We start from the raw sequence: 72,089 nt of genomic DNA, 5'->3' as shown, positions 1-72,089 counted from the left end.
AATGAAAGGTGGATCGGCGATGGCTAGAAGGCCGGTGACGTCGACCGCCGAACGCCGCCCGAACTTGGAGAGGGACCGACTTCGGCGGAAGTCGTGACACCTACTGTGTTAATAAGGCAAATTTGGTTTATTTGAAAATAATGACTTTTTGCTGAGTTGGTAACGTATTGTCGAAGGCACGTAGGCAATATTATTTACTGTGTCGATAGGGGAGTAGGCTAGTGTACAATAATAACGTAATTTGATGCGCTAGAATGATTTATTTCATGGATGAATTAAATTATAAATGAAAATATACACGAGGTGTTATAGGACATATATCAATTTTACATTGTAATACATTACCCCTACATGCCATTGTGTGCTGGAGCTATGGATTTATTTTTCCACTGTCACTAGTCCTACACATTCACACTCGAACTGAATTGAATAGGGGATGCATAACTACTTCTCACTGAAGAAGAGAAACGAGGTACAACATACAACTTTGACTGAAGACCTAAAATCATGCCTGACTAGACCAATGAAATCATAATGGTATCCTAATATAGTGTGGATACAGGAGTAGCCTATTCTACAATAATGTAACTAACTGTATGTGCTAGTGTTATTTATCTAATTGATAAATGAAATTGTAAATGTGGATGGGTAAGCTACTTCATTCAATGATTACGGCATTGTACAAGGTAGAAACAGGAGTAGCCTATAGTCTACAATAATAACATCATTGAATGCGCTATAGTATCATTTATTTCATTGAATGTCTTGCTATCTCTGGGAGTATGTTAATGAAGGCTTTTTAGCTGTTGAACTATGGCAATGTCAAACTAATATTCTAAATCTATCTTTCTTTTAGTCAAGAAGATGTGACGAGCCAGAGCAACCAATCAGCATCACTGCAGCTGTTTAACCCACCACCCCCACTGCTCTCCCTCCACAAGCAACCACATCCTCTTCTCCTGTTCAATTCATTTGCCGCCACACTGAAAAGGACTGTACATACATACCCCTGTGCCCATCTCAGTGCAACATGATCCATCCAACGCGTCGGCTGGATGCCTGCGTGTTAACTTGAATACCAGGCAGATGTTTGAGTACAGAATTAAACGGTGTACACTGAACAGGTTGAACTTGTTGAGTATACTCTTCGAAAAAGGGGAACCTTTTTTGGTTCCAGTAAGAACCCTTTTTGGGTTCCATGTAGAACCCTCTGTGGAATGGAACTTAAAATGGTTCTACCTAGGCACAGAAGCGGTTTTACCTGAAACCAAAAAGGCTTCTCCTATGGGGACAGCGGAAGAATCCTTTTAGGTTATAGATAGCTCCTTCTTTTCTGAGTGTAGGCCTATATTGCAGTGGTGGTTCTGTGGTTTTCTGTAAATAAAAATTGGTTCACTGGTGGTAGGGAGTTAAGATAATCAGAAATACTATGAAACATTCCCACTTTTAACACAAATTTGCAAGCAGGCAAAGTAACCTTCTATCCATGCGAGTCATGTGTGATCACTTAACATTGACCGGACCGACAAAAAAAGACATGCTCACATGCAAACAAAAGATAATAAAAAAATTGACAAAAGTCGTAAATGTTATGAAACATAACAAAACTTGATCAAGTTTAGCAGTTTGAATTGCATTAACAGAAGTTAGAGTAAATCGACATTGTAGATTATAAAAAAATTGAATTAATGGTTAACATTTGCTAGTGGTGATATAATGAGTAATTGATTAACATTAGCAAAGGGTATTCTAAACAATTCACACAATGACACAATAAATGGGCACGATTTGTCGGAAGACAGAAACATGCCTTTCGTGCATCTTCACCACACAACCATTCCTCCTTGTCTAGACATGATCTTAATTATACTCAATACACATAGCCTAATCTTTACACGGAATACGCCTAACCTTAAAAATGTGGTTAGGTATAAAACATTAGTGTACATTAAATCCCCAGCGACTGAGGATGAGGGGTCACTATTATGTAGTTTGATTGAAATGTTCAATCAAAATGGTTCAATATAATCATAAATTACATTTGTCAATCTGAGTCTATTATTAGGCGAATAAATTTAACAGGCATCAAATAATTACTTTGTAAAACGAGGAATGCAGTTACTCTATTCAACTAATAGGATGAATTAGTCATGAACGAATTGACACAAACAATTACAGTGTACATAAACAACATGATACATTACAGAATTACACAGAGTATATGACTATCACCAATAGGCTAAAACAACATGGTAACACGTGTTTTCAGTTCAGAATAATGGTTGCAAGTTCTCAAAGTATGAACAAATTCACTGTCCTTTTAACCAAATTCAAGCAAAAACTCACTCCCAACCTGAATGAACTTTTCTTTGCACTTTGCTAGTTAAAACAAAAGACAGGGAAACAGACAGATTCGGAAAGGTTTTGGGTTTCCAGGACTTCACTGCTGAAACATTGTGAAGAATACTGTCCGAAGATGCTTTTCCTTCTCAGGAAGAAGAACTTTATCATTTAAGCTACCGTAACATTACTTATTTACTTACATCAGCCTGTATAGTCAGCTAGCTAGCCAGACAGTTTTATTCAACTAACCTTAGCTAGCTAGCTAACTGTTATGGTAGCTTTCTGTTTGAATGTAGCTTGCACTTCAATGGCATCCCTCGATGAGATTTTATTTTATCTTTCCAACCAGGTGAAGTACTATGAAGGCACCACTGATCTCAACAAGAAGATACACATTTAGTTATATGTCTGTCATATTGAGGTATCTAGCTATAATTTAACCCTGATCAATCAAATGGATAGGTGTAAGCAATCATGGTTGTAAAAAAGGCTGTTCTGCTCCTCTCCTCTCTATCTAACTTCCCCTCACAGTCCCTTCAGTTTCCCTTAAATCCCATTAGTCTTAGTTATCCCTCACACATCATAGTACTGCCATTCCCGATCAATCAGAGAGCTTGGATACGCACACCTGGACACTGCACCCGCCCACTCAGGTGTTATCATCGTCCAAAGGGAGAAGGCTTATGTTTGAGGACTTTTAATTGTCGACATTAACACCTTTGACTGAATGTTGTGCTTGTATCAAAATGTAAGTTGCAGGGGGGTTTATTGGGATTTGACATGCTGTTTAATAAATGGTATTATATACATTATATAGACAGGTGTGTGCCTTTCCAAATCATGTCCAATCAGTTGAATTTGTAGCGGGCATTGATGCAGTAACGGCCCCTCTATCGACTTTTGTTTACTTTTTTATTAGACCACTCGCAGAACAGCTCCCCTCCTTTGTAAAGGACACCAGCAGTATGATCTCAGAACAGCTCCCCTCCTTTGTAAAGGACACCAGCAGTATGATCTCAGAACAGCTCCCCTCCTTTGTAAAGGACACCAGCAGTATGATCTCAGAACAGCTCCCCTCCTTTGTAAAGGACACCAGCAGTATGATCTCTATCATTGAATCTCTTGACCCTCTTCCTGAGAACACCTTGTTAGTTACTTTTGACGTTGAGTCGTTATACACAAATATTCCACACGCGGGCGGTATTGAAGCTATGGAACATTTTCTTCTGCAACGTGACCCTAATGAACTACCTTCCAGTGCATGCATTTTAACATTGGCTGAAATAGTACTCACACACAACTACTTCATGTTTCTAAATTATTTCTTTATTTAGACGAAGCGTACTGCTATGGGATCCCCCATTGCTCCTAACTATGCTAATTTGTATGAGGGTTACTTGGAGAAACAGTCTATTTTCAATCCTCTCAAAAATGTTTTCTTGCCTATCATTATTTGGAAATGGTATATTGATGATATTTTTGTTCTATGGAGGGGTGTTCCATGCTTTTCTTAACTTCTGTTCTGAGCATCTGAGATTTACTATGCAATCTGATACAAGTCAAATCAGTTTTCTTGATCTTCTGATCTTGTGTGAAGATAATGTTCTATACACTGATCTTTACAGGAAACCTACTGATCGTAACAGTTTGTTGAGGGCTGACAGTTGTCACCCACTTCCATTGAAAAACAGTTTGCCCTACAGCCAATTCTGTCAAATCAAAAGAATTTGTAAAAAAAACAATCAGATTTCGACAGAAATATGGCTGAGACCCAAAGAAAATTCAAGGAGAGGGGGTATAAAAATGGTCAGATTAATATTGGCATTGAGAAAATTTAAAACAAAACGAGACATGACCTTTTTCAAGGTCAGTCTCGCAAAAATAAGCATTCTCGCGTTCTAACTACCCGCTATTCAAAGCGCTCTGAACAAATTAAGGGAATTGTTTACAAACATTGGCACATTCTAAGATCCGATGATAGTATCGGTAATGTGTTTTCGGACCGTCCCTTGGTCGTATTCTCGCGGGGCAGAAACCTCAGAGATCAATTGGTAAACTCTGATTTACCACCCCAAGATATCCCTGCACAACGTGTATTTGCGCCCCTACTGGATGGAAACTACAAATGTAATGGCTGTGCTCAATGCAATGGCACTTATAAATGTAGATCCTTCAAGCACCCCCAAACAGGGACACAGATCCCAATCAAAGGTGTTATCACGTGCTCCACTAAGGCAGTTATCTTATAACTTATGTGGGTAAAACAAAGCGCAAATTAAAAGTACATATCTCGGAGCATCGTAGCACCATTAGGTGCAAAAACTCGACTTACCCAGTTGCGGCCCACTTTTTGGAAGCAAACCACTCGATTTCGTCTCTGCGTTATATTGGCATCGAACATGTCACCCTCCCTAGGAGAGGCGGTGACCTCGACAATTTATTGTTAAAACGAGAGGTTGTCTGGATCTTTAATTTAAAGACCCTTTAAAGACCCAACGTAGACTTTGATTTGAAGCCATTCTTGTGATTATTGTGATTTTGCTATTTTAAATGTTTGTAGGCTTATGTAGCCAAATTGTATCTATGATCGTACGCTATCCATTTATGTTTTTTGTATGCTATTTTAATATATGAGACTTAACCAATGATATCAGGCCACACCCAGCCATGATTACAGACACCTGTGTGTGTCTTTTGACACTATATAAAATAGTCATCCCGCAGTGTTTGTCATTATACCCTGATGAAGACAGCTTATCTATCGAAACATTGGACATAAATATTTTTGCATCTGAGCTCCTAGAGTGTGCAGCGCTTCTTTATTTATTTTTTTAAGTGTTCCACTCTGCTAGTAAGCACCTCACCTAAATAGGTGCGCGTTTCTTTCGCCTCTAGGTCAATCAGTTGAATTTACCACAGGTGGACTCCAATCAAGTTGTAGAAACATCTCAACGATGTTCAATGGAAACAGGATGCACCTGAGCTCGATTTCAAGTCTCATAGCAAAGGGTCTGAATACTTATGTAAATAAGGTATTAGTATAATTTTTTTGCTAACATTTCTAACCTGTTTTCACTTTGTCATTATACGGGTATTGTGTGTAGATTGAATGAGATTTTTTTTTGTTAAATCAATTTTAGAATAAGGCTGTAATGTAACAAAATGTGGAAAAAGTCCAGGTGTCTGAATACTTTCCCAATGCACTGTACACAGATTAACTAAAAACACTAGCACTGCAAACAATCAGAACAAAGTGAGCAGCAGTGCCTGGACTTTGCAGTCTCCCTCTTCGAGTCCCCCTTCCGAGACTGACTGCCTGTTGAGAACAAGTGACAGGCAGATCCTCCCACCCACACAGCACCCACCTCCTCTCGAAACACATTTGTTTTTGTTTTACCCCAATGCCTGTTTATTCATAAAAAGCAGAAAAACATTCAAAGCTTATTAACAGGACTACATTTATCCAAATTGGGAACACATACAGTACCAGTCAAAAGTTAGGACACACCTACTCATGTCAGGGTTTTTCTTTATTTTTACTATTTTCTTCATTGTAGAATAATAGTGAAGACATCAAATCTATGAAATAACACATGTGAAACCATGTATTAAACGAAGTGTTAAACAAATCGAAATATATTTTACGTTAGAGATTCTTCAATGTAGCCACCCTTTGCCTTGATGACAGCTTTGCATACTCTGCATTCTCTCAAACAGATTCACCTGGAATGCTTTTCCAACAGTCTTGAAAGAGTTCCCACATATGCTGAGCACTTTTTGGCTGCTTTTCCTTCACTCTGCGGTCCAACTCATCCCAAACCATCTCAATTGGGTTGAGGTCGGGTGATTGTGATGGAGTGCTGGCCTTCACTCTCTTTCTTGGTCAAATAGCCTTTACACAGCCTGGAGGTGTGTCCTGTTAAAAAATAAATTATAGTCCCACTAAGCCCAAACCAGACAGGATGGTGTATCGCTGCACAATACTGTGCTAGCCATGCTGGTTAAGTGTGCCTTGAATTATAAATAAATCACAAACAGTGTCACCAGCAAAGCACCATCACACCTCCTCCTCCATGCTTCACGGTGGGAACCGCACCATTCACCTACTCTGCATCTTACAAAGACACGGCAGTTGGAACCAAAAGACCAAAGGACAGATTTCCACCTGTCTAATGTAAATTGCTCGTGTTTCTTGGCTCAAGCAAGTCTCTTCATCTTATTGGTGTCCTTTAGTAGTGGTTTCTTTGCAGCAATTCGACTATGAAGATCTGATTCACGCAGTCTCCTCTGAACAGCTGATGTGAGGTGTCTGTTACTTGAACTCTGTGAAGCATTTATTTGGGCTGCAATCTGAGGTGTAGTTAACTCTAATGAACTTGTCCTCTGCAGCAGAGGTAACTCTGCATCATCCATTCCTGTGGAGGTCCTCATGAGAGCAAGTTTCACCATAGCGCTTGATGGTTTTTGCGACTGCACTTAAATAAACTTTCAAAGTTCTGCATTGACTGACCTTCGTGTCTTAAAGTAATGATGGACTGTCATTTCTCTTTGCTTATTTGAGCTGTTCTTGACATAATATGGACTTGGTCTTTTACCAAATAGGGATATCTTCTCTATACCACCCCTACCTTGTCACAACACAACTGATTGGCTCAAACACATTAAGGAAAGAAATTCTACAAATTAACTTTTAAGGCACACCTGTTAATTGAAAATCATTCCCATGAAGCTGGTTGAGAGAATGTCAAGAGTGTGCAAAGCTGTCATCAAGGCAAAGGGTGGCTACTTTGAAGAATCTGAAATATAAAATATATTTTGATTTGTTTAAAAAAAAATGGTTACTACATGATTCCATGTGTGTTTTTTCATAGTTTTAATGTCTTCACTACTATTCTACAATGTAGAAAATAATAAAAATAAAGAAAAAGCCTTGAATGAGTAGGTGTGTCTAAATTTTATACTAGTACTGTATAGCGTGGGGAAAAGTCAAAAGGATCCTAGTCAGGCAGTGAAGAGGCGACTCCGGGATGCTGGCCTTCTATGCAGAGTTGCAAAGAAAAAGTAATATCCCAGAATGGCCAATACAAATAAAAGATTAAGAGTGGCAAAAGAACACAGACACTGGACAAAGGAACTCTGCCTAGAAGGCCAGCATCCCGGAATCGTGTCTTCACTGTTGATGTTGAGACTGGGGTTTTGCGGGTACTATTTAATGAAGCTGCCAGTTGAGGACTTGTGAGGCGTCTGTTTCTCAAATTAGACACTCCAATGTACTTGGCCTCTTGCTCAGTTGTGCACCGGGGCCTCCCACCACTCCACTTTCTAATCTGGTTAGAGCCAGTTTGCGCTGTTCTGTGAAGGGAGTAGTACACAATATTTCTTGCCAATTTCTCGCATGGAATAGCCTTCATTTCTCAGAACAAGAAGGGACTGATGAGTTTCTGAAGAAAGTGCTTTGTATCTGGCCATGTTGAGCCTGTAATCAAACCCACAAATGCTGATGCTCAGATACTCAACTAGTCTAAAGAAAGCCAGTTGTATTGCTTCTTTAATCAGGACAACAGTTTTCAGCTGTGCTAACATGTTTGCAAAAGGGTTTTCTAATGATCAGTTAGCCTTTTAAAATGATACACTTGGATTAGCTAACACAACGTGCCATTGGAACAGAGGAGTGATGGTTGCTGATAATGGGCCTCTGTTCGCCTATGTAGATATTCCATTAAAAATCTGCCGTTTCCAGCTACAATAGTAATTTACAACATTAACAATGTCTACACTGTATTTCTGATCAATTTTATGTTATTTTAACGGACAGAATTTGCTTTTCTTTCAAAAACAAGGACATTTCTAAGTGACCCCAAACTGTTGAACGGTAGTGTATATCTTTCAACTATGCTGTGATGTTTAATGTACAATTTCAATCTATCTAATCAAATTTAATCCATAGATTGTGAGTTGAAGATAAATACTTTTACTAAGAGTATTAGTAATTGACTAACCCGGTCTCTCCAGATCTCCTAACAGTGCTATTTCTAGGGTCAATTTTAGATCAATGTTATACATTTTCAGCTATTCCTGAACCTGAGACCAGAAACAGGCTGCCTGAGGGAAATACCAAAATAAATGGTCTATTGATTCTGTATCCTCACAACAAAATCTGCAGAGCTTCGATGATTTTATGCCCCAAATATTCAGCATTTTGTTGGTATAATAATTTTAGCTGAAAAGCACTGAAGTCTTGAATCTTGCGTCGTTTTATATACAGTTGAAGTCGGAAGTTTACATACACTTAGGTTGAAGTCATTAAAACTCGTTTTTCAACCACACAGATTTCTTGTTAACAAACTATAGTTTTGGCAAGTCGGTTAGGACATCCACTTTGTGCATGACACAGGTAATTTTTCCAACAATTGTTTACAGACAGATTATTTCACTTATAATTCACTGTATCACAATTCCAGTGGGTCAGAAGTTTACATACACTAAGTTGACTGTGCCTATAAACAGCTTGGAAAATTCTAGAAAATGATGTCATGACTTTAGAAGCTTCTGATAGGCTAATTGACATCATTTGAGTGAATTGGAGGAGTACCTGTGGATGAATTTCAAGGCCTACCTTCAAACTCAGTGCCTCTTTGCTTGACATCATGGGAAAATGAAAAGAAATCAGCCAAGACCTCAGAAAAAAATTGTAGACCTCCACAAGTCTGGTTCATCCTTTGGAGCAATTTCCAAACGCCTGAAGGTACCACGTTCATCTGTACAAACAATAGTATGCAAGTATAAACACCATGGGACCACGCAGCTCTCATACTGCTCAGAAAGGAGACACGTTCTGTCTCCTAGAGATGAACGTACTTTGGTGCGAAAAGTGCAAATTAATCCCAGAACAACAGCAAAGGACCTTGTGAAGATGCTGGAGGAAACAGGTACAAAAGTATCTATATCCACAGTAAAACAAGTCCTATATCGACATAACCTGAAAGTCCACTCAGCAAGGAAGAAGCCACTGCTCCAAAACTGTCATAAAAAAGCCAGACTACAGTTTGTACTTTTTGGAAAAATGTCCTCTAGTCTGATGAAACAAAAATAGAACTGTTTGGCCATAATGACCATCATTATGTTTGGAGGAAAAAGGGGGAGGCTTGCTAGCCGAAGATCATCATCCCAACCGTGATGCACGGGGGTGGCAGCATCATGTTGTGGGGGTGCTTTGCTGCAGGAGGGGCTGGTGCACTTCACAAAATAGATGGCATAATGAGGGAGGAAAATTATGTGGATATATTGAAATAACATTTCAAGATATCAGTCAGGAAGTTAAAGCTTGGTCGCAAATGGGTCTTCCAAATGGACAATGACCCCAAGCATACATACAAAGTTGTGGCAAAATGGCTTAAGGACAATGAAGTCAAGGTATTGGAGTGGCCATCACAAAGCCCTGACCTCAATCCTATAGAAAATATGTGGGCAGAACTGAAAAAGTGTGTGCAAGCAAGGAGGCCTTACAACCCTGACTCAGTTACACCAGCTCTGTCAGGAGGAATGGGCCAAAATTCACCCAACTTATTGTGGGAAGCTTGTGGAAGGCCACCCGAAACGTTTGACCCAAGTTAAACAATTTAAAGGAAATGCTACCAAATACTAATTGAGTGTATGTAAACTTCTGACCCATTGGGAATGTGAAGAAATAAATTAAATCTGAAATAAATCATTCTCTCTACTATTATTCTGACATTTCACATTCTTAAAATAAAGTTGTGATTAAATGTCAGGAATTGTGAAAAAATTAGTTTAAATGTATTTGGCTAAGGTGTATGTAAACTTCCGAATTCAACTGTATCAACTAATACACCCTGTACCATGGAATCAGTATATCAAAAATCTCTTCTCAACTATTTTGCAATCTTTATGGCACAGTTGTCAACATACTGGTCCTCAAATGAAACTGGTATACTTTCCTATTTATGCTATTTTTATTCCTCCACCAGTTTTTATCCTTTATATTGGGCAGACAGACCATTTCCCTTCCTCCTCCCGCTGCCACCTGCCTCCTCCATTTTTGGGGTAATGCTGTAATCAATTAGTTGTACTCTTGGATTGAGCAGACCTTCCCATACAATTCTGAAAGCTCCATGAAATACATAACTCTACCATTCCAATTTACAATATCATTTAATAACAAAATACCCTGTTCAAACATCTTTCCCATAAATACAGGTATTTTATCAACCAGCACATTTGAGTTCTGCCATAATATTTGTTGTAATATTCATTCTATCTTTTCAGGGGGATGAAATTGAAATTGTAGCCAGCTCTGTAATGCTTGTATGAAAAAGAGAGATACTTTGAAAAAAGTATAATTTTCAATTAATCTGCACAAAGGGAAAAATGCCATTTTTAAACAATGGATGAGCTTTTCTTAGTAATCTACTTGAGAACCATTTAGGGTTCAAGTAAAACTTTTGAATAAGTGAAGCTTTTAGAGAGAGGTTTAGTGCTTATATATTTAATAATCTCAACCCACCCAATTGATATTCATTATATAGATAGGCATGCTTTATTTTGTCTGGTTTAGCATCCCAGATGAAGGGAAATATTTTTTGCTCATATGATTTGAAAAATGAATCATCAGGAGCTGACAAGGTACAACTCTGTCGTTCTGCCCCTGAACAAGGCAGTTAACCCACTGTTCCTAGGCCGTCATTGAAAATAAGAATTTGTTCTTAACTGACTTGCCTAGTTAAATAAAGGTTAAGAAAAAAAAGAAAAAAGTAAGTGAGTAAACTGAGATATGACTTAGGAGTTAATTAGGGCAATTTGTCCATAAATAGACAGGTATTTACCTCTCCATGGTTGCAGGATCTTGTCTATTTTTTTACAAGTTTTCTATTGAAATTCATTGTGGAGAGCTTATTTATATATTTTGTGATATGAATACCAAGTATGAGTACTTCACCATGAGCCCATTTTATAGGTAAACAGCAGGGTAATGTAAAAGTTGTATTTTTTTTAAAGTCCAATACGTAATGAGTCCAGAAAAGTTATCTAGATCTTCAATGAGACATTACAGGGATCTAGCTTGTGGACTTAATATAAACTTGAGTCATCGGCATACATGGACACCTTTGTTTTTAAGCCTTGGATTTCTAATCCTCTAATGTTGTTATTGGATCTGATTTTAATAGCTAGCATTTCAGTGGCCATAACGAATAGATATGGTGACAGCAGACACCCTTGTTTAACTCCTCTTGACAATTCAAAACTCTGAGAAGTAGCCGTTATTTACTATTTAACACCTGATATACATTACTTTTACCCATTTTATAAGAGAATCACTGAAATTGAAAAAATCCAGGCATTTATAAATAAAATACACAGTCTTACTTTATCAAATTCCTTTTCAAAATCTGCTATAAATACCAGGCCTGGCTTCTTAGATGTTTCGTGATGTTCGATTATTTCTAGTAGTTATAGTATATTATCTCCAATGTATCATCCATGTAAAAAAAACAGTCTGATCAGGAAGAACAATACCTGGTAAAAACCCTTTTAATTCTGAGTGCTATGCACTTCACTAGTATTTTTGCATTGAAGTGTAAGGGGCCTCCAGTTTTTTAGATAGACTGGATCTTTATATTTGCCATCTGGGTCTTGTTTTAATAATAGTGAAATCAGTCCTTCCTGCTGATTACCTGACAGACTACCATTTCTATAGGAGTAGTTAAAACAATCTAATAATGGAGCTTTTAGTATATCAAAAAAGGCTTGATATAACTCTACCAGTATGCCATCAAGCCCTGACTGAAAATATTTAATAGCCTCAAAAAAGTTATTCCTCTATAATTTAGCCTTCGCACTGATCTTTCTGTACATTTGTTAATTTTCCAATTGTTGTATTATTTGGAAAGAATTCCTTACCGTAATCTTCATTCAGTGGGAGAGGATGAGACAGAAAAGAGAACATCTGTTTAAAATATTTAGCTTCCTCTTTGAAAATATAATTTGGAGAATCATAGATGACCCCGTCTTCAGTAAAGAGTTTCTGCAATTTATTTTTGTAAGCGTTCCTGTGTTGGAGTTTCAGGAAGGATTTTGTGCATTTTTCTCCATATTCCATCCAGTTTGCTTTATTTTTGTAATAGATTACATTAGATCGTTCTTGAATAAGTTCCTCAAGTTATTTTTGTTATTTATTTTGTATCTCTGGAGTATTGTTTATTTGCTATGTACCTGTACTATTTGTTCATGTATCTCTTGTTAGTCTTGTCTCTTCAGCCAGAAAGATATTTTTTTTATTATTGATGAATATTGAATTGAATGACCTCTGAAGGTATATTTAAAGGTATCCCAAACAATAAGTGGATTTGCAGTTCCTATATTATACTGGGAAAAGGCAGTTATATATTATTTTGTCTTAGTTAAAAATAAGTTGTCCTCAGTAAACTTTGATAAAATTTCCAATATCCCTGTCCACAAGGAAATTCTATAAGAGTTATGTGAAGGCCAATTAGATGATGATCCGATCGCATTCTGTCTCGTACTTAAACTTTTTTAACCTTTGATGCAAGAGAGAAAGAGACAAGAAAGTAGTCAAGACGACTAGCTTGATTAAGTCTCCATGTATATCTCACTAGGTCGGGATTTTTTTGTCTCCAAATATCCACTATTTCTAATGTGTCCATAATATTTGTGACTTCCTTAAGGGAACGGTGATGATAGTTTGTAGAGTGATTTCATTTACGGTCCACTGAAGTACTTAACACTGTGTTATAGTTGATCATTTGTTGCCTGTAGGTTCAATAAATTTGGTATAAATATTTGAAGAAGTATGGATCATCCTGATTTTGACCATATAGATTAATGAGCCAAATCTCTTTCATCCACTTTCATATTCAGAAATATCCACCTTCCTTGCAAATCATTCCTAACTGGATGACCACACACCATAGAAGTCATCTTTTAGATCAATTTTTTTTCCACACAACTTCATCTAAGGATGTAGAGTGAGTTTCCTGTAAACAGTATATGTTATATTCCTTTTCTTTTAGCCATGTAAAGACTGATCTTTTTTTATAATTTGCTAAATCGTTACAATTATAACTGGCTATACTTATTTCACCCCTTACCATAACTAGATACTATTCTCAGTCTAAATTTGCCATAATTAGTGCTTGTAAAGTTACTGCCATCAGAGGTATTATGACGGTCAAAACTAGAGCTTTCAAAATGTCCGATATTTTGGATTCAAGAAATAGGTTCTAGCAATATATGTTTTATTCCCTTGCCTGTTTGCCGGTGAGCCAATGCCACAGATGTTAGAAAATTGAGACAACATATTATGTGTGTAGTAAACCTGAGTAAGTTGATGTGTATGATATTGGATGTGATTTAGTGTGAGTGTGTACGATATCTGTATAAGAGTAAGACTATAATGTCTGATGTACAAATAAATAATAACTCTGCCAATTTACATGGTTGAGTGTCTATGTGTGTAACATGTAGTGCGTATAGTCTTAATATTCATGATGATAATTGTAATCCATATCGTATCACCATCATAGTTGCATCATAATTACCTTTAACATAATTGAAAAACACATCCCAGCATTTCCACAGCAATTGACATTTCACATGATCATGAAAGAGACCTTGCATTACTATAGAGACAGCTTCACTACAGTACAAATGTATTGCGTACAATATGTTATTATTTCTTTTTTTCGTAACCTGATGTCCCTATAGAATTTAGTACAGCCATGGTTTTATGGAGCTGTCTCATTTTGCGATGATCGGTCTGGGACACTTGGTCTTGTCGCTCCGAGCTCCAAGTCTGTGTACATGGTGGAATGCAACCTTGTTTACAGTCTCTAGAGGAAGTTTCAAGGCGGATTGCATGAACTCTCTGATCGCGCCCTCTGGATTATTGGATGCGTCCTCAGGAATCCCAGAAAATATTAGATTTTCACAACTTTGTATGTCTATCAGCATCTCCTTCATCAACCTGTTTTCCCTGAGTAGACAATCCATTTTAGAATCGTGGATTTTTACCTTGGCTGCGAGTGCCTTGTTCTCTTCTTTGAGCATGAGAATTTCACTCTGGCTAAACTCCAAACTCCCCCTCAGCCCTGCTACCTCCTCACAGAACTTTGTTGTATGGATTCCATGGATTAAACAGACACTTAAACTAACACATGACATGTAAGGGTCGGATTTACACAACATGAAATCATGATGTAGATGTCATGTAGACGTTAAGGCGTTCATGGTGATATCTTTCATAATAAACTTACACAAACTGACGTGTCAGTGCCACGTTACACGACGTGAACACTATGTCAACATTTATTGAATGTGGCGTGAACGCGTCGGCAGTTTGATGCCTTAGAACAAAACTTCTTCATTGACAGTCCATGTTAATTCATGACGGTACTTTACGTCGCTAGGAAGATGTTAGGTGACTTAGTGAGAGGTATCAGTAGCTTCACTAGGTTGAATTCTGGCCTGAACCACTCCTCATAAGTACATGGTAAATTGCAGCATGTCGCTCCTGCCGCCCATAGTGGCTCGCTTGTGGGTGTGCTGGCAGCATATAGCAGTACGTTCGATTTTGCGTGAAGAATTTGGCATAGCAAGTTTGTATGAAGGTCTGGTTATTAAATGAGTAAATAGTTTAATCCATTCTCTATTTCAAAGAAATTATCAGTCTATAATTTTAATGGTAGGTTTATTTGAACAGTGAGAGACAGAATAACAACAAAAAAATCCTGAAAAACACATGTCAAAAATGTTATAAATTGATTTGCATTTTAATGAGGGAAATAAGTATTTGACCCCTCTGCAAAACATAACTTAGTACTTGGTGGCAAAACCCTTGTTGGCAATCAGAGGTCAGACGTTTCTTGTAGTTGGCCACCAGGTTTGCACACATCTCAGGAGGCTAACTCAAATGAGTGGCTAACGTAGCTAGCTAGCTATCTAGCCAACTTGACATAATGTATAGCTAGCTAGCTAAGTGAATTAAATATCACCAGCTACCTAACTTCATATTAGCTAATTATCTTGATGTATTTATCATTGTAAAAAACAAACTCCAAATGCATTTGTAGGTAGCTAGCTAACAGCCATGGAGGAGGGTGAAAGGATAGGAACCCCAACTGTCAAAGGGACAGAGTAGCCTATTCTGGATAGGGCAGGTACTTTTGTGTAATATCAGTCCCTAGAAGTGAGGCCAGAGATAATAGTAACATCATCATCATCATCATCATCATATCATATCCAATCCATATCCAATGCTGTCTAATTTAAGTATAATGTTTTCTGTCCTCAGATACAGAGAGCTGTGAAAGCCTGTCTGCACATGAAGAGGTCCCAATGAAGAGTGATGGTTCTCAGTCCTGGTCCTGGGGACTCAAAGGGGTGCACATTTTTGTTTTTGCCTTAGCACTACAAATCAAATTGTATGTCACAAGCGCCGAATCTGACCTTACAGTGAAATGCTTACTTACAAGCCCTTAACCAACAATGCTTTAAGAAGTTTTAAGAAAGAAAATTGAAATAAGTGTTAAAACTTCTTCAGGATCGGTGGGTCCCCCAAGGGACGGTTGAGCTAACGTAGGCTAATGCGATTAGCATGAGGTTGTAAGTAACAAGAACATTTCCCAGGACATAGACATCTGTAATGGCAGTAAGCTTAAATTCTTGTTAATCTAACTGCACTGTCCAATTTACAGTAGTTATTACAGTGAAATAATACCATGCTATTGTTTGAGGAGAGTGCACAGTTATGAACTTGAAAAGTTATTAGTATTAGGCACATTTGGGCAGTCTTGAAACAATTTCTAACAGAAATGCAATGGTTCCTTGCACATACACTGCTGCCATCTAGTGGCCAAAATCTAAATTGCAACTGGGCTGGAATAATACATTATGGCCTTTCGCTTGCATTTCAAAGATGATGGAACAATTTTTTAATTTTTAAACGGTTGTTTTTTCTTTGTATTTTTAAAAAAAAACAGATCTAAGGTGTTATATTCTCCTTCATTCATTTCACATTTCCACAAACTTCAAAGTGTTTCCTTTCAAATGTTATCAAGAATATGCATATCCTTGCTTCAATGCCTGAGCTACTGGCAGTTAGATTTGGGTATTTCATTTTAGGCGAAAATTGAAAAAAAAGGGTGGATCCTTTTAAGTAAAAAATAGGAAATAGAAAATAAAAGTAACAAATAATTAAACAGTAGCAGTAAAATAACAAGTGAGGCTATATTCAGGGGGTACCAGTACAGAGTCAATATGTGGGGGTACCGGTTAGTCGAGGTAATTAAGGTAATATGTACATGTAGGTAGAGTTAAAGTGACTATGCATAGATTATAAACAGGGAGTAGCAGCAGCGTAAAAGAGGGGTCTGAGTAGCCATTTGATTAGCTGTTCAGGAGTCTTATGGCTTGGGGGTAGAAGCTGTTAAGAAGCCTTTTGGACCTAGACTTGGTGCTCTGGTACCGCTTGCCGTGCGGTAGCAGAGAGAACAGTCTATGACTAGGGTGGCTGGGGTCTTTGACAATTTTTAGGGCCTTCCTCTGACACCGCCTGCTGCTACTCTCTGCGTATGGCCCAGTACGTCCTACCATCCAGGACCTCTATACCAGGCGGTGTCAGAGGAAGGCCCTAAAAATTGTCAAAGACCCCCCCCCCCCCCATCTATGCATAGTCACTTTATTAACTCTACCTACATATTACCTCAACTAACCGGTGCCCCCGCACATTGATCCTGTACCGGTACCCCCTATATATAGTCTCGCTATTGTTATTTTACTGCTGCTCTTCAATTACTTCTCACTATTATTTCTTATTCTTATCCATATTTTTTTAAACTGCATTGTTGGTTAGGGGCTCGTAAGTAAGCATTTCACTGTAAGGTCTAGACCTGTTGTATTCGGTGCATGTGACTAATACAATTTTATTTAAATGTGACCAATAAAATTTGATTTGATTTGAGAGAATGCCAAGAGTTTCAAAGCTGTCATCAAGGCAAAGGTTGGCTACTTTCAAGAATCTCAAATACCAAAATATATTTTGATTTGTTTAACACTATATTGGTTACTGCATGATTCCATATGTGTTATTTCATAGTTTTGATGTCTTCACTATTATTCAACAATGTATAAAATTGTGAAAATAAAGAAAAACCCTGGAATGAGAATGTGTGTCTAAACGTTTGACTGGTACTGTTTATGTTTAAGATATTGCCATGGCGGTGCAATTTAGAAGTAGCACAAAAACCCGCAACTCGCGACCAATACATTTTCACCCCCGACATCGTTTTCAAAGTTGCCCAATTTCAGGAAAACTGCAGAAATGACAACCCTGAGTGTGGAATGAATTGCGAAAATTGCATCAATTGCGTAATATGTACCATACGGCAACGTGAATACACAAAATGTGTGCACGCGGCGTAACTCTATGAGGGAAATGAATGGCGTTTTTGTATGCGTTTTGGATAAACACCGAAAATAAGTTCTGTGGTAATAACAGACTTAGGATATCTTACACGTTTTGTTCTATGACATCATATTCATCAGCAAACGTCACTTATTGTGAATTTTGACGATTGTATGTAATAATAAAATAAAACGAATCACAAAGGCTTCATAATTCATTAAGGTTATGTTAACTGACTTTTATGTCAGAAAAAACGCATAGGATATCCTAAGCCTGTGTTAACCTCAAACCTTATTTTCAGTGTGTATTGCAAAACCCCTATTCTTTCCCAATAGGGATGGCTGAACGAACCAGAGCTAACTCATTTCCGGGATTTAGGACTACAACTATAGTGAAAATAATATATAGTGGTGAGTGGTTTCTGAAGTATAATTCTAATTGTTTTCGTAAATTCCTTCATGTATTTGAATATGAGCACAATACAAATTGACATTGATTAAAATGTAATATTTCGAATGAGTTATCCACAATGTAAACGTAAGGTCTCATCATACTAACGTGACGTCATCATTTGTGCTGCAGGCAGAATACTCAGTCGCACATAAAGGAAATTTGTCAACATACATGTCGACGAGAAGTTATGGCGGAATTAAATCGAAGTCTTCAAGAATATCTGGCCCAGTCTAAAGGTGGTGCCAAGACGATTTCTCAGTCCAGCTCAAGTACGACCATAGATATCGAATCCACTTCAGTAGCTGGGAGCTGGTTCGGTAGCTGGTCGAGCCCGTTCTCTGGTTCCAGCAGTCGCGGCGGAGGTTCGACAGGCCAAGGGTTGGGCAGCGGCTATTCCTGGCCGTGGTCTGCGGAGCCAGACCCATGTCTTCCGGGAATGAGTCGCTCGCAACGACTGGTCGCTTTCGGAGTGTGTATTGCGTTCTCAGCGTTGTGCTTTGGACTGTCCGCCCTGTACGCACCCTTGTTGCTGTTGTATGCGCGCAAATTTGCCCTGCTCTGGTCTCTCGGCTCTCTTTTCGCAATTCTGGGAGCAGCGATACTGCGGGGACCCAGCAAGCTCATAGCGAGGCCGACTCCCAGCGCGTTGGTGTATCTGTGCTCTATTGGAGGTACACTTTATGCAGCGCTCAGCCTTCACAGCACCATACTCACCGCCGTCGGAGCCATTGTCCAGGTTGCCGTAATCGTTGGGTACATCGTCTCTTTGCTGCCGGGCGGTAGCGCAGGAATTCGATTCATGGGAGGGATGGCAGTGTCTGCTATCAAAAGGACTGTCACGGGTAAAACGATGCCAATTTAACCACCACTTCAATTAATCCGAACGGACTTTTGCCCTCTGTTGTGAATAGGACTGAATGACTAGTTTAGAGTGCACTAACAAAACAAAGTCATAATGTGGCCCATGACAATGGTGTTAATTCCTTGTTTTCTTCTCTTGTAATTTACTTCTGATGGACCAACATGCCCAGTAATATATCAGAATAAGACTCAAATGGAACAGACCAGCAGAGAACTATGAAGCCTCATGTCTTTTTTTTTTCAACTAATAAAATGTACAATCTTATCATGGAATGTCTTTTCAATCCTGAACCAAGGGATAGAATATTGGCCTAGAGTGGATGAAATACTTGGTGCAGGACCAAGGGAATAGCACCAAACGTACCAATTCTGCATGCCAGGCAAGCTAAATCAAGCGTATTTCTAAAACCGTAGGCTATTTGAAAGTCTATTCAGGTCTGGCTAGTTTCAAATGCATGTTTCCTTATCCAAACATGTCAGATAATGCATCCTAACTTCCTCCTTTAGGTAATCACTTATTGAGAATATCCAAAAAGGCTATGTATGGTCTTAGGTTCTGATTTAATATAGCCTTTCCTTTAGATTGGCAATATGTTTACGAGTCATTGCAATGGTGTCTCAATTAATGGTTAATGTGATGACGTGGGCACTGCGTGACCTGCTGAAGTCTATGGAACACCAGTGTATACTACTAGCCTGGTCCCAGATGTGTTTAATGTCTTGACTTCTATGGTCATTGTCACTCCAAACCAGGGAGATGGCAAGACAGGTCTAGGACCAGGCTAAGGGTGTACAAGTACACACTCTTCTTTCTCCCCCCACACTGTCATTGAACAAAGAATGAAAGACCAGAAACAAGGGTGACATTTTGCACACATTTCTATTAGTCTCATACAAAAAAATGGACAAAAGCAATATGACAATCTCATGACAAACTGTACATTTAGAAAGAGAGGAAGGCCGCCTCGATATTCAGGGGAGCCCGGCGATGAGACAGTGATTCTTCTTCTCTCCATTATTGGACATTTAAAAATGAACTTAAATAAATGGAGCCGAGGACTTGGGGGGAATAACACATTCAACGCCCTGTTCTGTTTGTTAACTACCAGTGACAAACAGGACTTCTGAGCATCCCAAATGGCACCCTATTCCCTATATAGTGCACTACTTTTGACCATACCCCTATGGGCCATGTTCAAAAGTAGTGTTCTATATAGGGAATAGGGTGCCATTTGGGATGCAGCCTTATAGCCGAGGACCAAATCCTCTCCTGGAATAATGAATCTTGAAACGGTGGGCATTTTCAGTGTGGCGCCACAGCCTCTGAACATTTTCAGATATAAATGTAATGGACAGAGTGGACATGGTTCTCTATTCTTCCCAAAACAAACAAAAGTTGTCTGATCTGTACATTGTATTCCCATCTGCAAAGTTCAATGTGTCCAACTGCGTAAGATCCTGGACTCTTTCTATTATGTGTGATTGGTACAGTACATGTAGAAAAGAGAAACTATGGGCCGTTCACATTATCACATGAAGTGTGTCCAGGGGTTTATTCAGGAGGGTGTAGCATTACAAAGCATTCAGACAGAAATATGTTGAGAACAGACAATTCTTTCTAATGCAGAATGAGGAATCCTACCAACGCCTGTCTACAATGTTCTAAACGTTGCACCCTCCTGAATAAACCCCAGGTTTCTTGCCTGTTACAATGCTTTGTTCAAACCACACTGACAAAAACCATTCTGTTATGTGACCCATGTCTGAACTTGGAATAGAAACCTTGACCAATCAGTGATTGCTTCAGCTTGTCATATCCATCCTGTGTCCAATCAGGCCACTAGACAATACCTGCAGCGACCAATCAGGATGAGTATGGCAAAGAGCCATAGGGCGGAATCTGTCGTCTAAAGGATCCAAATGTAAAGATAGCAACTCGTCCATCCCGTAGTGAGAGACCTGAGGCTTTCGACACATACAGCAATAAAGGCCCTTTCCCACTCCATGAGGCCCCTATACACACAGTAAACAATCCATCCTCTAGCCTTACAAGCAGGCCTGAAGAGGTGTAGTCTGAGCCCAGAGATGATCCACTGATCTGGGGGACAGGAGGTGGCGGTAGTGGTTGTGTATCTCTTTTTGGTCCCTGTCCTCTTTGCAGGGGGGGGGGGGGGGGTGAATAGGAGGGAAAAGGGGATGGGGAGGTAAGAGAGTGGAGGTTTGGTGGGGAGCAGGTAGGTCGATTGGTAGTGAGTTGTTCCTTCAGTCCTACCGGCCACGCCCTCCTCCCCTGGGGGCCCCGCGGGGCGCCCCCCTCCAGCCCCCTCTGCCACCACGGGTCGAGGGGCCGTAGCCGCCTTCCTCTCTCTGGGGCGGTCGGCCTGGAGAGAGCAGAGGGAAAAGAGACTGGGGTTGGACTCCGTTCCATTTCAAATTAGGACATAAAACCACTTAACCCTAATACCAACAAAGAATGACATGCAAAGACAGATTATAGAAGTCTCAATACAGTGCATTTGGAAAGTATTCAGACCCCTTGACTTTTTCCACATTGTGTTACGTTAGTCGTATTCAAATTTTAATTTATTTTTTTTAATCCCCCTCAATCTACACACAATACACCATAATGGTAAAGCTAAACTATATAAAAACAAAACTGAAATATACATTTACATAAGTATTCAGACCCTTTACTCAGTACTTTGCTGAAGCACCTTTGGCAGTGATTACAGCATTGAGTCTTCTTGGGTATGACGCTGCAAGCTTGGCGACCTGTATTTGGGGAGTTTCTCTCATTGTTTTCTGCAGATCCTCAAGCTCTGTCAGGTTGGATGGGGAGCGTCGCTACACAGCTATTTTCAGGTCTCTCCAAAGGTGTTAGATTGGGTTCAAGTCCTGGCTCTGGCTGGACCACTCAAGGACATTCAGAGACTTGTCCCGAAGCCACTCCTGCATTGTCTTGGCTGTGTGCTTAGGGTCGTTGTCCTGTTGGAAGGTGAACCTTCACCCTAGTCTGAGGTCCTGAGCGCTCTGGAGCAGTTTGTCATCAAAGATCTCTCTGTACTTTGCTCTGTTAATCTTTTCCTTGCTCCTGACTAGTCTCCCAGTCCCTGCTGCTGAAAAACATGCTGCCACCACCATGCTTCACCGTAGGGATGGTGCCAGGTTTCGTCCAGACGTGACGCTTGGCATTCAGGCAAAAGAGTTCAATCTTGGTTTCATCAGACCAGAGAATGTTGTTTCTCATGGTCAATGTCCTTCAGGTTACTTTTGGAGAACTCCAAGTGGGCTGTCATGTGCCTTTTACTGAGGAGTGGCTTCCGTCTGGCCACTACCATAAATGGCTGATTGGTGGAGTGCTGCAGAGATGGTTGTCCTTCTGGAAAGTTCTCCCATCTCCACAGAAGAAATCGAGCTCTCTCAGTCACCATCGGGTTCTTGGTCACCTCCTGTCCAATTGCTCAGTTTGGCCAGGTGGCCAGCTCTAGGAAGAGTCTTGGTGGTCCGCAATTTCTTCCATTTAAGAATGATGGAGGCCACTGTTCTTGGGGACCTTCAATGCTGCAGACATTTGATGGTACCCTTCCCCAGACTTGTGCCTCGACACAATCCTGTCTCGGAGCTCTACGGACAATTCCTTCAACCTCATGGCTTGGTTTTTGCTCTGACATGCACTCTCAATTGTGGGACATTATATAGACAGGTGTGTGCCTTAACAAATCATGTCCAATCAATTTAATTTACCACAGGTGGACTCCAATCCAGTTGTGGAAACATCCCAAGGATGATCAATGGAAACAGGGTACACCTGAGCTCAATTTCAAATCTCATAGCAAAGGGTCTGAATACTTATGTAAATAAGATATTTATTTTTTATACATTTCTAAAAAGCTTTCATTATGGGGTATTGTGTGTAGATTAATTTTTTTAATTTAATCCATTTTAGAATAAGGCTGTAACATTTTAGTTTTTTTATTTCATCTTTATTTAACCAGGTAGGCCAGTTGAGAACAACTTCTCATTTTCAACTACGACCTGGCCAAGATAAAGCAAAGCAGTCAAAGTCTCCATGACAAGTAATGGATACATGACTCACAGCCTTAGCATCAGTCATTGTCACGCAAATACCCCCCCAACCCCTCTCCCCTGTATACCTGTTGTCCTGTCCTCTACCCCTGCTCCCGGGGAGTCTTGGTCTCCGGTGCCCGGGCCGTCGTGCCACGGGCGTTTGCGTGGGGGCAGCGAGGCCATGTCCATGCCCTGCAGGGAGGAGGAGCGCTCACGGCTGGCAGGGGACGGGCTGTCGTGCAGCGGGCCGTGCTCGGAGCGCTGGCCTTCTCTGTAAGCCTCGTGACCTGGGAGCACACAGGCACACACACACAGTAGCACACACACACACACAATTACATGAACACAGTAATTTCCCAACAGGGTCAAAATGGGGAGATGTGGATAAAACGGACACTATTACTCACACTACTTGTGGCACTATTTATTTCATACCCTGGCGCTGAGCTGTCAAAATGAACCCCTAAAAAATGAATTCCTTAGTAGTGTCGCACTAAAAATCCTCTGGGGCTGCCATATACATTGATTAGTCCTTTCACTACCTTGAACGTGTACATTACGTGGAATGAGACTGGCTGCTAGCCATGATTTCTGTAAGGGTTAGCCTACTATGCTATTATTTCCTTATGGCTAGCGTTGGGAGCTGTTGGCCTGCCACGCAACCCTGGTTCGATAAGACAGCCCCTTTACCTTGATCTTGCCCGCCCTCCCAGGCCTCCTGACTTCTGCCTCCCTCATAGTGTGGGGGGAACTCATCAGGGGTGGGGAGCAAGCCCTGGCGTCCACCTCCACCACCTCCTGAGGTAACAACCGAGGGATGAATGAAAGATAGGACCCATAGATTGATGGACAGATACAGACAGACGAGAAAGAGGTAGAGAGAGAACTAGATAAGGACAGAGGCTGATAGATCATAAAAGAGGGACAGACAACAAACTCAGCTGGTCTCACCTCCTCCTCTGGGTGGGCCCCCTCCTCGGGGGGGTCTCCCCCTCCCTCCGTTGTCCCAACCTCCGGCCATCTCATTTGAGGTGTCAAAGTTCTCTTCCTGCCCACCAAACTCATCAGGGAACCCCCTCCCCCCAGGGCGACCCTGTCCAACCCCTCTGTACCTGCACAGAAAATAGATGCCGCTTGAGTGGATACAGAAGGCCCGTTGAAACATCCATGCCCCACTGTTCATGCTTTACCCTTTCTTTCGAAAAGGGAGAGGTTCACACTTCAGGACACTAAGTAAAGGCTATAAAACAAATCACATATGATTGTGCTTACTCTCAGCAGTGTGATATGCGATACTGCAACTGCTAGACAAAATACATGATTCAAAACAGATCCTCAGCTGCTGTTTTTAGAGGAAACATCCACTAAGAAGATAACTTGGGCAATCCAATGTGCGTTAAAAACCAGTGCACTAGACAGCCGACAATGCGCCTTTTACATTCATTTTCCCAGACGTTTGCAGAGATTGCATTCAGGGTGAACTATGCACATGTCGGCTCAAGCGTAAATTACCTTTAAAAGTCTGTTATAATGCGCTGCTCTATAATGTGACTTGGATTGAATCCTGGCCTTGGTATGCATAATGTCTGTGTTCTAGTTTTTACAGTGTATTTTGACAGTACGTAGTTAGTAGGCGAGTTTGTAGGAAGGCTAGGTTGCCAGTTAGGACAGTTTGTGCGTTAGTAGAAAAGCTGGTTGGTGAGTTAGTAGGAAAGCTAGGTGGCGAGTTGGTAAGTTAGTCAGTGAGTTAGTAAGTGAGTTAGTAGGCGAGTTAGTAGGAAAGTTAGACCCACGTGTCGTCTGAGTCCTGGCCATGCCTTGGTGGAGGCAGTCTGTCTCTCTGCCTCTGGTCAAACTCCTCTCCTGGACTCCCATAACCACCAAACCTGACATGCACACACGCACATAAGCCCATAGTTTGAGGAACCCGAGGCAGAAGCAACCCATAGATCCACTAATATAGTAAGTTAAGGGTGAGAGCAAAGGTAGGTTTGAAAGACGAAGGTTGGGGTTAAGATGAGAATGATGAAAAAGTAGGTGAGAGGTGAGATTTAAGGTGTAGAGGTACAGGTAAACACTATGAGAGCTTAGGTGAGATTTCAAGTAAGTATAAAGATGTATGTTAGAGAGCCGGTAGAGGTGGCGGCACGGACGTAAGTAAAGACAGACGCGAGGTTAAAGGTCACAACCGAAAAGCAAGGTAAGCTCACCTGTCGTCCCTGCGGCCTCGGAACTCTCCCCCATCACGGGGGAATCTTTCCTCAGAAGAGCCCCAGTTTCCCCCATTCCCCCCTCCTCCCCCTTGCCCTCCTCTGTGGCCTCCCTGGTATTCCTGGCTGGACCCTCTCCTCCAGCTCTCTTCTCCCCGTCCGTGGAAGTCCTGGCCACCTTCATTGAAGTCGTTGGATCGGCGCCCCTGCTGAGAGTCTCCCCAGTAAGAACCAGAGCCCTGGTCAGGGCCCCCAGGGCCACCCTGCCCCTGGCCCCCAGGTGGAGGACCCATGTGGTGGTTGGGAGGCCCTCGGGTATCTCCTTGGGAGAATCGAAGACATCAAAACAGAGGGCACATACTGAAATATAAGTCAGACAAAACATAAAGCTCTTTCAATGGAGAAACGCCATTGAGAATGCTTTTTAGTCCAGGACTAGGCTTAATCTGTGTCTGGGAAACAGGCCCCAAGTGTTTATGTCAGTAAGTATCAACTGTATTCTTTACTACAGTATGTGTTTGAAAAGTCATCTTCCTTGCTCACTTCAGTAATGTTTACATGCTGTTTTACCCACTTCACATGTATATACTGTATTCTAGTCATGCCTCATCCTCTATAACTACTGCTGTACACACCTTTACTATTCATACTGTCTTTACGCACCATTATATGTAAACTCGGCAAAAAAAGAAACGTCCTCTCACTGTTATTTTCAAACTTAACATGTGTAAATATTTGTATGAACATAACAAGATTCAACAACAGACATAAACTGAAATATACTGCTCAAAAAATTAAAGGGAACACTTAAACACAATGTAACTCCAAGTCAATCACACTTCTGTGAAATCAAACTGTCCACTTAGGAAGAAACACTGATTGACAATAAATTTCACATGCTGTTGTGCAAATGGAATAGACAACAGGTGGAAATTATAGGCAATTAGCAAGACACCCCCAATAAAGGAGTGGTTCTGCAGGTGGGGACCACAGACCAATTCTCAGTTCCTATGCTTCCTGGCTGATGTTTTGGTCACTTTTGAATGCTGGCGGTGCTTTCACTCTAGTGGCAGCATGAGACGGAGTCTACAACCCACACAAGTGGCTCAGGTAGTGCAGCTCATCCAGGATGGCACATCAATGCGAGCTGTGGCAAGAAGGTTTGCTGTGTCTGTCTGCGTAGTGTCCAGAGCATGGAGGCGCTACCTGGAGACAGGCCAGTACATCAGGAGACGTGGAGGAGGCCGTAGGAGGGCAACAACCCAGCAGCAGGACCGCTACCTCCGCCTTTGTGCAAGGAGGAGCAGGAGGAGCACTGCCAGAGCCCTGCAAAATGACCTCCAGCGGGCCACAAATGTACATGTGTCTGCTCAAACGGTCAGAAACAGACTCCATGAGGGTGGTATGAGGGCCCGACGTCCACAGGTGGGGGTTGTGCTTACAGCCCAACACCGTGCAGGACGTTTGGCATTTGCCAGAGAACACCAAGATTGGCAAATTCGCCACTGGTGCCCTGTGCTCTTCACAAATGAAAGCAGGTTCACACTGAGCACATGTGACAGACGTGACAGAGTCTGGAGACGCCGTGGAGAACGTTCTGCTGCCTGCAACATCCTCCAGCATGACCGGTTTGGCGGTGGGTCAGTCATGGTGTGGGGTGGCATTTCTTTGGGGGGCCGCACAGCCCTCCATGTGCTCGCCAGAGGTAGCCTGACTGCCATTAGGTACCGAGATGAGATCCTCAGACCCCTTGTGAGACCATATGCTGGTGCGGTTGGCCCTGGGTTCCTCCTAATGCAAGACAATGCTAGACCTCATGTGGCTGGAGTGTGTCAGCAGTTCCTGCAAGAGGAAGGCATTGATGCTATGGACTGGCCCGCCCGTTCCCCAGACCTGAATCCAATTGAGCACATCTGGGACATCATGTCTCGCTCCATCCACCAACGCCACGTTGCACCACAGACTGTCCAGGAGTTGGCGGATGCTTTAGTCCAGGTCTGGGAGGAGATCCCTCAGGAGACCATCCGCCACCTCATCAGGAGCATGCCCAGGTGTTTTAGGGAGGTCATACAGGCACATGGAGGCCACACACACTACTGAGCCTCATTTTGACTTGTTTTAAGGACATTACATCAAAGTTGGATCAGCCTGTAGTGTGGTTTTCAGACCTCCATGGGTTGATAAATTGGATTTCCATTGATTATTTTAGTGTGATTTTGTTGTCAGCACATTCAACTATGTAAAGAAAAAAGTATTTAAGATTATTTCATTCATTTAGATCTAGGATGTGTTATTTTAGTGTTCCCTTTATTTTTTTGAGCACTGTAGTTCCAGACATGTGACTAACAGAAATTGAATAATGTGTCCCTGAACAAAGGGGGAGTCAAAATCAAAAGTAACAGTCAGTATCTGGTGTGGCCACCAGCTACATTAAGTACTGCAGTGCATCTCCTCCTCATGAACTACACCAGATTTGCCAGTTCTTGCTATGAGATGTTACCCCAGTCTTCCACCAAGGCACCTGCAAGCTCCCGGACATTTCTGGGGGAATGGCCCTAGCCCTAGCACTCTGATCCAACAGGTCCCAGACGTGCTCAATGGGATTGAGATCCGGGCTCTTCGCTGGCCATGGCAGAACACTGACATTCCCGTCTTGCAGGAAATCACGCACAGAACGAGCAGTATGGCTGGTGGCATTGTCATAATGGAGGGTCATGCCAGGATGAACCTGAAGGAAGGGTACCACGTGAGGGAGGAAGATGTCTTCCCAGTAACGCACAGCGTTGAGATTGCCTGCAATGACAACAAGCTCAGTCCGATGATGCTGTAACACGAGCTCCACCTCCAAATCGATCCCGCTCCAGAGTACAAGCCTTGGTGTGACGCTCATTCCTTTGACGATAAACGCGAATCTGACCATCACCCCTGGCTAGACAAAACCGCGACTCGTCAGTGAAGAGCACTTTGCCAGTCCTGTCTGGTCCAGCGATGATGGGTTTGTGCCCGTAGGCGACGGTGGGTTTGTAGGAGACAATGTTGCCGGTGATGTCTGGTGAGGACCTGCCTTACAACAGGCCTACAAGCCCTCAGTCCAGACTTTCTCAGCCTATTGCGGACAGTCTGAGCACTGACGGAGGGCAGTTGTTGCCATCCTTTACCTGTTTGCTGCGGGGACGTGCTTCCATTCAGCCACAAGACCATTAGTGAGGTTGGGCACTGGTGTTGGGCAATTAAGCCTGGCTCGCAGTCAGCATTCCAATTCATCCCAAAGGTGTTTGATGGAGTTGAGGTCAGGGCTCTGTGAAGGCCATTCAAGTTCTTCCACACAGATCTCAACAAACCATTTCTGTATGGACCTCACTTTTTTCAAGGGGGCATTGTCATGCTGAAACAGGAAAGGGCCTTCCCCAAACTGTCATTGCATGCTAATTTCCCTTCACTGGAACTAAGGGGCCTAGCTCGAACCATGAAAAAACACCCCCATACCATTATTCCTCCACCAACAAACTTTACAGTTGGCACTATGTATTGGGGCAGGTAGCTTTCTCCTGATATCTGCCAAACCCAGATCTGTCCGTGGGACTGCCAGATGGTGAAGCGTGATTCATCACTCCAGAAAACGCATTTCCACTGCTCCAGAGCCGACGCTTGGCATTGTGCATCGTGATCTTAGGCTTGTGTGCAGCTGCTCGGCCATGGAAACCCATTTCATGAAGCTCACAAAGAACAGTTAATGTGCTGATGTTGCTTCCAGAGGCAATTTGGAACTTGGAAGTGAGTGTTGCAACTGAGGAGAGACAATTTTTACGTGCTACGCGCTTCAGCACGCGGTGTTCCCGTTCTGTCAGCTTGTGTGACTAGACAACTTCACGGCTGAACCGTTGTTGCTCCTAAACGTTTCCACTTCACAATAACAGCACTTACAGTTGACCCGGGCAGCTCAAGCAGGGCAGAAATTTTACAAACTGACTGGTGCCATCCTATGACGCTGCCACGTTGAATGTCATTGAGCTCTTCAGTACGGGCCATTCTACTGCCAATGTTTAGCTATGGAGATTGCATGGCTGTGCACTCGATTTTATAAACCTGTCAGCAACGGGTGTGGCTGAAATAGCCGAATCCATTAATTTCAAGGGTTGTCCAAATACTTTTGGCCATGTAGTGTATTTATACTCTGACATTGCTCGTTCTGATATTTCTTCATTTCAGATTTTTTTTCTGGATGTGTATATAGTTTATTTTTTACTGCTAGGTATTACTGCACTGTTGGAGATACAAACACAAGCATTTCGCTGCAACTGCGATAACATCTGCAAATCTGTGTAAGCGACCAAAAAAACTTAGATTTTATCTTAGACTCATGAGAATTTGTGTTCACCTACCTTTGCCATTGGGTCCTTGCTGTCCCATCCCATGCATCATGGGGCCAGTGTTTTGTCCCACCTGTGTGAAATGTTGTTTTTAGGATTTGAGACTTTTTGTAAACAACACAAAGGGGCGTTTCAATAAGCATTGAATTGAATCATTTCATGTTGCACACAAACAGCCCTACTGCTTAAATATTGAATTTTAACTCAATGTAGCTAGCAAGTTGGCTAACCAACAAGACAATGTTGCTACAATTTCCACCACCCCAGATTAACATTTACCTCTTTAGATTCAACAAAAGCTCTTGCCACATTCTTATGAAATGAGCCTACCTTCATATTTCTGACATTTATTTTGTTTTACAGCTAGTTTGACAATCTCACCTGGTGCTGCATGTAGGATGGAGGCCCCTGCATATTGCCTGGGGGTCCTTGCATGTTTCCAGGGGGCCCCTGCATGTTCCCGGGGGGTCCTTGCATGTTACCCAGTGGGGGCCCGTGCATCCCACCTGGGGGTGGCCCCTGCATGTTGCCCATTCCATGCATGCCCCCCATGCCTGGCATGTTGCCGTGTGTCCTGGGAGGGTTCTGCATGGGAGGCCCCATCCCCACCCCACCCTGCATGGGTCCCTGTGGGCCCATCATATTCCCCTGAGGGGGCATCATGCCCCCCTGAGGTGGAGGCCCCTGGCCTCGAGGAGGGGGCCCCATCATTCCTCCCGGTGGGGGGCCCTGCATGTTTCCGGGGGGCCCCTGCATCCCTCTGGGTCCGGGAGGCATGCCGTGAGGCCCCTGGGGGCCCATGTTTCTGTGGGGGCCGGGGTGCCTCTGCATGCCTTGAGGCCCATGGAGGTCAGGTGGACCCATCATGCCTTGAGGAGGCCCCTGGTGGTGCTGGGACCCTGGAGGGGGGCCCATCTGGCCCGGACGCATGAACGGAGCCTGCATGACGCCAGGGCCCATGGGGGGCCCCATGTTGTGGGGCATCTGCTGAGGGGGCATGGACTGGGGGAAGCCCTGAGGAGGTGGGGGCATGGTTCCACCCTGGCCAGGGAAAGGTGGCATGGGTCCTTGTGGGCCTCCTGGGGGAGGCATGTTCCCGTCCATCTGATTCATACGGTCCATCTTCATTTGCTGGGGAAAATGATTCAGCCTATCATACCTGATTCAGCATATCATTTAAAGGGATAGTTCACGTTAAATCTATATTTGAGTAAAATTACACTTCCCTTCAGTTGTGTCTATCTGAAGGCCCATGTTGAAATAATCCATAATAATCTATTCTATTATTTATTTCTAATATTCTATTATTTTCGTCAGATTTCATGTATGGAAACAGCCGAGCTGGAACGTCCTCAAAAACACTAGCAAGAACCTGTCCATGTTTTCTTTCCCACGAGAATGTTATTTTTGCAATAAAATTCAAATCTTTTAATGCTCTGATACTTCCTATGTTCACGGGTCAGTTTTGTTCACATCTGGAAAGCAATACAGGTCTAAGAGCCTGCCACAGGGGGATGACATCATCACTGGAAGATGCATACGGATGCTCTGTGCTGTGGCTACGTGAGGACATCGTTCCAGTTCTGAGTAACCAAATTCCAGCAATTATTTCAGCAGTATCCACGTTAAAAAAAATCCCTTCTACCTCCAACTACCAAACTTAGTTTGAAGTGTTTTTTAGGGAGTTTCGGCTTGTAGTGCAGCTTTGCGAACATCGGTCCGGCCGTTTCCGTTCATGAAATCTGACAATGCTAGCCAGAAGTAAATAATGGATTATTGTGGATTTTGTCACCATGGGCCTTCAGACACAACTCAAGTTAAGGCCCAAATATAGATTTTGCATGAACTATCCTTTTAATCTGAAACAAATGCCTGTAGCTGCACTGCAGGGCTAGGTTTGTTGATCAATGACCTAAAATGAATTTCTCTTGCAATCGCTCTTTCATGTTACACATTTCTGTCACTGACACATTTTTTTGTTTCAAAGAGGACCTCTCACCTCTAGCATCATCGGGTTGGTGTTGGTCTTCCCATCCATTTTCTTCTCATCCATCCTTTCTTTCTTCTCTCCTCCCGGTGGCACGAGAGGCACCTTATTATCCGCCCAGGCCTGAAGGAAGGAAAGGGGGAGGAGACAAAGGAAGGGAGAAAGAGTGAGAAATGTCACGGAGCAAATACTCAAATTTACTCACAACAGACCCGTCTTGCTTCTTTTTCTTGCTTCTTGTATACAAAACTGAATCAAGACTAAGTTACCTGCTGGAATTGGGCAGGGATGGGTTTGGCATAGGGGACCTTCTTCTGTGGCACTTTCTTCTGGTCTTTCTGTAAAATCTCCTCAATCCCCCAATCCAGACCTGGGATGCTCATCTCCTCCTCGGCTGCAGTCTCTTTATCTTGAGAAAATCAAACAACGTTACCCATAGTCCACCAATCTACCACTCCAACCTTGCTAGAACTGTATAGACTGTGGAAGTCACAGCCCATTGCTGCAACTTTATTAGAGCTAACACAACTACAAAACTAAACCTTAACAACAACACCCCCCCCCCCCCCCAAACCATCTCTTTGACTTAGATGAGACAAAGATTTGTTTGAGAAGTGTGAATGTGTGTGTCCTCACCGCTTGCCTCTTGTTCCATGGCAGCTTTGAGCTGATCGGGGATCCCCATGCCAGGAATGGCAGCTAAGCTGTTTGGCTCCATGTCATCTGGAAAACAAAACAGACCCAGAACCACAAGTCAAATGGTGACACCATGTAACCTTGACCAGACACATGTGTCTGGCTGCAGTTAAACACCTTTTTTTCTACTTGACTTCAAACACCCACTATAGAAAACATTCTTTAAGGTGACCAACATGTTTTTTCCAAATTCTGCCAAATATTTCTGGTTTTAACTAGATAGTTCAGTTCTTCAGTTTGTTATTGAGGGTGAATACAATGCTTTCCAATTGATAGCTATACATTTCTTTGCAGCAATCAGACCTAGATTACAAAACTTTCTCAGATATTGTTCACCAATATTTACATTTCCCAACAGACAATCATGGAGATGGATATCAATTCATTCCTAGACACAATGAAATGATATCACATACTATACATGATTCCAAAATGACCATTCAATAGAGTTCCTTTTTGCATCTCCAACAGAGATTTCTGGGTGCATTAATGCATTCTGGCAAGAGTGCATCAAATGTCCTATGAATGATCTTAAATTGCAGTAGTTTTTCTTATAAGCAGGTATGAGCATTTTCACATATCTGTGACCAATGGTTCTCCTCAGTTTCCCATTTTTCCTTCTAGGTTCTGAACCATCAGGTAGAGTTTCAATCAACCCTTGATATAACTTGGCAATCAACCTCTTTGGCGTAGCAGCTTCTTTCAGGATTTTTTCTATGCTAGATGCCTTCAGGTTCATCCAGATTCTGTTGAAGCGGATTGTACTTAAAGATATTGGCCTTGGATAATCCAACACAGTAGAGATCCATCATAGTACATGTTCAAAAGTCACGATGCCACTTTGGTGCCAGGACTTAAAGGTGTTGTCATTAAACACTAGAGGTAAGGTGGGGTTATTCCAAATAGGGGTGCCTGGCGATATTGGTTCTTTTCACCTCATGAATTTATATGAATTCTCCCAAACACAAATGAATTGAGAATCGATGGATTGTCCGTTTCTTCCACGCCTTGGACCCGAAGTAGTGAATCTATTTTAGATCATAAAGGTATAACATTTATGGCTTAGATTTAAAAATAATTATCCATGCACAAGGATAATCTGCTGTCCATTGCTTAGTAAAGACAGTTGTGCAGCCCAGTAATCGAGTATCACAGTATGAGTCATAATACCCATAAAACCTAGCGGTCAAACAAGGAAATTTGTTCCAATAATTTTTCCACCATACATTTTTCCCATAGGGGATTTTAGAAACACTTAAAATAAGGGCTGTGTTACGTGTAGGCTTACCCTGGCGTGACGTTTTGATAACCGTGTAAATCTCTCTAGGACAAGGTGACTTATCAATATATTAGCCTGTATTTACCCCCAAAAAACAAACGCTAATTAGCTGCTAATGTGGACATCAAAGAACTACAAATGCCATGATGATCTGGCATTTGACTGCCGAATCGAGGCAAAGGTAAGAATGTCTGGATTAACTATCTAATGTTAGCGAAATTGTAATAAATAAACTGGTGAAATTTAATTCAATTGACAATTCTGTGAACTGTCTTGTGCAAGTTTTAAATTGACACAATAACTGTTACCAAAGGTGTCTGCTAGAGATGACGTGCAGGAGCTTGCAGGGATTTGTAGTCTTGCTTGTTGTCTACTTTGATGCTAATTAGCATTTTGGAATCAGAGTAAATAGAGCCGAACATATTGATAAGTCACCTTGTCCTATAGAGATTTACATGGTTATCAAAACATTATGCCAGGGTAAGCCTACACTAAACACGTTCCTTATTTTAAGTGATTCTAAAATTCCCTACGGGAAAAATGAATTGTGGAAAAAAGATTGGAATCATTTCCCTGTTTGACCGCTAGGTTTTTGGGGTATTATGACACCACCACTGTGGGGCTCTATACACAGACAAATTCAAACACACACACACAGCATACATACTTACACCTCACACAAAATATTCCTACACATCATACCGTATTCCACTCCATCCTCTGACATCCCAGGTAACAAATTCAGATTGTATCTGTCCCTCATCTTGTCCCCTGGCCGATTTCTCGTCCAGAATTTACTGAAAGGGATATAAATCACGCAGGAAACACGTCAAAGCACACCAGAACAGACATCCAAAATAACAATAATTTGTCCTATTTCACAGGTGTGTATTATACTCATGTGTGAATTGGAAATGTGTTTTTTGCATATCCCAACTACCCTGAGACACCCTTGGAGAGTGGGGTCCCGCCAGGGTCTGCCATTATCAACGGCAACCCTGGAGCAATTAGGATTCAGTGCCTTGCTCAAGGGCACAGACAATTTTTCACCTGGTCGGCTCGTGATTTCAAACTAGAGACCTTTAGGTTAATGACCCCACGCTCTAACCCTAGGCTATCTGCCACCCTCGCGACACATTCAGTATGCGGCCAATATGGAAATCAAACCCAAAACCTACCAACAGAGCCATTAGCCAACCATGGTACAATAGAAATATGGGAGAAAGGTCTATCAATAGTGGTGTGCAAGACAAGACAATTCAAGAACCATGTCGGCTCCGATATGATACAGGAACGATACGTTTTAGTTCAAAATGATTCGTTGAGATTCGATGCACTAACATTTGTTGCATTTAGACATGAGTTTCCCATTCTAAATTAAGGCCTAAGCTGTGCACCGTGCGTAGAAATGTTAAAGGATAATGACAGCAATTGGGGTGGCTCGACATGCACGATGACTTGTAGATCCATTACTGTCATACACAGTTACACATAGGAGAGGGCGCCCCAGTTCAGTCAGAAAAGACAAATCATTTTTGGAAGGGGAAAAAGAAAGTCATGCGAGTAAAAAACATTAGTGAACCGGTGGCTCGTAAAGTTAATTGGTTTTCTGACCGATACATGCCACATTTGGATCAGTTAAGAGTCCCACGGACCAACGTGCTCGTATCTTAAACATCTGAACCAGATTCCCATCTATATCAGGGAATTGTTACACCCTCATCTTTCAACCTTATGAACAATTCCATTTAGTCTTGCTTCCCTGTCTACACTGAACAAAAATATAAAACGCAACATAAGTGTTAGTCCCATGTTTCATGAGCTGAAATAAAAAAAATCCAGGGAAATATTCCATATTCACAAAAAGCTTATTTCTCTAAAATGTTGTGCACAAATGTTTACATCCCTGTTAGTGAGCATTTCTCCTTAACAAGGATAATCTATCCACCTGACAGGTGTGGCATATCAAGAAGCTGATTAAACAGCATGATCATTAGACAGGTGCACCTTGTGCTGGGGAAAATAAAAGGCCACTAAAATGTGCAGTTTTGTCACACAACACAATGCCACAGATGTCTGCAATTGGCCTGCTGACTGTCGGAATGTCCACCGGAGCTGTTGCCAGATAATTTAATGTTCATTTCTCGACTATACGCCTCCTCCAATGTCGTTTTGAGAATTTCGCAGTATGTCCGACCAGCCTCACAACCACAGACCAAGTGTATGGCGTCATGTAGGCGAGCGGTTTTCTGATGTCAACGTTATGGTGGCGGTGGGGTTACGGTATAGGCAGACATAAGCTACAGACAACGAACACAATTGCATTTTATCAATGGCAATTTGAATGCACAAAAATAACGTGGCGAGATCCTGAGGCCCATTGTAATGCCATTCATTTGCCGGCATCACCTAATTTTTCAGCATGATAATGTACGGCCCCATGATGCAAAGATCTGTACACTATTCCTGGTTATTCCATGGCTTCCAGACTCAGACATGTCACCCATTGAGAATGGTTTGAATACTCTGGATCGACATGTACGACAGTGTGTTCCAGTTCTCGCCAATATCCAGCAACTTCGCACAGCCATTGAAAAGGAGTGCGACAACATTCCAAAATCAACAGCCTGAACAACTGTATGCCAAGGCGATGTGTCGCGCCTCATTAGGCAAATGGTGGTCACACCATTTGTTGTGTTTACATTTTTGTTCAGTATACACTCTGGTATGGTGGAGAGTTAGTGTACGTCCATTGTTGTGATTCTCTATACAGTACATTCGGAAAGTATTCAGACCCCTTGAGTTTTCCCATACTTTATTATGTTACAGCCTTATTCAAACATGTATTACATTGGCTTTTTGCCCCACAATCTAAACACAATACTCCAAAATGACAAAGCAAAAATAGGTTTAGAAATGTTATCAAATGTATTAAAATAAAAAGCTGAAGTATCACTAACGTAAGTATTCAGAGCCTTTACGCTGTAATTTGTTGAAGCACCTTTGGCAACGATTACATGCTTGAATCTTCTTGGGTATGACACTGCAAGCTTGGCACACCTGTATTTGGGGAGTTTCTCCCCAAATTGTTCTCCGCAGATCCTCTCAAACTTTATCAAGTTTGATGGGGAGCGTCGCTGCACAGATATTTTCAGGTCTCTCCAGAGATGTTCGATCGGGTTCAAGTCCGGGGTCTGGCTGGGCTTCTCAAGGACATTCAGAGACTTGTCCCTAAGCCACTCCTGCGTTGTCTTGGCTGTGTGCTGAGGGTCATTGTCATGTTGGAAGGTGAACCTTCGCCCCAGTCTGAAGTCCTGAGCAGGTTTTCATCAAGGATCTCTTTGTACTTTGTTCGGTTCCTCATTCCCTCGATCCTGACTAGTCTCCCAGTCCCTGCCGCTGAAAAACATCCCCACAGCATGATGCTGCCACCACCATGATTCACGTAGGGATGGTGCCAGATTTCCTCCAGACGTGACGCTTGGCATTCAGGCCCAAGAGTTCCATCTTGGTTTCATCTGAACAGAGAATCTTGTTTCTCTGTGTCAGAGTCCTTTAGGTGCCTTTTGGCAAATGTTTACTGAGGAGTGGCTTCTGTCTGGCCACTCTACCATAAAGGAATGATTGTTGGAGTGCTGCAGATATGGTTGTCCTTCTGGAAGATTCTCCCATCTCCACTCTGGAGCTTTGTCACAGTAACCATCGGGTTCTTGGTTATCTCCCTGTCCAAGGCCCTTCTCCCCCAACTGCTCAGTTTGGCCTGGGCGGCCTGCTCTAGGTAGAGTCTTGGTGGTTCCAAACTTCTTCCATTGAAGAATGATGGAGGCCATTGTGTTCTTGGGGACCTTCAATGCTGCAAACATTTTTTTGTACCCTTCCCCAGATCTGTGCCAACACAATCCTGTCTCGGAGCTCTACAGACAATTCCTTCGACCACATGGCTTGGTTTTTGCCCTGACATGCACTGTCAACTGTGGAACCTTATATAGACAGGTGTGTGCCTTTGCAAATCATGTCCAATCAAACATCTCAAGGATGATCAGTGGAAACAGGATGCACTTGAGCTCAAATTTCAAGTGTCATAGCAAAGGGTCTGAATACTTATGTAAATAAGGTATCCATTTACTATTTTTAATACATTTGCAGAAATGTATAAAAACCTGCTTTCGCTTTGTCATTATGGGGTATTGTGTGTAGATTGAGGAAAATGTCGTATTAAGGCTCTAATGTAACAAAACGTGGAAAACGTCAAGGGGACTGATTACTTTCCGAATGCACTGTATGCAACTTGTAAGCTTACCTGGTGTGGTCGTTGGATCCCGAGCAGAGGATGTGCCCGAGCGGGTGCCACGCCAGGCTCCAGATCATGCCCTCATGGGCCATCTCCATTCCACCCACCTCCTTCTCCACACTGACAGAAAGCACAGGAGGAATAAATGATAAGAGCGGGATGTCACATGAAATGGTCATAATTGGTAATGAACCCAGTCCTTTGTAACAAGTCTAATGTCATGACTATAGGGTTTGTGTAGGAATTACTCACTTTCAGAGGCATCCAGACTACATTTATGAGCATTGCCTCTCTTGCAATCATACATTTTGTACTTTGTTCATTGAAATGACAGTCCGGCAAAGGAATCAAGCCTCTGGCAAGTGATTGGTAGAGAAAATGAGAACCTGTGTGTTGATTTGAGGCTTGAGCTGTCACTCTTACCCTACGTTCCAGAAGAGGAGGGATCCGTCCGAGCCTCCGCTGGCGAACAGGCCCTCGTGGACAGGGTGCCACGCTACAGCTGGAGGCAGGAGACAAAGGGTTAACACACATATTTCACTAACATAAGTTTAATGTCTCAAAAATAAAGTGGTCTGTCAACTCAAGGAGTTTCTCCTGCACCAGTAAAAATGATAGAGGACGTATTCACATCCTTGACAGAGCACAGCAGAAACAATCCATAGAAACACATGATATTCAACCACATACATGCATACACAGGGTAAATAAACTAAGCAACATTTGGCATCATAACATTCCTCTAACTAGAGCAGAGGCCACTTGCTGAACTAGGTGCTAAATGGAATAGGCCAAGTCAAGTCAGTCAAGCCAAAGCGTACCTGTGGCCTCTTTCTTGTGGCCCCGGAACACCTGCAGCTCCTCCTTGAGGTTGCGGATGTCAAAGAGCTTACACAGGTGGTCGCGGGACGCTGTCAGCAGCCAGTTACCGTTCAGGTTCCACTTCACCTCCATCACCGTGTTCTTATGGGCGTGACTGACGGAGAGGTAGGGTGAAAGATGGGAAGAGAGTAAGGTACTGATACCTTCTACACACTACTAAGCAGAGCTGAGCTGTACTGTGCAGGCCTGGTTGTGCATCCGGTTGCTGCCTGAACCGTGTGGAAAGGACGAATATCAGAGCCAGCACAGTACGGATCAGCTTGGCACAGTAGTGTAAAAAGGGTATAAGTTTCTTTCTGTCCTCCAAGTTGCCTCAAGCATTTTAAAAAGGATTGAACTATTTTACAGCTCCCTTTACCATCAGTCATCTACTGAGAAACTACATAGTAACAACAATTTTAACAAGAAAGCACAAATTGTTACGGAGAAATACCACATTTTATTAGATAATTTCTCAGGCGGCTCTGGGTTTTGGGGATGAGGTGCTTTATGCCACTTTCCGCTGCCTTTGGGTAAAACTCACAGTGTGGCCAAACTCTGTCCGGTCTTGGGATCCCAGAATTTTATTGGCTGCTGGCTATCTTTGCTCCCAGAAACCACCAGGCCTTTAGTGGGATGCCAGTCCACGCACTTCACGTCAGCTCCGTGACCTGTGGAGGAAGAACAACTTTAGTATCTGTAGGTGTGGACAGGACAAATATACAAATCGTTCACTTGTATGTGAATGTAAGAGGTGGTGCGGTCTACGGGTGTGTGTGACAAAGACTGTGTGTGTGTGTGTGTGTGTGTGTGTGTGTGTGTGTGTGTGTGTGTGTGTTTAGGAGAGTCACTCAATTCCACCCTCACTCACTGTGGGGTGACTACACATAAAACTTGGGAAATATACTTGTACCAATGCACATACATTATTAAAACAGTAGATGTGGTAGCAGACCAAATCCAAAGTAATTACTCATACCGGAAGATTGCAAAGTGTGTGTGTATGCCAAGAGAGAGCAAAAGAGGTGAACAAACTTAATTGAGACACCAACAAGGTTTAACAATGTGTACATTTGTGTGATAGGAGATACATGAGTGTACAAACCATTGGTGATAACATGACTGGTTGACCTTGTAAAGATTTGTTCCAAATTAACTAAGCCAATTCCTCTGGGTGTTAGGCACTCAACAATTTTACCTTTTGATTCTACAAGTAGTAAATAAGTCCTTCTTCAGGTCTACATAAGCACTACATGACACCAAATAAACGTTGCCTTTGTTTTACCTGATATTGCTATGTGCAGTTTAACATTCTACAAACAAATATGCTGGGATTTATGACAGTTTACATCAAGTGATTGTGAGCAGTGCATTCTTGTGTGTAACCCCTTCAGCCTAAATATTTACATGAAAGCACACACAGGGGTTCCATTTCAAGAATATGTGCACAGGTAGATATATGCTTGTGATAATGTACTTGCATGTAAAAACAAAACATGTTGAAGGAGTGAGAAGACAATTCACTTTGTCTGGCTTTAAATGGGTGCAGATTGACTGTGTGTGTGTGTGTGTGTAAATCATCTGCACACTAGAGATTGGATACCCTGCGATTCAGCATCCTCACAGTCTAAGACACATCTTAGATAATCATGGCTTGGCACATTCCAACTAGCTTAGTTTGATAGCTTTTAAAAACATGTTCAACTTAATTCAAAATGATACAAATACAAATTACATAGAAAATAATGTCCTCAGTCTGCTGGGTCCTTCATACCTGTGTTAATGTTTGAAACAACTGTTTGAAACAACTGTGTTAATGTTTGAAACAATGCTTTGTGGTTCCCTTACTACACCAGACAAGATCAGGGGGAGGGGAGGGGGGGGGGGTACTTGCTACATTAACTTTAGTTAAAAGCTGCTAATTTTGCCTTTGGACTATATAGTAAAATAGTACTAAATCCATTTTTACCTAGAAGTGCAGCAAGGCATTTCTGCTGTAAAAGCACATTACTTGAATAAGAACATAAGACAAATGGGTAAATTGATAGCTACATCAAACAATTTATTAAAGTGGAAACAAAACGAAGGGAGTAGTGAAAAACTCAGCAAAAAAAGAAACGTCCCTTTTTCAGGACACTGTCTTTCGAAGATAATTCGTAAAAATCCAAATAACTTCACAGATCATTGTAAAGGGTTTTAAACACTTTTTCCCATGCTTGTTCAATGAACTATAAACAATTAATGAAAATGCACCTGTGGAACGGTCGTTAAGACACTAACAGCTTACAGATGGTAGGCAATTAAGGTCACAGTTATGAAAACTTAGGACACTAAAGAGGCCTTTCTACAGACTGAAAAACACCAAAAGAAAGATGCCCAGGGTCCCTGCTCATCTGCGTGAACGTGCCTTAGGCATGCTGCAAGGAGGCATGAGGACTGCAGATGTGGCCAGGGCAATAAATTGCAATGTCAGTACTGTGAGACGCCTAAGACAGCGCTACAGGGAGACAGGACGGACAGCTGATCATCTTCACAGTGGCAGACCACGTGTAACAACACCTGCACAGGATCGATACATTCGAACATCACACCTGCGGAACAGGTACAGGATGGCAACAACAACTGCCCTAGTTACACCAGGAACGCACAATCCCTCCATCAGTGCTCAGACTGTCCAAAATAGGCTGAGAGAGGCTGGATTGAGGGCTTGTAGGCCTGTTGTAAGGCAGGTCCTCACCAGACATCACCGGCAACAACGTCGCCTATGGGCACAAACCCACCAGGGGTGGACCAGACAGGACCGGTAAAAAGTGCTCTTCACTGACGAGTTGTGGTTTTGTCTCACTAGGGGTGATGGTCGGATTCACGTTTATCGTCGAAGGAATGAGCGTTACACCGAGGCCTGTACTTCGGAGTTGGATCGATTTGGAGGTGGAGGGTCCGTCATGGTCTGGGGCGGTGTGTCACAGCATCATCGGACTGAGCTTGTTGTCATTACAGGCAATCTCAATGCTGTGTGTTACAGGGAAGACATCCTCCTCTCTCACGTGGTACACCCTTCCTGCAGGCTCATCCTGACATGACCCTCCAGCATGATAATGCCACCAGCCATACTGCTCGTTCTGTGCGTGATTTCCTGCAAGACAGGTATGTCAGTGTTCTGCCATGGCCAGCGAAGAGCCCGGATCTCAATCCCATTGAGCACGTCTGGGACCTGTTGGATCGGAGGGTGAGGGCTAAGGCCATTCCCCCCAGAAATGTCCAGGAACTTGCAGGTGCCTTGGTGGAAGACTGGGGTAACATCTCACAGCAAGAACAGGCAAATCTGCTGCTGTCCATGAGGAGGAGATGCACTGCAGTACTTAATGCAGCTGGTGGCCACACCAGATACTGACTGTTACTTTTGATTTTGACCCCCCTTTGTTCAGGGACACATTATTCAATTTCTGTTAGTCACGTCTGTGGAACTTGTTCAGTTTATGTCTCAGTTGTTGAATCTTATGTTCATACAAATATTTACACGTTAAGTTTGCTGAAAATAAACGCAGTTGACAGTGAGAGGACGTTTCTTTTTTTGCTGAGTGTATATAAATTAAAAGTCAATTCACTCAAGATTTGCACAAATCTTTGAGTATATCTCTAGTTTTTGTACACAAGGCTTCTCAATACCCACAAATCAAAACAACAATTTTCAACCAATGGTAACGCATTAGGTTATTTTCAAAATATCAGGGTGTCTACTAGAGGAAAAAGAAACGGCAAACTTGTTTCAAGTAAAAGTAAAATTCTGCATTTATTCTTCAATGAGCACAGAAAAGTGTAGTTTATTGAAAGGCGAAAAAAAATAAAAAAAGCAAGACAAACTGGTTTCAAGTAGGCTAAGTGATCATTTATGCATTATTCTTCAATGAGCACAGCAAAAATGATTTTGTTTCAAAATAAATAAAGCATGCAGAAGGGCCTTAAACCGAAGTCGGACGACAAGTAAACTTGCACACACGGTACAGAATCTGTGAATAAGCCAATTGCAGATTAGACCTAAACTTTCTGCATGGCCTGTGAATAGTTAACGTACAGAAATTGTCAGACTGCAACTGTGAACATATTAGCATAATACTAAAACAAGATGTTTGCTTTATTCATACTTGGCTGAAAGCATTTTATTCAATTCGCACAAGGATGCAAACATGCACTACAATGAATTACTCCCAATCCCTTCGCTAGGCTGAGTACCTGTCTAACAATCCACTCACTCCTTGTACTCCGTGTCATGTGCCAAAGACAAATTACACGGAGTACAAGGAGTGGCATGTAATAGCTGAACAGAGACCGGCAACAAGGCTATCCCTTCCCAGCAATTATTAAGAGAAAGCAAAGCATGTTATCAAGGAGGAACGTTTTTTCCTGACTAGGGTGTTTATGCAACAAAGACTTGATGTGACTGTGAATCATGCTGAACCATCCTGATCCTGACATAGGACACACTACAGAAAACACACCAAACCGTGTTCTCTTATGATGTACTAATATACAAGGGGATGGGACACTGAAACCAGTTCCTGTGAATATAGTATATACCATCACTAATAAATCCTGCTCAGCCTACAGTGCATTCGGAAAGTATTTTCCACATTTTGTTACAATACAGCCTTTTTCTAAAATGCATTAAATGTTTTTTTCCGCTCATCAATCTACACACAATAATGACAATGCAAACACAGGTGTTGAGAAATGTTTGCAAATTTATACAAAATAAAAAAACGGAAATATCACATTTACATAGTATTCAGACCTTTTACTCAGTACTTTGTTGAAGCACCTTTGGCAGCGATTACAGCCTTGAATCTTCTGGGGTATGACGCTACAAGCTTCTCCCATTCTTCTCTGCAGATCAGGTTGGATAGGGAGTGTCGCTGCACAGCTATATTTAGATCTCTCCAGAGAAGTTCGATTGGGTTCAAGTCCGGGCCACTCAAGGACATTAAGACTTGTCCCGGAAGCCACTCCTGCGTTGTCTTGGCTGTGTGCTTACGGTCATTGTATAGTTGGAAGGTGAACCTTTGCCCCAGTCTGAGGTCCTGAGTGCTCTGGAGCAGGTTTTCATCAAGGATCTCTGTACTTTGCTCCGTTCCTCTTTCCCTCGATCCTGACTAGTCTCCCAGTCCCTGCCGCTGAAAAACATCCCCACAACATGATACTGCCACCACCATGCTTCACCGTAGGGATAATGCCAGGTTTCCTCCAGAAGTGACGATTGGCATTGAGGCCAAAGAGTTCCATCTTGGTTTCATCAAACCAGAGAATCTTGTTTAGCAAACTTCAAGCGGGCTGTCATGTGCCTTTTACTGAGGAGTGGCTTCTGTCTGGCCACTCTACCATAAAGGCCTGATTGTTGGAGTGCTGCAGATATGGTTGTCCTTCTAGAAGGTTCTCCCAATCTCCACAGAGGAACTCTAGAGCTCAGTCAGAGTGACCATCGGGTTCTTGGTCACCTCCCTGACCAAGGGCATTCTCCCCCGATTGCTCAATTTGGCCGGGCAGACAGCTCTTAGAAGAGTCTTGGTGGTTCCAAATTTCTTCCATTTAAGAATGATGAAGGCCACTGTGTTCTTGGGGACCTTCAATGCTGCAGACATTTTTTGGTATCCTTCCCCAGACCTATGCCTCGACACAATCCTGTCTCGGAGCTCTACGGACAATTCCTTTAACCTCATGGCTTGGTTTTTGATCTGACATGCACTGTCAACTGTGGGACCTTATATAGACAGGTGTGTGCCTTTCCAAATCATGTCCAATCAATTTAATTTACCACAGGTGGACTCCAATCAAGTTGTAGAAACATCCCAAGGATGATCAATGGAAACAAAATGCACCTGAGCTCAATTTCAAGTCTTAAAGCAAAGGGTCTGAATACTTATGTAAATAAGGTCTTTATATTTTTATAAATTTGCAAACATTTCTAAAAACCTATTTTCGCTTTGTCATTATGGGGTATTATGTGGAGATTGATGGAAAAAATATTGAATACATTTTAGAATAAGGCTGCAGCGTAACAAAATGTGGAAAAAGTCAAGGGGTCTGAATACTTTCCGTATGCACTGTATTAGTGCATGTAATGGTATTGAAAGATGAACAATAAAGGAGACGTATTGTACAACTTAATGTAAGATAGTTGCTCATGAAAGTAGTCGATGGGCCAGTACAAAATGTAATCCACGTTTCTTTAAACAGCAACTACAAACTTCAGCTAACTTTTGCCATCGTTATCTAAAAATGTAAATGGGAGTGGTTACATGCGGTTGCTGGGGGGGAAAAAAATTCTAATCACCTTTAAGTAACATCAAACCAAATGATTAAGCTATTCGGCCATTCCGTTTTTAACGGGTGCGACTTGCCCCATTACTCCCATTGATTTTTAGCTGGCTGTGGCCATGGATTACAATTTCTCCTGGCCCATAGACTACCTCAGGGGAAGAACCATTAAACATAATGGAATATTAAGGAAAACATTAAGAAACCATCTAACATTAAGGTGCAAAATATTAACTTCCATTTTAAAACAGTGAATGATTTTGTAATTCTGATATTAAAAGGAGATGACCGCCCAACATAAGCAGTATTGAGACCAAAGATGATCAGTTATGCTTTTCCCTAGATGACCACTACTGTACAACAAAATAAAAAACAAACTTTTTACGTAATATTAAGTCAGTAGTACGCTGCTTAAAACTGATTAATGGCAAACTCATAGGCATCCGTGTAACACTAAACAGTTCTAGCTAGCTAGATGAAAAGGAGCAGCTGTTCATTACTGCAGATAGTGGTGTGAACTGTAACTGCAGCTTCAAAAACCTAGCTACTATGGTTTATCTAACGCCATAAGTATGGTGTACCAAAAATAATAAACATGAAATAAATATGCTAATGATAGCATGCTAAACGTCAATGCTTCTGTATTGCAGAGCCCAAAGTCTTTCACCAACTCAAAAACGATTGGAATAATAACTGTTACTAACCAACTTCACCACGTAAAAATACATTATGTACGACATATATGTTTGGAAACTGAACTAGCTTTAGCCTTTATAGCTATATTATATAAAATACATTTAACGCAATTAAAAGTCAATGCTCATGCAACGTGCCTAGTTGGTGTTGGGCTAGGCCTACCTATACAATCACCAAGGTTTGTGTTCATGGATGGTTCAGACTTATGGTTACAGTAAAGGTACATGTTGCAGCGCAGCCACCTAAAAGTGTCTGCAGGAGTATCTTTTTCGGGGGGGGTGGGGGGGTGAGTCAGTGTTCAGTGATGTGTATCAATTAGGTACAGCTGTATGTGTATTCAAACAGAAAACATACCTCTGAGAATTCTCTCCTCGTGACAGCGTAGAAAGTCCCAGATGCGTACGGTTCCGTCATCAGAGCAAGTGGCAAATTTATTATCCGTAGGTGAGAAACTGAAGACAGAGTGAGGCAGGAAGAGAATCAACAATGCAGGAAGACACAGTTGGGCTCCCAGGGTTTACAACAGGGTCAAATCCAAGTACAACTTAGTACAGTACAACCACTTAAAGGGGGCATCTCCTGGGCACAACAGCAACCTCTCCCATCAAGCTGTGTAGTGGCATTTAACAACATTCACAAAACCTGACCAGTAATGGAAACTCAAGACAAATACTATTTCATTCAACAGTCTTTCCCCACAACTAACACGTTGAGTCAATACACTAGAACGTATCTACCCAAAATGAAACACCTACACTATATATACAAAAGTATGTGGACACCCCTTCAAATTAGTGGATTCGGCTATTTCAGCCACACCCGTGGCTGAACAGTGTATAAAATCGAGCCCACAGCCATCCAATTTCCATAGACAAACATTGGCAGTAGAATGGCCTTAATGAAGAGCTCAGTGACTTAATGTGGCACCGTCATAAGATGCCACCTTTCCAACAAGTCAGTTCATCATTTGTCTGCCCTGCTAGAGCTGTCCCGGTCAACTTTAAGTGCTGTTATTGTGAAGTGGAAACGTCTAGGAGCAACAACGGATCAGCCGCGAAGTGGTAGACCACACAAGCTCATAGAACATGAAAGCCAAGTGCTGAAGCACGTAAAGATCGTCTGTCCTCGGTTGCAACACTCAGTACCGACTTCCAAACTGCCTCTGGAACCAACTTCTGCACGAGAACTGCTCGACGGGAACTTCATGAAATGGGTTTCCATGGCAGAGCAGCTGCACACAAGCCTAAGAACACCATGTGCAATGCCAAGCGTCGGCTGGAGAGGTGTCAAGCTTGCCGCCAATGGACTCTGGAGCGGTGGAAACGCCTTCTCTGGAGTGATGAATCACGCTTCACCATCTGGCAGTCCGACGGATGAATCTGGATTTGGCAGATGCCAGGAGAACGCAACCTTCCCCAAAGCATAGTGCCAACTGTAAAGTTTGGTGGAGGAAGAATAATGGTCTGGGGCTGTTTTTCATGGTTCGGGCTAGGCCCCTTAGTTCTACTGAAGGGAAATCTTAAAGCTACAGCATGCAAAGACATTCTAGACAATTCTGATCTTCCAACTTTGTGGCAACAGTTTGGGGGAAGGCCCTTTCCCTCTTCAGCATGACAATGCCCTCGTGCACAAAGCAAGGTCTATACAGAAATGGTTTGTTGAGATCGGAGTGGAAGAACGTGACTGGCCTGCACAGAGCCCTGACCTCAACCCCATTGAACACCTTTGGGATGAATTGGAATGCCGACAGAGCCAGACCTAATCGCCCAATATCAGTGCCCTCACTAATGCTCTTGTGGCTGAATGGAAGCAAGTACCCGCAGCAAAGTTCCAACATCTAGTGGAAAGCCTTCCCAGAAGAGTGGAGGCTGTTCTAGCAGCAAAGGGGTGGATCAACTCCATATTAATGCCCGATTTTGGAATGAGATGTTCGATGAGCAGGTGTCCACATACATATGTATAACAAAAATTAAAAACACACAATCAGGTCTAAACTATAACCCAAAAGCAAGCTTCACACTAGACGTAAACCCAAGTTAAATTAATCTTTCTCAGTTTACACATGCATTACCATCTATACTCCACCACAAATTACCAATACCTACAATAAGTGCATTTGTCTTGGCCTTACACTACAGCAACAGTAAGCAAGCCAGCTAAAAATCGAAGTTCTGTTGAAATTCAAAATTAAATCTAAACCTGCCCTTCTTATCAACATGCACAATATCTGCAAGCGATTCATGATCTTCAACAACTCAGTCAGTCCCATTGCGGTCCTACCCACCTCTATTCCTATTCCCTTCAGTGTTTACAGATGGAGATGATCAGAGAGGTGAAGACAATATGGCTCCGCCTTGCCCTCCACTACACCTTGTGAAACAGCCATAATGCATGAACTAATCAGATTTGTGCACACAAACAAGTCGAAGCTAGGGGAAAATGTAACTGGGATGTCTAGTGTGAGATTACAGAGCAGTAGTATTTGACCAACTGGACTTCTGTAGAGATATGTCCCAGGTTATCTGTTTTGTGGATCAAGCAATATACACTTTACAAAATAATGGAAATGATAAGCAGTGGCACCATATTATTTCCAGATTTGCTTAGGCCTAGGTCTGAAAACAGACAAACTGATTTATTTTTTACAGCGTCATGAGGTAATGCATTCCTGTTAGTCAATCAGATAATATGGCTCTATCTGTAGTTGGAGCAACAGTTGTAAAATTGGTGATGAACTAACATACTAGAGCCCCCCTGACCACCCAGCCTATAGGCCCAAACTTGATTCATACCAACAGCAAAGACAGCCTACACCTGACATAAGACACCTGAGGAACTTCTTGACTAGTTCCCTAATTTCAATCTTCAGTTTTGGAGCATAGCCATCAATGCTTGTATGATGTCAGTGCCCTTTTCCTCCTGTCACAATTTTCTCAGGGCTATGACCACAGCCCTGAGACGCTTTATTTTCAATTGGTCCTGGAGATTCAATGCACGTTAAACATTAACAACAAGACAGTAAAAGTGTCTCACAAACATTAACAGTCAATGAAAATAAGTTGTGGCATTGAGAAATTATGTATTCAAAAGTGAAGCTTTAAGTTGTTTTAGGTCAGAGATAAACCCAGCATAAAACCCTATTCATGATCTTTATTGAATATTTTCGTAAAGCTCCATGAAGGCAACCACCACCAAAGGTAAAAATATACACAATGGCAACCTTTTATTCAATAAATCCCTCTAACTCCACCGCCCCATTCAATGTAGATATTAAAGCTGCAATATTGAACTTTTTGACTGACCCAACAAAATGCACTTAAAAAAGTGTGTCAGATCTGTCACTCATTGAAAGCAAGTCTAAGAAGCGGTAGATTTGTTCTATGTGCACTATTTCTATACTTCCTGTTCTTAAGTTTCATTTTTGCATCTTTTACTTTCGGTTTTGTACACAAGCTTCAAACAGCTGAAAATGCAATATTTCACAGCGGTTTAGATAGTACAATGATTCTCTACACTATACTTGCTTGTTTTGTCACAAACTGACAATTAGGCGAACTATTAGAATTTTAGCAACGAAGCAATGGCGGACCGATTTCTTCATAGTGCATCTTTAACTTTGAATTTTCCAAGGGTTATTGGGGTGGTGGGAAGGTGGGTGGTCAAAGAGACCTTGTGGGTTGCATAGGAATTGAAAGTGAAGGGTGATAGCCAACTGCTCTAACCCCAGAGGAAATTTGGTTGTGTGTTCAACAGAAAGTCTTTATTCAAGAAGCTATGGGGGGGTCACTTGTGGATGTGGGTTTTGTTACTGGGATAAATTAAACGGGAGACAACATGGGGGTGGCAATATTGGTAGATTCAAAAAGGTGGGAATTGTAGATATGCATTTGCCTACATCTCAAAAAACTTCAAACCAACCATGGGACTGTGGTAAAGTGTGTGTATGGAGAGACCCTATGTGTGTCCATAAGAGGGATAATACTGTCCCCTTGTGGAAGTGCGCCACATTCAAAACTCCCTATGCAGCAACGTAAAGTGCAACCTCTCCACTTTATTCGGTATTACTCTGTCCCTCTGGGCTCATCTATGTAAACCAGTAGTCTTTTAACGTGCGCCAATACCTTTTGAATATAGATCAACACTTTATTTAACAACACCGTGAAAATCAACCTTTTCTGTACATAGTAGTTATGTATAGAAAAAATCAAGATACACAACTCATCATGAGCCACAGGCAATGATGATGGCAATAAGCAGAGATCAGTGCAGTGTTGCGACAGCACAGACGTACATTTATCAATCATTTTCAGGGGAAACAGCAATAACAACAGTAATAGGCTGGGGTTAACTACAGAAAATGGTAGATTGTGTATAGACCTGGCCTCTCTAATCGCCTCCTTGTGAGCCTGGAACATCTTGACGTTGTTCATGTTGGACTGCCAGTACTTGACATAGCCGCCGTGGTCAGCCGTCAGCATCCACATGTCATTGTGAGACCAGGTCATGGCCCGCACGGGGCTGTCATGGGCCTGAGGGGAGGAGAGACAGACATAGTCAGAGAGAGCACTAGGACCAAAAACACAGGGCTGGAAACACATTTCTAGAAGATAGTGGATATACAGCCAACATTTTTTGTGGTTCCATGCGGTGGTTCGCTAACCCCATGCCTAACCTTAACCTTTTTTTTTTTTAAGAAAGTGTATTCAGCCGGCGGAGCCAAGGGTTAAGTTCATTGTAAAGTGTTGTAGGAGGGTGGATTCAATGTTCACCTGTAAGATGGTCTCAAAGTTGAAGGTGAGTCCGTTCCACAAGGTGAACTCCCCACTGGAGGCTCCTGTGACAAGTCGCCTCCCCTCAGGAGTCCACTATGAACGAGGGAGAGGGATGGAGGAGACGATGAGATATGGAGAGAAAGGGAGGTGGGGAGGAATAGTTTGATAAATTAAAGGGGTAATGAAGAAGGGAACAAAAATAGGTAAGAAAAGGAAGAGAGTGAGATTGAACTTAGTAATCACATTCTGAAGTGCCCATTTATATTCGGCAGAAAACTCATTTCCTGGTGGGCCAAGTGTGTGGGTTTTGGCTCATCCCTTGTACTCGATTGATCAATTAAGGGCATGAGCTATGTTTCCATAAACTTATCCAATGATTTTTTTGTCGACATTTAAAAAGTTTGCATAGAAAATAGATGCAACAAATGGCTGCCACGTTGCATTTCCATTGAACTGTTGTGTCGATAAAAACAGCTGGACATAATGACAAAACAACCCCCCCCCCCCCCCCCCACACAAAAAAAAGGCAGCTAAAACCTTGAATGTTGAATAAAAATGAAGTGGTTGAAGTGTTTCCATTATCCATTAAGGAAAATTGTGCATTAGCGACTGCCCTCCCACCTAACTGCTTCATGTCTCAGGTAGCCCACAAAAGCCAGCATGGATACAATGCAAGAATTGACTAATATTTGCCATATTCTAATAATTCTCATGTGCCAACGTATCACTGTTGACGTTGAGACTGGTGTTTTGCGGGTACTATTTAATGAAGCTGCCAGTTGATGATTTATGAGGCGTCTGTTTCTAAAACTAGACACTAATGTACTTGTCCTCTTGCTCAGTTGTGCACCGGGGCCTCCCACTCCACTTTCTATTCTGGTTAGAGCCAGTTTGCGCTGTTCTGTGAAGGGAGTAGAACACAGCGTTGTACCAGATCTTCAGTTTCTTGGCAATTTCTCGCATGGAATAGCCTTCATTTCGCAGAACAAGAAAAGACTGACGAGTTTCAGAAGAAAGGTATTTGTTTCTGGCCATTTTGAACCTGTAATCGAACCCACAAATTCTGATGCTCCAGATACTCAACTCGTCTAAATAAGGCCAGTTTTATTGCTTCTTTAATCAGCACAACAGTTTTCAGCTGTGCTAACATATTTGCAAAAGGGTTTTCTAATGATCAATTAGCCTTTTAAAATGATAAACTTGGATTAACTAACAACGTGCCATTGGAACACAGGAGTGATGGTTGCTGATAATGGGCCTCTGTACGCCTATGCAGATATTCCATTAAAAATCAGCCGTTTCCAGCTACAATAGTCATTTACAACATTTCTAAGTGACCCCCAACTTTTGAACGGTAGTGTATGTTATAGCACGATGTTCCAAATGCTTGTATCGCAAGAATCAAGGTATTTTTCTTAGTGTGTCTTTTCTTGGTCTCGTTTCCTTCGCTCCTTCTGTGCACCTTCCCCCTCGCACAGACACCAAGCCCCTCCCCCTACCAAAGAGACTAAAGATCACTTCTTCCTCTCTGACAACAAGCAGTTTCAACTCGCTATTTGCATTTAAGGTATGTCCCAACATGTAATAGAGAAGAACTTAACCTTTGTAACGATACCCTTTTTATGTTTCAACTCTCAAAATGTACAACAGAGCAGTCCCTACTAAGACAGGAGTATCAAGAATCAACATGATTGTGGAAAATAAATGGTCAGTTTGTTGCATGCGGCATTGCGGTACCACGTATTGGCAGCACCACTTTAGCCACAGACTTAGGTGCAAGCTGTCTAGTCTGTTTTATATAAACATGCATTGAGCATTAAAAAATGCATTTGTATAAGGAATTAGCAACTCACTCACATTCTGATAAATAAGCATCTTCTTATCCATGTAGCTAGGACACTTGAGTTCAACGACTAAACAAAGTGAATGGGCTGTGTTGTTCAAACAGTTGGAGACGGACAGGAGGGTATATTCATAACAGTTAAACTGTTCTACCTTGTTAGCATGCAAATAGATCCAAGTTGGCTACACTTGAAATATAAAGGATTAGCTGGCTACTCCTGCTACCAGAAGTTGGTCATTACTGGTGGATGTGCAATGTGCATGGTTCTATTTACATTTGTAAAAATGGCATTTTCGTAGACAGACTTGAAAGCCTGATCAGTGATTATTGCAAAAAAAGCAGGTAAACTATTTTGATCAAATAATTAAATGATTAGTGGGTCTAATGGTTGAAGGCTTATATTTATCTTAGGTATAATTTTACAAGTCTTCAATGGATAATTCCAGACTGTTTGAAATGCAGTGTATTGATGTTTAATTGAGCAACAAAGCTGATTTCTTTAAATCGAGCACCACAGTGGATTCAGAACATTTTGTTACGTTACAGCCTTATTCTCAAATTTAAATACTTGTCTCTCATTTATCTACACACAATACCCCATAATGACAAAGCAAATAAAGGGTTTTAGAAATTTTTGCAAATAAAATATTTAAAAAATGAAACAAAATACCTAAATTCAATTGATTGAACATGATTTGGAAAGGCACACACCTGTCTATATAAGGTCCCACAGTTGACAGTGCATGTCAGAGCAAAAACCAAGCCAGGAGGTCGAAGGAATTGTCCGTAGAGCTCCGAGACAGGATTGTGTCGAGGCACAGATCTGGGGAAGGGTATCAAAAAAATGTTTGCAGCATGGAAGGTCACCAAGAACAAAGTGGCTTCAATCATTCTTAAATGGTGTTTCTCTGTGGAGATGGGAGAACCTTCCAGAAGGACCACCATCTCTGCAGCACCACCAATCAGGCCTTTATGGGAGATTGGCCAGACAGAAGCCACTCCTCAGTGAAAGGCACATGACAGCCCGCTTGGAGTTTGCCAAAAGGCAACAGAAGGACTCTGTCCATAAAAAACAAGATTCTCTGGTCTGATGAAACCAAGATTGAATTCTTTGACCTGAATGCCAAGCGTCACGTCTGGAGGAAACCTGACACCATTCCTATGGTGAAGCATGGTGGTGGCAGCATCACGCTGTGGGGATGTTTTTCATTGTCAGGGACTGGGAGACTAGTCAAGATCGAGGGAAAGATGAATGGAGTGAAGTACAGAGAGATCCTTGATGAAACCCTGCTCAGGACCTCAGACTGGAGCGAAGGTTCACCCTCCAACAGGAAAACGACCCTACACAGGAGTGGCTTCGGCACAAGTCAGGGCATGAACACAATCGAACATCTCTGGAGAGACCTGAAATAGCTGTGCAGCGACACTTCCCATCCAACCTGAAAGCTTGAGAGGATCTGCAGAGAAGAGTGGGAGAATCTCCCCAAATACAAGTGTGACAAGCTCGTAGCGTCATACCCAAGAAGATTTGAAGCTGTAGTCGCTGCCAAAGGTGCTTCAACACAGTACTGAGTAAAGGGTTTGAATACTTATGTAAACGTGATATCATTTCTTTTTTCTAAAAACCTGTTCTTGCTTAGTCATTATGGGTATTGTGTGTAGATTGATGAAAAAATATATACATTTATCCATTTTAGAAAAGGATGTAACGTAACAAAATGTGGAAAAAGGCAAGGGGACTGAATACTTTCCGAAAGCACTGTATATCGTGAATTGCCCATAAGTTAATTTTTTTTTTTTAATAATAATCAAATAAAAGCTTTTTAGGCCTTATAGCCCAGCCCTAACTCGAAGGAGAAACTTGCATTAGAAGGTGAAACTTGCATCCAGCCAACCAGAAAAGCAAGGCGAAGATGTTCAGGCGTTCTTGAAAGTCAGGACAATCCTTCTCCAGCAAATAAACACTTTTTAAGTTAGACAAAATAAAATCCATCCGCTGAACAGAAGAACTTTGTCCATCTTTAGAACATTTCTCCTATCGCTGCCTGCAATGTTTTTTCCGACATTACTTTTGTCTATGGAAACCTGCCTAATGATTAGTTAGGAACTCCCTTCACCTGGTTGTCTCGGTCTTAATTGGACAAAAATGAACAGCAATAAAAACCAGATGACACACAGCCCACCAGGAATTGAGTGACACCCCTGCACTATGGGCTTCACATGTCTCAGAAAAATATGAGTAGTCTGCCCTGAACAAGTGCGGAAAGTGTGAGAGAAAATAATCTTACCCTTATGACAAAGACAGGGCACTTTACTTTGTTCGTGGAAGTTCGGACAAACTTTGTGGTAACTGCATTCATGGGGTTACTCAAGATGCCCACAGGAGGAACCAGCTACAAGAGCCAGAGGAATAAAGGGAGATGACAGAGAAAAATACACACATTTCAGCATATTGGCTACAAATGGGAACAACATTTATCAGATCTAGCCAGGAACAAGGACATGCTAACACCCTCACACAGATTCATTGATAGCATATTTTCTTCTTAGATTATCAGTTAACTGTAAATCATATAAGCCTAGTATCTGTCCATACTTACATCATTGTAGCATCCTGCATCTGGTTGGATGGCACGGAAATCTCTGTGGTCTCTCTGCCACAAACGATTCTGCAGTCAAGAAAAAGAGAGCATTTAAGGAACCATGAAAAAAATGGACAAAGGTCTTTGCATTTAAACACATTTCAGCCAAATACATACAGTTCAATCGGAAGGTATTCAGTCCCCTTTACGTTTTCACATTTTGTTATGTTATAGCCTTATTCTACAATGGATTAAATAAAACATTTTCCTCCATCCACACACAACACACCATAATGACAAAGCGAAAACAAGTTTAGACATTTTTGCAAATGCATTAAAAATAACAGAAAAACCTTTCCATAAGTATTCAGACCCTATGCTATAAGACTCGAAATTGAGCTCAGGTGCATCCTGTTTCCATTGATCGTACAACTTGGAAAATTCTATTGATTGGACATGATTTGAGTGGTGCAAGCGGCTCCAGAGAGGCGCAGCAGTCTAAGGCACTGCATCTCAGTGCAAGAGGTATCACTACAGTCCCTGGTTTGAATCCAGGCTGTATCGCATCTGGCCGTGATTGGGAGTCCCATAGAGCGGCGCACAATTGGCCCAGCATCGTCCGGGTTTGGCCAGGGTAGGCCGTCATTGTAAATAAGAATTTGTTCCCATCTGACTTGCCTAGTTAAATAAAGGTTACATTTAAAACCAAGCCATGATGTCGAAGGTAGATCTGAGACATGATTGTGTCTAGGCAGCATTGAAGGTCCCCAAGAACACAGGGGCATCTACCATTCTTAAAAAGAAGAAGTTTGTAACCACCAAGACTCTTCCTAGAGCTGGCCGCCCGGCCAAACTGAGCAATCGGGGAAGAAGGGCCTTCGTCAGGGAGATGACCAAGAACCGAATGGTCACTGACAGAGCTCCAGAGTTTCTCTGTGGAGATGGGAGAACCTTCCAGAAGGACAACCATCTCTGCAGCACTCCAAAAATCAGGTCTTTATGGGAAAGTGGCCAGACAGAAGACCCTCAGTAGAAGGCATATGACGACCTGCTTGGAGTTTTCCAAAAGGCACCTATAGGACTCTCAGACCATGAGAAATAAGATTCTCTGGTCTGATAAAACCAAGATTGAACTCTTTGGCCTGAATGCCAAGCGACACGTCTGGAGGAAACCTGGCACCATCCCTACGGTTAAGCATGGTGGTGGCAGCATCATGCTGTGGGGATGTTTTTCAGCGGCAGGGACTGGGAGACTAGTCAGGTTTGAGGGAAAGAAGAACAAAGCAAAGTACAGAGAGATCCTTGATGAAAACTTGCTCCAGAACACTCAGGACAGACTGGGGCGAAGGTTCACCATCCAACAGGACAACGACCCTAAGCACACAGCCAAAATTAGATTTTATTTTTACAAAAACAGTTTTTGCTTTGTCATTATGGGGTATTGTGTGTAGACTGGTTAGGGGGATTTTTTAAAATCGATTTTAGAATAAGGCTGTAACATAACAAAATGTGGAAAAAGTCAAGGGATCTGAATACATTCCAAATGCACTGTACATACATGGGAGTGAGGGCTCAAGTACAGCTCTCCACGTTCATTGTCATGTCTGCGTTTGGATATTAGAAACTGGCCGTGTCTGAACAGCCGTACTTGCATTCTAAATAGCAGTAATGTAGGGTATGGGCAAAATGTAAGCTTTTATAACATTTAGAAAATGTAGTATCCTTTAAATGCCAGGATGACATACTCATTTTGGCTTTTCATATAGTAAAATTTGCTGCACACTATTGAGGAAGAGAAAAGTCAATGAAGACAGTGGTCAGCGCATGCTCCGAGTACGCGTCCTGGTAATCCGTCTGCCCCTGCGGCCTTGTGAATGTCGACCTGTTTAAAGGTCTTACATCGGCTATGGATAGCGTGATCACTTAGTCCCCTGGAACAGGTGGTGCTCTCATGCATGGTTCCATGTTTGCCTCGAAGCAAGCATAGAAGGCATTCAGCTCGTCTGGTAGGGTCGCATCACTGGGCAGCTTGTGGCTGGGTTTCCCTTTGTAATTCGTGATAGTTTGCAAGCCCTGCCACATCCAACGAGCCAAAGAGCGTCAGAGAAGTTGTAGTAGGATTCGATCTTTCATAATATTTGTCAAACATTACCAGCGTTTAGCCTATATTTATGTAATTAAAAGTCTTATTAAAGTTAGGCTACATTTTCTGTCACCTCCCTCATGTCAGCATCGGTTTGGACATGACGCTTTAAGCCAATATCACCTGCATATTACTTTGACATGCAGGCTTTTTTTTATTTTTATGTATGTAAAGGCCTACATGAACAACAGATTTGAATATTATTCCAATGTTGGCCTTTGATCAGAATAAATAGTTTGATAGTGATTTGTGTATTCATTTAATTTCTTGTCTGATTTTATTTTACTTGTCTTGGAAAATAGGACAAGCGTTAATGCAGCGCCATTACTCTGTGCACAGTCCAGTTTCTCGAGAAACACACCTGTGCTTTGGTAGCAGGAAAAAGGTTGTTCATTGAGTGGGTCACAAGAGAACTCAAAAGTTTGGTCACAAAATAACTGATGCTTCATGTCACGTCCATTACCTCCAGGTGTCTAATGACCGAGGGGTTGTAGTCGATGGTCTTGCGGTTGACAGCCTTACGCATGCGCTTGCCATCGAAGGTGAGCTGCTGCATGGCCTGCTGCTGGGCGAAGTCGGGGCGCTTGTAGAAGAGCTGCCGTGGTGCCTGGTGCTGGAACCGCGGCATGTGGAAGAACCGTGGCGGGGAGCTGGTGTCCGTCGCCATGGTCAATCTGCTGCTCCTTTAAACCTGGGGAGAGATGGAAGATGGGGCGGAGGTGAGAGGCAATTGATCGGTTGGTTGAAAAGTAATGTGTCATGAGTACAGAGAAAATGATAAACAACGCAATATTCTCAAAAAACACTTGGGCAGTGCTTCTTCAAAATATAACGTACTAAAACTATTTTGAATCAAAGTCATCTCATCGGGTCTAACAAGTTTGTTCAGCCATTATTTAGGAGATTAATTATACTGTAACTACAGATGACAAATTCAGCTTCGGCCCATGTAACTGATTAGGCATGGAATTTGCAACATTCCTCTACCAAGAAGCTTTATCACCACCAACAATATACAATTCTCAGAACAGTCAACTTATAAGTAGATGCTGTCTAATTGCAGAGTTCTGTCTTTTCAAAAAACAATACATGACACCTCCCCTGACTGGAAAGGCACAGCTGAAACTGCAAACATACACCACAGGTGGGAAGTGATCACAATTTTAGACAAATCTAGGATCAGCCTATCCAACCCCAAATTCTAACAACCTTAAAGTAGGCCTATTTAGTAGGGCCGGGTGATACCAATATCATGATACTCATTAGTATCGTGGCAAGAAAACAAACACAAAGCAGATATGAACTTACTTAGGAAATCAGCCCTAATGTTGGAAACAAACATCATTATGTTGTCATCCAGTGTCACATTTATTTAATTTTCCAAGCTATAGCACAATATTTCACATACAGCAGGTTCTTAAAGAATCAAAGAGTGGTGTGCTTCGTGTTTTCACTTTTGTCATGAAAAATAAATAAAACATATTGCGATACTGGTACCTTCACAGGCCTACTATTTAGGTCAATGAAGACATCTGACCCTGGACTAGCAGTGACTGATGTAAATCAGTTCAGATGAGTTCTAGTTTGGTGAGCATGCGAATATGGGCAAGTCTAAATTAATGAGTGGCAAAAGGGGTGTTGTTGCAACAGGTTTCCAGACTTTCTTTGCCCGTCTCTCATAACAAGAGACATAGGAAACAAACAAAAAAAACATGGCTTCAGTCATACCATCTAGCAAGCATCAATTATAGGTTACATTTAAACTTTGTTCTGTCATACTATCATGCACAAGCTTATTACTCTGTACATTGAACCTATGGTGAACCTAGGTGTACAGCAAGCCTGCCATGAACACAATTCAAACTAAGAACGCAACAGTCAGTCTACGCTATTGCACCCTTGACATTCATGTATGTCGCATGTAAGCAGTACCTGAGTGAGCTTTGAGCACCCCACTTTCCACACAAACTCAGTTTAGGCTAATTAGCCTATGTATAGGCCTACTAGAGCAACAACATTCAGCACTGTACACACATTTGCAGAAAACATATTTTACACACAGCATAGGCATAAGGCTGGGTTTACATAAAGGAAAAATACCAAAAACATCAAAACACAAACATATCCTACAACTAGAAGTGATACTAATATGTTTATCATCAAAGAGTGGGACCACTTATAATAATTGGGCAATGAAGCAATATTCCAACATGCTCTGGTCCCACACTGTAGCCAACTCCTTTATCAATGTCATACATGTTATGTCATACCTGTTTAGCATGAAACGTGTTTGGCATGACAATGAATGAACACAGTTGCCTAAAGAACAAACAAGGCTAATCAAAGTGCATTTCATTACACTTTCACATGTAAATAACTAAATGAGCAGACATTTTACACAATGTGGTAAAAAACAGAACACACTGGCAGTAATACCCTTTGTCAAACGTTGAGCTCAGAAACTTCACAAAATGACATATCAAATAGGCTAGTTGACAAAATCATTATTTTCAATACATCAACATTTTCCCAACATGTGTCCATAATATAATCCACTTTATTTTGTGCATAAGGACAGTCCATTATAACCAGGACACTAGTGAGGAAATATGCAGTGATTCGGTGTGCAATTGTTCCTTGTTGGATTTGTATAATTGACAACTTCCACGTATGTCCAAAAGTAAGCGATTAAGCAGTTTAATTGACAAACGTAACTAACTAGCTAACTTGTGAGGGCAACATATGCAACTATTCAAACAACTTTATTTGTACCCCTAGCCCGGTTCCAAAATATAGCTTACTGCGATGAGTGTCCAAAGCCAGCATGGTTGGGAGGTAGCTAGCTAACGTTTACTGGAATCAACTTCTAGGCTAATTGATTAGCTAATTAAAGTTACCCGAAAAGTTGTGTCCAGAGTCAGAGAGGTAGCTAACTACCAGTAGTTAACTAAGGTGGGTTAGCTATTGGTTACTAAGACAGCTAGCTATATGTATAAGCTAGCTGGCTACTGTTTCAGTTCTATGAGTCGGAATTTCTTGCCGCGGTAACGTTTTCTAGCTAGCAGCACACGAGGTTTCTATGCTAGTTAGCTAGAGCGCTAATGCTAGCTAGCGCACAGTAGATCCTGGCAACCAGTGATCGGCTGATTAGCTAAGTTAACGTGAAGTTACAGGCTGGTTTGGTTGTTATCCAAGTTGCTGACCAACTGCAATAGTTAAGACCCCAATTGTATTTTATTTGGGGAAACTAAGCCTAAAGTTTGCTAACTAGTTAAGTTGATGTCAACAAGCCATTACTAGTCTTTGAAATGGACGAGGTGGTGGCTAGCCAGCTAACGTTAACGCTTGCTAGCTAATTCTTAGCTAACACGCTAACGTAGGTCAATATGAATAACAAAGAAAATCGTTAGTTAGCTGCAAAACTGTTAAGGGATTAGTTTACGGTGTATGGATGGATAGTAAGCTATTTCAAGGTTTGTGTCTAACACGAAATTAGACATCACAATCCGTTCCTCTTCAAATTGATGTTTTGTTCCTGACTTGACAACGTAATTAAATGGCGCCCGGTGGAAGTCGTCTTTACAACAACAACGCGATGCTTAGAAACTCACCAACAATATCCAATGCAGAGTTATCTAGCTATGGATAACTAGATTCTTCTCAGATATACTCTTTTTGAGAATCATAAGCGCCTCAAAGTTTATTGAAAATGTATCGGTTTGTCACTTCTCGTGTTTAGCCACCTACGCCGGCCTCCATTTCGGCGCTTTCTCCTCGTTCAGCTTCTATTTTTTTTCAACACGACTGACTACATTACGCCTGCGGTGGGAGTTTCAAACGTCATCACGTAATTAGGGTACTGGTGCTACTACAACTAATAATAATAACACTAAGGGGACTCGATAATCTGGACCGGGCGCCCGGGTAGGCGTCTATTGCACCGGCGCCCTAACAAAAAAAGATTGCAGTTTTAAAATCTGCAGTCAACTGTGATATTTTGGACACATTAATTGCAGTATAATTGCAGTTGAACCGTAGTTATACTGCAAAATTACTGAAGTAAATTTTTTTATTTTATTTTGGACGCAGCATACTGCAGTTATAATGCACTCTAACTGCAGTTATACTGCACTCTTATTGAAATCGTTTTCCTCAAGGGTGGAAAGTTGATTACATTTTTTTCAACATGACTGACTACATTAAGCCTGCAGTTAGAGATTCCTAATGTCATCACATAATTAGGGTACTGTTACTACTACTAGCTACTACTACAAATAATAATAAGGGCATTCAATTAATCTGGACCTCGGTGCGTCTGTTGCACTGGCGTCCTTACAAAAAATATTGTAATTTTGAAACTACGGTAAAATCAAATCAAATGTTATTGGTCACATACACAAGGTTAGCAGATTTTATTGTGAGTGTAGCGAAAAGCTTGTGCTTCTAGTTCTGACAGTGCAGCAATATCTAACAAGTAATCTAACAATTCCACAACTAATATCTAATACACACAAATCTAAGTAAAGGAAAGGAATAAGAAAATATGAATATAAATATATGGATGAACAATGACAGAGCAACATAGGCTAAGATGCAATAGATAGTATGGAATACAGTATATACATATGAGATGAGTAATGCAAGATAAACTCAGCAAAAAAAGAAACGTCCTCGCACTGTCAAGTGCGTTTATTTTCAGCAAACTTAACGTGTAAATATTTGTATGAACATAACAAGATTCAACAACTGAGGCATAAACTGAACAAGTTCCACAGACATGTGACTAACAGAAATGTAATAATGTGTCCCTGAACAAAGGGTGGTCAAAATCAAAAGTAACAGTCAGTATCTGGTGTGGCCACCAGCTGCATTAAGTACTGCAGTGCATCTCCTCCTCATGGACAGCAGCAGATTTGCCAATTCTTGCTTTGAGATGTTACCCCAGTCTTCCACCAAGGCACCTGCAAGTTCCCGGACATTTCTGGGGGGAATGGCCCTAGCCCTCACCCTCCGATCCAACAGGTCCCAGACGTGCTCAATGGGATTGAGATCCTGGCTCTTCACTGGCCATGGCAGAACACTGACATTCCTGTCTTGCAGGAAATCACGCACAGAACGAGCAGTATGGCTGGTGGCATTATCATGCTGGAGGGTCATGTCAGGATGAGCCTGCAGGAAGGGTGTACCACGTGAGAGAGGAGGATGTCTTCCCTGTAATGCACAGCGTTAAGATTGCCTGCAATGACAACAAGCTCAGTCCGATGATGCTGTGACACACCGCCCCAGACCATGACGGACCCGCCACCTCCAAATCGATCCCGCTCCAAAGTACAGGCCTCGGTGTAACGCTCATTCCTTCGACGATAAACGCGAATCCGATCATCACCCCTGGTGAGACAAAACCACAACTCGTCAGTGAAGAGCATTTTTTACCAGTCCTGTCTGGTCCACCCCTGGTGGGTTTGTGCCCATAGGCGACGTTGTTGCCGGTGATGTCTGGTGAGGACCTGCCTTACAACAGGCCTACAAGCCCTCAATCCAGCCTCTCTCAGCCTATTGCGGACAGTCTGAGCACTGATGGAGGGATTGTGCGTTCCTGGTTTAGCTCGGGCAGTTGTTGTTGCCATCCTGTACCTGTCCCGCAGGTGTGATGTTCGGATGTACCGATCCTGTGCAGGAGTTGTTACACGTGGTCTGCCAGTACGAGGACGATCAGCTGTCCGTCCTGTCTCCCTGTAGCGCTGTCTTACGCGTCTCACAATACGGACATTGCAATTTATTGCCCTGGCCACATCTGCAGTCCTCATGCCTCTTTGCAGCATGCCTAAGGCACGTTTACGCAGATGAGCAGGGACCCTAGGCATCTTTCTTTTGGTGTTTTTCATTGTCAGTAGAAAGGCCTCTTTAGTGTCCTAAGTTATAACTGTGACCTTAATTGCCTACCGTCTGTAAGCTGTTAGTGTCTTAACAACCGATCCACAGGTGCATTTTCATTAATTGTTTATGGTTCAATGAACAAGCGTGGGAAACCGTGTTTAAACCCTTTACAATGAAGATCTGTGAAGTTATTTGGATTTTTACGAATTATCTTTGAAAGACAGTGTCCTGAAAAAGGGATGTTTATTTTTTTGCTGAGTTTTATGTATGCATTATTAAAGTGACTGGTGTTCCATTTATTAAAGTGGCCAATGATTTCAAGTCTGTATGTAGGCAGCAGTCTCTCTGTGCTAGTGATGGCTGTTTAACAGTCTGATGGCCTTGAGATAGAAGCTGTTTTCCAGTCTGTCAGTCCCAGCTTTGATGCACCTGTACTGACCTCGCCTTCTGGATGGTAACGGGGTGAACAGGCAGTGGCTTGGGTGGTTGATGTCCTTGATGATCTTTTTGGCCTTCCTGTGACATCGGGTGCTGTAGGTGTCCTGGAGGGCAGGTAGTTTGTCCCCGATGAGGCTTTGGAAAGCCAAATTTCTTCAGCCTCCTGAGGTTGAAGAGGCGCTGTTTCGCCTTCTTCACCACACTGTCTGTGTGGGTGGACCATTTCAGTATGTCAGTGATGTGTACGCCAAATCAACTGTGGTATTTTGGACGCAGTAATTGCAGAATAGTAGGCAACAAAAATGAACTGCAATTATACTGCACTCTAACTGCAGTTATACTGCAAAATTACTGCAGTAAAAAAACTGTGTTATTTTGGATGAAGTATTTGCAGCATACTGCAGTTATAATGCACTCTAACTGAAGTTACACTGCAGTTGACTGCAGTTATACTGCACGCTGACTGCAATCTTTTTTATGAGGCGGAAAAGTTGATTCCATTCGTTTTGGAACCAGGTTCCCTGTTCTAAGCCCATGGCGAAGTCGGCTCAAAACAAAAATGACGTAAGCATGTGGAGTAATGAGTAGGATTTTGTGTTTTCACATGCAAAACGGTTTGCTTTTGATATAAACGCTTAATCTGCCTTCCCAATGAAAACTAGTTTAAAAATTCAAACATATTTTATGTGTTTGCATGTTTCTGGACAATGTACCATGCTGCCTTGTTGACAACATGACTGAGAGGTGCAGAGAGATCACTGTTGATTTGGGAAGGGCACTCCTCCCTCACCGCTTTTGCTGTTCATGTCACAAGCCATAGACCAGTGCCCCACGGCTCAGCATAATCCAATCCACCCACTGTAAAGTAGAAATGTCCCAATGTATAAAGGTTATTTTGTGGCCATGTTTTTAAACCCGAAACCATTTTTTTGCATAAACCTGTACAACAACCTAGCTGTACTCTTTGAAGATAGAATTTTACAGCGCTTGGTTACTAGCCTCTTCATTCATCTCTTTCTCTCTCTCTCGCTCCCTCGCTCTCAGCTAAATATACCTACAGACAACTGAGATCAGTGCTTCTCTTTTCCTCTCTCTCTCGCTGCACGTGTTGGCCCACCAGACTCTTCGCGCATTTGGGCAGAAGTGTCTGGGAACTAAATTAAATCAAACACAACTGAGTACACGCATCAACTTCATAGAACAGTGAAAACACTTATCTCTCACAGAAAACTGTTTTATGTGTAGGGCAGACTAAAAAAACTGACACACGTATAGACACACATATATGGAGGTTGAGATGTGCGTGTCCTGGTGAAAGGAGAGGAAGGTTTTGTTTTTCGGGATGTTCTTCCTCAGAGGGAGCAGCAGGCTAGAGCCCTCACACACTAACCCCTTCAGAGAGAACAGAGGGTACAACACAGTCCGCCTTCTCACTTCATACACAGAGACAGACAGAAAGAAAGACATAGATAAATACTGTAAGCTATGGATGGGCTGGAGTAGGCATCAGGCAATTGCTGAGTCAGTCAGAGTTTCACCTCCAAAGTCCAGTGATGATGAAGCAGGAGGATAGGGTGGTGGTGACACAGCAAACAGGACAGCTGCACAGACTGGCACCAAGTCTGTGTGTGTCCATGTCTCTGAATCATTGTGATTCTGATTAGTTCATTGGATATCAGTGGATTTATGATTGTGGAATACTGGTGTGTTTATGGTCATAATGAAATGTATTACTCATGTGTTTTCCATCACACATAACCAGCTTCAAATGTGTGCTTTTTTGTATAGTTCATATCCCCCACTGTGTGAATTTCTACTCTTTTAATTTATATAATTCAATCTCCTCTCTGATCTACTCTTCAGATGTGTGTGTGTGGGTGCACACTGACTCTATTAAATCTACCCCCAGCTCATCACATAGAATATGAATCACCGTGGATCCTTCGAACGTGAACTAAACTGGTGTTAGGACCCAGGGAGTGCCTGACCGTGGACCTGCCTACCCCCTACAATAAATATAGCTTGCTATTAGGACAAAGTCAGATGGCCAGAGCTGACCGACATGACAACCCCCACATGCCATAGCCTGAAGGAGAGACAGTTTCCCTATGAAGAGTGTGTGTTGCAGTGAGAGAGCAAGTGCGTAGACGGTTTAAGTGAGCGTTTGTATGTTTGTGGAATGGATGAATGTCACTGGAAGTGTGATTGGATGTGTTTATATTGTCATTAGGGGGTGCACGTGAAAAGTATGAATCTACTTGTGTCCAGTGTGTAGGCTACTGTTATTTATTTGTGTGTGTAGTGTGAGAATGTCACTGTGAAGTGTTTGTGGGAAAGATACAAGTCGAAAGTGTTGTACGCAAGTGCATGTATGTACGTGAAATAGGAGAAAGGAAAGTTGACATTGGTGCGAGTGAGTGTGTGAGTGCAGCGCAGGGTTAGTTAGCAAAGGTCGACGTGTCACCAGGGTCAAAGGTCATCCGTCGAAGATGCTCCAGCCGCAGCTCCAGCTGTGCAAGGTCACCAACGCGCTGTTCATCAGCAACGCACGCTCGGCCTGCACTGACGACCTCATCCAGCAGGAGGCAGTGACGCTGTGCATCAACGTGTCCAAGCAGCAGCCCTTCCCCGAGTCGTCACGCATCACTGCGCTGCGTGTGCCCGTCTACGACGACCCCACTGAGGACCTGTACCGCTACTTCGATAGCTGTGCAGACGCTATCCGGGACGAGGCATCCAAGGGAGGCCACACCGTCGTCTATTGCAAGAACGGCCGCAGCCGCTCGGCCACCATCTGCGTGGCGTACCTCATGAAGTACCGCAAGCTCTCATTGGCTGAGGCGTTTACGGTAGGTGACAAGAAGAGGGAGGGAGGAGTGAATGGGAGTGATGGGTTGAAGATGGCTTTTGGTCTAGTTGTCATTTTAATGTAATTGTGCTTCTTTCCAGGGCTAGATGGTTAATAGCTCTTGTCAATTCACAAAGTGAATCCTCAAAATCCTCATTGACAATAACTGGGACTTTTCCATTGACCTCCTGAATAGACTGAATTTAAATTGAATTCACCCAAACTCAGCCTCTAATGCAAAGTAGAAAAATCAACTGATTATCTGTTTGTCTTTGTTTTTCTGGTTGTAAAACGTATGGGTGCATCTCAAAGGCCTCAGCATTTTTCAGTTCGCCTGGCACCTAGCCGAACTCTGCTCAGCGAACCGAACCGAAGTGTGATCGCATGCTCCCCTAAAAGACCTTCACTTGAACAACGAGAAAAAAAAGCGGCAATGGTACTGTTTGTCCATTTTGAGATGCCGTAGCCAGTATACGCTTCCTCAAAATAGTCAGAATTCATTTATAAGATAACTCAAGAAACCTGACATACATTTTTGAAGTTTTTGCTGAGGAGATCTTAGTTGCGCAATTTTAAATGTTTGGTACAGTATTTGTCAATGAAAAATGTGCATGAAAATGAGTCGTCTCTCATTGAATGACAACAAAGACTTTATTGAAGAATCCTTACTGTTGACAAATCACAGACGAAGGGGCATAGACTTCGGCTACAGACTTTGCTTGCCTAGAGAATAAATGTTGTGTGCCAAAACAGCTGAAAAAACCCTTGACCGAAGTCCACAACGAACAATATACAGTACCGGTCAAAAGTTTGGACACACCTACTCATTCCAGGGTTTTCTTTATTTTTACTATTTTCTAAATTGTAAAATAATAGTGAAGACATCAAAGCTATAAAATAACACATATTGAATCATGTAGTAGTTGATGACAGCTTTGCACACTCTTGGCATTCTCTCAACCAGCTTCATGAGGTAGTCACCTGGAATGCATTTCAATTAACAGGTGTGCCTTGTTAATTTGTGGAATATCTTTCCTTCTTAATGCATTTGAACACATCAGTTGTGTTATGACAAGGTAGGGGTGGTATACAGAACACCAGTCACTTTAATAATGTCTACATATCTTGCATTACCCATCTCATATGTATATACTGTATCCTATACTATTCTACTGTATCTTATTCTATGACATTGCTCGTCCATATATTTTTATATTCTTAATTCCATTCCTTTACTAGATTTGTGTGTATTGGGTATATGTTGTGTAATTATTAGATATTACTTGTTAGATATTACTGCACTGTCGAAGCTAGAAGCACAAGCATTTCACTACACCCGCAATAACATCTGCTATACCCGTGTATGTGACCAATAAAATTTGATTTGATTTGATTACAGACATGTTTGGGGAGTACCAGATTACATCTAAAATATTGTAATCAGATTACAGATACTTTTGAAAAACTAGATGATTACTTCAAGTATTACTTTTCAATTCAGAAAGGATGTTTGCGGAAAAAAATCTTTGACAGTTCTCTGTTTTCTCAATGACATTCAAATCAGCATTTAAAAAAGGCGCAAGTTTAAGTTTGTTCCACTTGAGTGAGTCTGACCACAAGTCAGAGACCACTATGATGACACATCAAATGGGTTTGATGGATCGCGGGAAAAGAGTAGGAATAGGCTTTTGTAGGCTACAGTCCAAGCTATTCTTCCAATGATGTGACTACTGTTGGCATCCAAAGATTATTCAATTTAAATATACGCTTGGAGGTAAGGATGACAAGTGTAGTCTACGGCGATACGGATATCACAAATTATTGAAATTTACATAGCGTATTGATGTGAATCACACTGCTGCCTTCTCATTTAGCTATTTGCGCATTATGGATTGTGGTTGTTTTGTTATGGCTGTTCATAAATCTAAATGTGTATTTGAACCCAATAATGGTTGAATTCAAGAAGTTTAAGCTGCCTATCAATCATTGCTTTTTAAAATCAGTGGACCGCCAGTGAAAAATGCGCTGCTGCAACAGCTGCATAGTGCGGATCCCAGCCTATGGAATAAAAGTGGGGCTTTTATTGCTCAATCTAATTCCTGCTGACAAAAACAATCCATAGGCCTAATGGACATGCTCAAACTCACAAACTTTTGATATACTTAAAGGGGCAATCTGTAGTTGCTACATCCATTTTTGGACTTATGTAGAAAATAGTAAAAAATATATATAAAAATATATATATATTTACAGTACCAGTAAAAAGTTTGGACACACCTACTCATTCAAGGGTTTTTCTTTATTTTTACTATTTTCTACATTGTAGAATAATCATCAACACCTTGAAATAACCCATATGGAATCATGTAGTAACCAAAAAGTGTTAAGCAAATCAAAATAGATTTTATATTTTATATTCTTCAAAGTAGACACCCTTTCCCTTGATGACAGCTTTGCACACTCTTGGCATTCTCTCAACCAGCTTCACCTGGAATGCTTTTCCAACAGTCTTGAAGGAGTTCCCACATATGCTGAGCACTTGTTGGCTGCTTTTCCTTCACTCTGCAGTTCAACTCATCCCAAACCTTCTCAGTTGGGTTGAGGTCGGGTGATTGTGGAGGCCAGGTCATCTGATGCAGCACTCCATCACTCCCCTTCTTGGTCAGATGCCCTAACACAGCCTGGAGGTGATGTAATAATGAAACCGTCGACTCAAGTCTAGATTGAGGGCACCATAAGCCACTTTGGGTTCATTCTCTGGTCATCTGCCTCTGGTGTTGTCTCCCAGATGCCAGGATAAATTGGAATACTGAGGCCTTTGTTCTGTTCCTCCAGGCTCTCTCCATCTCAGTGACACCTACCACATCTGATCTATGGAATGCCAGCTGTAGGTTTTTTATTACCAAGACATCACTTAATCAGTTGCCAGCCCAAGCTCCATAAAAACTCCACTCAGTTAACTCAGAGAAAGTCCTAAGAACCTTACTGTATTAAATAAAACAACCATTTGGTGAATAAATATAACAATCTTGGGATAAAAAAAATAATAAAACAATATAGGACAAAACACACATCACAACAAGAGAAACAATACACCCCTTCATTTATCACTCAATACATATCACTCAAGGTGTGTAAACTTCAATCCAAAAAACCTCAAGACAGGTAATTCCCCATTTTTGACACGACTCACCATTGTGACGGTAAAAACAACACTACTGGTTAAGAAATAAAACAAAACAATTTAAAATAACAAAATCTAATTAGAGTCACTACCCATAATAACTCAAGGATGCTTACCAAGACTTTGCTTGCTTGAAATACCTGCCCAGTTCTTTGTCATTGCGTCAGGAGGAGAGGAGAGGAAGTCATATTAGAGTATTGAGATGCACCCAATGTTTTGTGTGATTCAGGTACAGTATGTATGTACCAGGGCTGATCAGGTAACTGATTACCATTATACAGTCCTTTTCTTCTTCTCCAGAAAGTGAGGACTTCACGCTCAGTGGTGGACCCCAACTCGGGATTCTGGGCCCAGCTGGAAAGATATGAGCAAGAGCTGAAAAAGAGGCGGGGGGAGGTGGACAACGCCCCAACCTAACATTGTGCCAAATTCCTCGCCCTCTAGGACCCTGCAGCTCTCCACCGTAAACCGACAGTCCTGAAACTCTTTGGCCCAGTTTCCCGGATACAGATTAAGCCTAATCCTAGATTAAAAACAATGGTCAATAGAGCATCTCCATTTTAAATCCAGGACTAGGTTTAATGATACATGCGTTTTACATAGCATTTTTAAAGGACATCTGTGTCTGGGAAACTAGCATTGTATCTAAAGAGGTGGACCAGCCTCCGGTCTAGAGGAACCCCCACCTCTGGAGTTGGTAGGGGTCCGATATTTTCCGTCCTCCTAATGGTTAAGGTTATGATTTTGGGTTTGGTAATCTGATCCTAGATCTGTGGTAGGCTAGGGGATACTTCTACAACGAGCTCCACCCTGTGGGACCCTGGCCCTCTCTACCCGTTAGAGAACCAAAGAGAAGTGCTACTTTTTACCCCCAAAATGACCCTCCATTTGTTCATTACAAAGCCAATGCATTACAAAGCCACATGCTTTGTAATGCATTCTAAATACATTACATGTATGCATTTATAGAATTTCTTATAAGAAGCCATATGGAGTCCTTTTAGCAAAAATATGTCTATGTATATGTATTATGAATACATGTGTAGCCTTTAGGCATTTAAAAAGACTGCTGAAAGGAGTAATGCACTGCTATGAATGCTTATAGCAAGTCAGATAATGGAAAAAAGGTATTCTAATGCACAAGTGGGTGATAATAGACAATGTATGTGCCATCATAATGCATGATGTACAGTTGGTTCATAAATCAACCCAATCTCTTAAATGATATGTCACAATAATGTATATTTCCATGGGGTTGCATAGAGAGTGTTACTCTGGCTCTATACTCATTGACAACACTTATGTACCCCTGAACAAACACTGAAGAGGCTGTTGCAGTGCCACCTTTAACCTCTAGAGGGAAGTATTACAATGAAATAGAGTAAAAAACATGACAAAACAGATGGGCTGCTTTTTGGAGATGTACTACCACAGACTTTTTGCGTTGAAATCTCTACAGCTCAGAAACTTTTCTCCTCTGCACATGAAATATTTATCTGAGCAATACTGAATCTTAACTCTGCAGGGATTTAAAGAGTCTTAGCCATTAAACGTTAGTTATAGCAGCTAATGTAGAGCAGGTGCAATGACCTGTGCTCAGGTAATACAACAAGTTACAATAGAGGGCTGCTATTGACTAGATAAAGCATCAAATCAAATCAAATTTTATTGGTCACGTACACATATTTTGCAGATGTTATCATGGGTGTAGCAAAATGCTTATGTTCCTATCTCCAACAGTGCAGTAATACCTAACAATACAAAACAATACACGCAAATCCCCAAAATAAAAAGAAAGGAATATAGAAATATTAGAACAAGCAATGTCAGAGTCCGGAATATAAATTTATATATGTATATGATGGTGTGTATAGACATTATGGACAGTATATGAACAGAAAATGTGTGTACAGCAGTAGTTATATAGGATGAGCCTTGACTAGAATACAGTATATACATATGAAGTGGGTAAAACAGTATGTAAACATTATTAAAGTGACCAGTGTTCAATTGTACATAGGGCAGTGTTCTTTAAGGTGCGGGATTGACTACTGGATGGCAGCTGGCTAATAGCAGTGACAAAAATTCAAGCCAGGGCACTGGGTGGAGGCCAGCTAGTAGTGACTATTTAACAGTCTGATGGCCTGGAGATAAAAGCAGTTTTTCAGTATGATGCACCTGTACTGTCTCCGCCTTCTAGATGGTAGTGGGGTGAACATGCCGTTGTTTGGGTGGCTGAGGTCCTTGATGATCTTTTTGGCCTTCCTGTGACACAGGGTGCTGCAGATGTCCTGGATGGCAGGCAGTGTGTCCCCAGTGATGTGTCTGGCTGACCGCACCACCCTCTGGAGAGCCCTGTGGTTGCGGACGGTGCAGTTGCCGTACTGTAACAGGCGATAATACACCTGGACAGGATGCTCTCAATGGTGCATCTGTAGAAATTCGTGAGGGTCTTAGGGGCCAAGCCGAATTTCTTCAGACTCTTGAGGTTGAAGAGGTGCTGTTGCACCTTCTTCACCACACTGTCTATGTGGAT

At 42.0% G+C, this 72,089-nt stretch overlaps 3 protein-coding genes across 8 annotated transcripts; 2 read left to right on the top strand and 1 right to left on the bottom strand.

The window, feature by feature from the left end:
- The first annotated feature begins 18,041 nt into the window (after positions 1 to 18,041).
- sft2d3 (SFT2 domain containing 3) lies at positions 18,042 to 19,361 on the top strand. Its single transcript, XM_029704013.1, has 2 exons — positions 18,042 to 18,192; positions 18,365 to 19,361. Exon 2 carries the CDS (start codon positions 18,423 to 18,425, stop codon positions 19,095 to 19,097), a length of 675 nt encoding a protein of 224 aa, XP_029559873.1. The 5' UTR covers positions 18,042 to 18,192; positions 18,365 to 18,422; the 3' UTR covers positions 19,098 to 19,361.
- Positions 19,362 to 19,957: 596 nt separating this feature from the next.
- wdr33 (WD repeat domain 33) lies at positions 19,958 to 61,020 on the bottom strand. Of its 5 annotated transcripts, none has more exons than XM_029704008.1 (23): positions 60,818 to 61,020; positions 57,670 to 57,897; positions 55,082 to 55,150; positions 54,770 to 54,874; positions 50,636 to 50,731; positions 50,244 to 50,395; positions 46,221 to 46,318; positions 39,403 to 39,529; positions 38,819 to 38,973; positions 38,421 to 38,499; positions 38,007 to 38,117; positions 34,409 to 34,503; positions 32,368 to 32,454; positions 32,001 to 32,140; positions 31,744 to 31,854; positions 30,126 to 30,875; positions 29,757 to 29,817; positions 25,375 to 25,696; positions 24,958 to 25,050; positions 24,116 to 24,276; positions 23,855 to 23,962; positions 23,251 to 23,451; positions 19,958 to 21,477 (listed from the first exon to the last, which is right to left on the bottom strand). In XM_029704008.1, the coding sequence occupies exons 2-23, from the start codon at positions 57,871 to 57,873 to the stop codon at positions 21,365 to 21,367; spliced, it is 3,438 nt and encodes a 1,145-aa protein (XP_029559868.1). In that variant the 5' UTR covers positions 57,874 to 57,897; positions 60,818 to 61,020; the 3' UTR covers positions 19,958 to 21,364. The 5 variants fall into 5 exon arrangements, with proteins under 5 accessions (XP_029559868.1, XP_029559869.1, XP_029559870.1 ...); XM_029704009.1 differs by having other exon boundaries at positions 25,375 to 25,693; XM_029704010.1 differs by having other exon boundaries at positions 32,001 to 32,134.
- A 4,560-nt stretch (positions 61,021 to 65,580) lies between these two features.
- dusp28 (dual specificity phosphatase 28) lies at positions 65,581 to 71,253 on the top strand. Of its 2 annotated transcripts, none has more exons than XM_029704006.1 (2): positions 65,581 to 66,370; positions 69,854 to 71,253. In XM_029704006.1, the coding sequence occupies exons 1-2, from the start codon at positions 66,011 to 66,013 to the stop codon at positions 69,968 to 69,970; spliced, it is 477 nt and encodes a 158-aa protein (XP_029559866.1). In that variant the 5' UTR covers positions 65,581 to 66,010; the 3' UTR covers positions 69,971 to 71,253. The 2 variants fall into 2 exon arrangements, with proteins under 2 accessions (XP_029559866.1, XP_029559867.1); XM_029704007.1 differs by lacking the exon at positions 69,854 to 71,253 and adding an exon at positions 66,471 to 66,987.
- Positions 71,254 to 72,089: the final 836 nt, after the last annotated feature.

The sequence above is a fragment of the Salmo trutta genome, chromosome 21 (genome assembly GCF_901001165.1).
Source record: "Salmo trutta chromosome 21, fSalTru1.1, whole genome shotgun sequence".
Classification (NCBI taxonomy): Eukaryota; Metazoa; Chordata; class Actinopteri; order Salmoniformes; family Salmonidae; genus Salmo; species Salmo trutta.
This window is presented reverse-complemented; position numbering and strand designations above follow the sequence as displayed.

Coding starts and splice junctions, on each gene's coding strand:
- wdr33 (XM_029704008.1), bottom strand. CDS start 57,873: ATGGCGACGGACACCAGCTCCCCGCCACGGTTCTTCCACATGCCGCGG. Junction 34,504..38,006: donor GGATCCAACGACCACACCAG/GTAAGCTTACAA, acceptor TATCCCTTTCAG/TAAATTCTGGACGAGAAATC. Junction 31,855..32,000: donor TCCCTGCCCAATTCCAGCAG/GTAACTTAGTCT, acceptor TCCTTCCTTCAG/GCCTGGGCGGATAATAAGGT.
- dusp28 (XM_029704006.1), top strand. CDS start 66,011: ATGCTCCAGCCGCAGCTCCAGCTGTGCAAGGTCACCAACGCGCTGTTC. Junction 66,371..69,853: donor CATTGGCTGAGGCGTTTACG/GTAGGTGACAAG, acceptor CTTCTTCTCCAG/AAAGTGAGGACTTCACGCTC.
- sft2d3 (XM_029704013.1), top strand. CDS start 18,423: ATGGCGGAATTAAATCGAAGTCTTCAAGAATATCTGGCCCAGTCTAAA.